The following is a 72,089-nucleotide window of genomic DNA, read 5'->3' on the forward strand; positions in this document are numbered from 1 at the left end:
ATTATTTCATTACCAAACATTTTCAAATATCCATTGGAATTCTTTTCAAAGCCTTTCCCTTTCTACCTGTGATAGAGTAATTTACTATCAAACAAGGGTTTAAATAATCATTTTCTCTCAATATGTTATTTTTATATTTAAATAATTTGTGCCTATGCTAAAATAAAAAAACACTCATTCCATACTTACTTTTTAAAACAAAAATGATACATCATTTCCAAGACTTTCTAAGGCTGTTTTTGTTCCTACAACTATATACTAAGGTAGAAGATTTTATTCTCCAGAATCTCAGGGGGACTGTTTACTAAGAGAACACTCAGAAACAACTGCTTTTCTCAGAGGGAGTGTAGGTCAGAATTCGGGTAGATTTTTAAAGTGGTAGAACCTGAGCTAAACACTGTGAAATGCAAGGGGTGTGGATGACAGGATCAGTTGCAAAAACATGGGGGTGACGAGACAGACTGACTTTAAAACAGCTGTTTTAAGTGTGAGAACTTGGAGCACTGCTGTATGTTGATGTTGTATGACGCAGTCTGAGATTACTGTGCCACTCCTTTAGGAAGTTGCAAAGCAAATTTCCACCTTGTTCTTCAAGTCTTTTGTGGTTTATTTGGTTGTTATTTTGTGCAGAGGTAGATGTTTGACTTTGTGTTTTGTGTAAAAATTCTTTCTGGGTTAACAGAGAACATAGAAGTAGCTACCTAGGTTCTTGAAGTGGAGGCTGGCTGGAGCTCACTGAACCGCCAAATCCTGGCTTTTGGTCAACATTTTAATATTGAAAAATGCTTTCAATATTAAACCTTTTTATATTGAAACCTTTTAATGTTGAAAAATGAGGACTTTGCTTCTGTCTTCATAAGGAGTGATAAGATCTGAGCAAGTTTCTTGGTTCCTAAAGTGAATCTCAGCTAGAAAACACCGGAATGTTAACAAGAATTCTGCCTCATGGTTTGGAATGCCTACATTTCTACTATGGTCATGTTCTCAGCCTGAATCCAGTCATCATCAGAAGCCACTTGATTAGTTCACCTGAAGAACCATTATCAAGGGAATCAGAAAGGACCTAAGCTCGTTTAATTAGTACATGTGCCCATGTAAGCAACCAAATCAGGAGGAGGCCCTTGTTGGGATGGAACCCTATCAAGCAGAGACACTAACTTAAACTTCCCAGTAAGAATGGTCTTGATTAAAACAAAAACCAAAACCAAAAAACCCTTAAAAGTCCATTGGTTACACTCCCTGCATCTGTAGATATACCAGAAGTCATCTGAAATGAAATACTCTGAAGTCCAACTACTACATAGGTGCTCTTTGACTGAGCAGCACTCAAAGATATTGGCATAATCTTTCCTTGGCCATGATGATTCAATCAGGCTCGGCATTGCCAAGATGATTCTCTTTCCAGTGATTTCACATACCTATGGGATTATACTGTCTGCTTTGATCTTCAAGTTTATCAGCAAACAATCTTATATCCTTCATTTCCTACAGCTTGCTGAGACCCAAACTGCAGGTTTCTGAGAAAATACTACAATTCCTTCCAAAATAACAGGGCTATAATTTCTGTATGAGAAGCTATGCAGTTATTCATTCCTTTTAAAAAAGAATTCCACCTAAATTTTTATTTCTCCTTATTGCTTAATTTTAATTTTAGAAACCTAGGTAAACTTAGAGATATACAGTCTTGTAAAAAAAAGTAAAATGACATTTATTCTTGAAAGCTGAGGTTCTGAACATTAGTAGTAAAAGATATGTCTTCATAAGTCTTCCTGTAACACCTCCTTTTGCTCCCTTTCAACATTTTTAGATTTGATAGTAAATTTTTTCCTAACCTCTTCATTAAGTCCAAATGGAATTCAAGCATATCAACTTGTACTTATATCGTTTATTTTTTGTTTTTATTTTTGTTTTTGTTCTACACTAAAGCTAAAAAAAAATAGGGGAATGCATTTCAGAAGGCTCTGTACTTCCTGAGATAATCCAGTATTACAGCAAACACTAAGTTTACATGTCTAAACAAACAAACAAACAAACAAAAAAAACAGGTGTAGGAAACATCGACTCTATTTCTGAATTGGGTCTATTTCTGCAGCATTCTAAAATGTAAATAATGCATGGAGTCCTTCTCTATCCATTCTTATTAATTATTCATTCACAAGTATTTACTGAGCATCTCTATTCTGTCTAGCACCATATTACATACCAGCCGCACAAGAGAGAACAAGCTTATAGTTAGAGTTAAATGTTTACAAATCTACAAACTTTTTTTTTTTTTTTTACATTTAACATTAGTTTACTAAGAGTTGCATGACAATCAACAAGACATATGATACGGAGAATTATATTGTACTCAGAATGTAATTTGACTAAATATTGTTTTCATTTTTAGTTATATATTATTTTAATATTATTGGGCTTACTTCTTATGTTTACTATTAATTAGGTTACAATTTGACACTTTTATCACTTCCTGATCAAGGCTAGAATCTTACTTTTTTCAATTTTAGTCAGTACAGAAGGATTTACTAGTATTTATGAGACCTGAGCACTGAGATAAACATTGTTGGAGAAATGAGTCGCAGTCACTACCCTCAAGGAACTAAGACACCAAGCTGTAAGCTGTGGCCAATTAAATATGCCAAGTTAAACCCTCACGTTTATCTTTTTTGATAAAACTACAGATCTTTACCGAAAAACATTAAAAAATAGAAAGACATATGCTTATCATAGATAAGAAAATGTCACTTCTCCCAAAATTGCTGTTATGACTTCAAAGCAATTCCTATCAAAATTCCAACAGGCTTTGTTGCTGCTGTTTTAATTTTTTTCAACTTTATTGCGGTATAATTGACAAATAGGAATTGTACACATTTTCTTTTTCTTCTTTGAGACAGAGTCTCACTCTGTCACCAGGCTGGAGTGCAGTGGTGCGATGTCGACTCACTGCAACCTCCACCTCTGTTTCAAGCGATTCTCCTGCCTTACCCTCCCAAGTAGCTGGGACTACAGGCACGCACCACCATGCCCAGATAATTTTTGTATTTTTAGTAGATACGGGGTTTCACCATGTTGGCCAGGATGGTCTCGATCTCTTGACCTCATGATCCGCCCGCCTCAGCCTCCCAAAGTGCTGGGATTATAGGCGTGAGCCACCACATCCAGCCAGGAATTATATACATTTAAGATACACACTTGCTGCTGTGATATATTGTGAAATGAACACCATAATCAAGCTGATTAACAAATTTATGATCCTCATATAACAACTATTTTTCTTTCTTTCTTCCTTCCTTTCTCTCCCTCTCTTTTTTCTCTCTCCCTTTTTCTTCCCTTTTCAGTGAGAACACTTATGATCTACTCTCTAGCTAATTTCATGTATACAATACAGTACTGTTCACTGTAGTCACCATGCTGTATATTAGCTATCCAGAACCCATTCATCTTGCACAACCAAAACTTTGTACCCTTTGAGCAACATCTCCCTATGTTCCCCTACACAACCACTATGGAGGACAGTTTGCAGGTTCCTTAAGAAACTAAAAATTGAGCTGCCACGTGATATTCCACATTTTCCTTATTCATTCATCTATCGGTGGGTATTTAGGTTGCTTCCATATCTTGGCAATTATGAATAATGCTGCAATGAACATAGAAATGCAACTATCTCTTTGAAATACTGAGTGGGAGAAAATTTTGCCATCTGTCCCTCTGACAAAGGTATAATATCCAGAATCTACAAGGAACTTAAACAAATGTACAAGAAAAAACCAACCTACCCCATTTAAAAGTAGGCAAAGGACATAAACAGACTCTTCTGAAAAGACATTCATGCGGCCAACAAACATATGAAAAAAAGCTCAACATCACTAATCATTAGAGAAATGCAAATCAAAACCACAATGAGATACCATCTCATGCCAGTCAGAATGGCCATTATTAAAAAGTCAAGAAACAAGAGTTGCTGGTGAGGTTGTAGAGAAATAGGAATGCTTTTACACTGCTGGTGGGAATGTAAATTAGCACAACCATTGTGAAAGACAGTGTGGCAATTCTTCAAAGATCTAGAACCCGAAATACCCTTTGAACCAGCAATCCCATTACTGGGTATACATGCAAAGGAATATAAATCATTCTATTACAAAGATGCATGCATGCATATGTTCACTGCAGCACTATTCACAATAGCAAAGACATGGAATCAACCCAAATGCCCATCAAAGATATGGTACATATACACCATGGAATACTATGCAGCCATAAAAAGGAACAAGACCATGTCCTTTGCAGGGACATGGGTGGAGCTGGAAGCTGTTATCCTCACCAAAGTAACAGAAAACCAAACAGCTCATGTTCTCACTTATAAGTGGGAGCTGAACAATGAGAACACATGGACAGAGGGAGAAGAACAACACACACTGGGTCCTGTCAGGGGATGGGGATGGGGAAGGGAGAGCATTCGAAAAAATAGCTAATGCATGCTGAGCTTAATACCTAGGTGATGGGTTGGTAGGTGCAACAAACCACTATGGCACACTTTTACCTATGTAACAAACCTGTATATCCTGTACATGTACCCCAGAACTTAAAATAGAAATAAAAATTTTAAAAAAAGAAATACTGATTTCATTTCCTTTGGGTACATACCCAAAAGTGGGATTGCTGGATTATATGGAAATGAAAAAAATTAATAAATATGTGGGAGCTAAACCACATAATCTTGAAGGACCTTTGGGTCGAGGAGGATATCAAAAGGATTTTTAAAAAAATCTCAAGAAAAATGAGAAAACAAAAATACCGTATACCAAAAGTAATGCGTTGCAGCAAAAGCAGCACCAAGAAGGATGCTTATAACCATAAATACTTACATTAAAAAAGAAGGAAGATCTCAAATAAGCAAACCAATTTACAAGGTTCAGTTCTTTGCACCTCAAGTAACTGAAAAGTCTAAAATTATCAGAAAAAAAGAAACAGAAAATAGAGCGGAAATAAAAAAATAGAAAATAAGAAAAAAAATCAACAAAATTAGGAGTTTTTTTAAACAACAAATCTTTAGCTAGAGAGAAGACTCAAGTAAAATCAAAAATGAAAGAGGAGACATTACAATGAATGCCTCAGAAATTAAACGGATCATAAAGGACTATTATGAACACTTACATGGAAACAAATTAGATAACCTAGAATAAGTGGATAATTTCCTAGAAACACAAAACCTACCATAATTCAGTCAAGAAGAAATAGAAAGCCTGAACAGACCACTAACAAATATGGAGATTGAATCAATAATAAAAATTTCCCAAAGAAAATCCCAGAACTAGACATCTTTATGGGTGAATTCCATCAAACATTTCAAAAAGAATTAATCCAATCCTTTTTAAACTCCAAAACTCCTCCAAAAAATAGGAGGGATATTTCCAAACTCATTTTATGAAGTTAGCATTATCCTGATACCAAAGTCAGATAAAGTTACCATAAGAAAAAGAAAAACCCTACAGGTTAATATCCCTATGAACATAGATACAAAAAACTTAAATAAAATACTAGCAAAATTAATTTGACAGCACACTAAAAGGATTATACACCATGACCAAGTATAATTTATCCCTGGGATGCAACGATGGTTTAATATATTCAAATCAATCAATGTGGTACATTAAGAGAATAAAAGATAAAAACCAGGTGAACATATTAATAGATTTGACAAATCTATTTGACAGAAACATTTGACAAAATTTAATACCCATTCATGATTAAAATACAACAAAACAGGTATAGAAGAAACTAACTTTAACATAGTAAAGGTCATATATGAAATAACTGCAGCTACCATCATAATCAATGGGGGAAAAGTAAAGCTTTTCCTCTAAGATCTGGTACAGGGCAAAGATGCCCACTCTAGCCGCTTCTATTCAGCATAGTACTGAGAGTCCTAGCCAGAACAAATTAGAGATGAAAAAGAAATAAAATTCATCCAAATAAAGAAGGAAGTAAAATTATCTGTTTGCAGATGATATGATCATATGTGCAGAAAACCTTAAAGACTCAACAATACATCAAAATATTAGAACAAATGAATTCATTGAAGTTTTAGGATACAAAAATCAACATACAAAAATCAGTGATATTTCTATATACTAACAACGAGCCATCTGAAAACAAAATTAAGAAAACAATCCCATTTACAACAGCAACAAAACGAATGAAATATTTAGAAGTTAAAGACGTGTATACTGAAAACTAAAACATTGATGCACGAAACTGAAGATGACACAGATAAATGAAAAAACATCATGTGTTCATAGATTAGAAGAATTAATCTGGGAGTGATGGCTTGTGCCTGTAATCCCAGCTATTCAGGAGGCTAAAGCAGCAAGATGCTTGAGGCCAGGAGTTCTGGGTAAGCTTGGGCAACATAGCAAGATCCCATCTCAATAACACTAAATTAAAAAATTAGCTGGTCATTGTGGCGTTTGCCTTTATTTCCAGCTGCTAGGAAGGCTGAGGTAGAAACATCATGTGAGCCCAGGAATTCAAGACTGTAATCTAAAAACAAGAAATGAAAAAAGGATTAATATTACAAAAATGTCCATACTACCCAAAGTGATCCACAGATTGAATGCAATACCTATCAAAGTCCTAGTGGCATTCTTTATAGTAAGAAAAAAAATTAAAGTTCATATGGAACTACAAAATACCTCAAAGAGCCAAAGCCATTTTAAGCAAGAACAAGGCTAGAAATATCACACTTTCTGATTTCAAAATACATTACAAAGCTACAAAACAGTATACTGGCTTAAAAACAGACATATAGTCCAATGGAATAGAATAGAGCTCAGAAATAAATCCATATATTTATAGTGAACTGATCTTTGATAAAGATGCCAAGAAATGCATAATCGAGGAAAGGACAGTTCCTTCAATAAATGGTATTGGGAAATCTAGATATCCACATGTAAAAGAATGACATTGGACCCTTATCTGCTATCATATACAAAAATCAACTCAAAATGTATTAAAGTCTGTAAGACCTGAAACTGCAAAACTAGAAGAAAAGATAGGGGAAAATCTTCTTGGCACTGCTCTTGACAATTTTTTGGTTATGTTACCAAAAGCACAAGCAACCAAAGCAAAAATAGACCAGTGGGATTGCAACAAACTGAAAATCTTTTGTAGAGCAAAGGAAGCAATCAAGTGAAAAGTCAAGCCACAGAATGAAGGAACGTATTTGCAAACCATGTATCTGATAAAGGGTTAATATCCAAAATATGCAAAAGACTCAACTAAATAGCAAAAGAACAAATAATCCAATTAAAAAATGGACAAAGGATTGGAGTAAACATTTCTAAGAAGACATACAAATGACCGACAGATATTTTAAAAGGAGCTAAACATTGCTAATCATCAGGAATACGCACAACTAAAACCACCGTTAGATATCACATTATATTTTGTAGAATTACTATCATCAAAAATACAAAAATAATTGTTTATTAGAATGTGGGGAAAAGGGAATGCTTGTACACTGTTGATAGGAATGTAAATTGGTACAGCCATTATGAAAAATACTATAAAGTTTCCTCAAAGTTTAAAATAGATCTGCAGTTTTTAAATTGTGCAATGCTATTAGGAAATTCAATTGTGCACCAGCATACCCATTAAATATAACTTACTTACAAATTACATACATGTATTTCTATACTAATATCTTACATATTATAGGAATTCATAAAAATAGCCATTTTAAATGAGTGAACTTTAAAAAAATTAACGAGAAACATATGTTCTAATATTTTCTTCCCGCATCATACTAAATCCATTTGCATAGCAACTAAGGTGTGTGCACAGTACTTCGAAGACTACTAAACCTGTTCACCAATGTTTAATGCATTTGACCTTAATATTTAAATAATGAATTTGTAAAGTGAAAGCATGCTCATTGAGCTATTTTACCGATGAATAAATATTTTTCAAAATGCATTGTGAATTTAATAAATACATGTCCATGTAGGAAAACAACTTAAGAAATGTGTTTTTCCTCAAACTTTTTCAATTTCCCTGAAACAAAATTATGTTATGATTTTAGATTGGTAATTGAAATAATATATGGCATGAAATAAGCATCCACGTTTGGTATTTTAATGGAGAATATAAATATTTTATCTAATAGCTCTAGTTCTTTACTTTTGTACTAATCAATATGAATTAAACTTGATGACATGCCAATATACATAGACTACAGTCATTAAATAGTGTCTACAGTTAATAAAATATTGACTAATTGTGATTATTTACTAATTTTTTCTTTAAAAGTAATGAATGTCTTATTGTTTAGTGTTATAATTCATCTTATTGCTACAATAATTCTTTTAAAAACTTTTGAACAAAAAGGGCAACAGCAACAGACCCAGTTGCTGAAGATGTGTTGTATATAAAAAATGTCCTATCATTTTAAAATCTTTTATTTTAAAACATAGATATCTGTAAATAAATGTATATGTGTGTATGTTTATATCTGTAAACCATAGGGTTTGCAAAAAGAAGGAAGTGATTCCACACAGGAAATTCTTGTAGTAGGTGCTCAAATCTTCAAGATTAAGGATGAAAAGAAAATATTTGAGGTCAAAAGGGAGAAAACAGCTTAAGATACCTCACTAATTATTCCCCAGAGCCTTCAAAAGCCTTACTTTAGATCTAATGCAGAATAAGAATATATTAAATGGAAAAAGGAAAAAATTGCCTCAAGTAAAAATCATTAGCTAGAACATTTTAAAAAGTAGGGATGCCTGGGCCGGGCGCGGTGGCTCACGCCTGTGGTCCCAGCACTTTGGGAGGCCGAGACGGGCGGATCACGAGGTCAGGAGATCGAGACCATCCTGGCTAGCGCGGTGAAACCCCGTCTCTACTAAAAATGCAGAGAAATTAGCTGGGCGTGGTGGTGAGCACCTGTGGTCCCAGCTGCTCGGAAGGGAATGGCGTGAACCCGGGAGGCGGAGCTTGCAGTGAGCCGAGATCGTGCCACTGCACTCCAGCCTGGGTGACAGAGCGAGACTCCGTCTCAAGAAAAGTAGGCATGCCTGTATTTGAGATATCTTGACAAAAGTACTGAACTTCACATCCTTATGAATGGAGAAAAATGATACGAAGAGTTGGGTCATTGATATTTATCTTATGAATATGGTCCCAATCAGAAGGGATGAACATTTTGGTCGATTTCTTTTCCATATAGAATGTGGCTGAATAGATGGTGCTAAATGGCCAAGTTGCTGTAATTTTTGACTGGAGAGAATTTTGTCATTACCAGCCCAGGATTTTCTTTTCTCAACCTTTTCCTGCTGCACAGTTTTTTTTTTTTTTCCTACTTCCCTCCTCCATACCTTTGTATTTTTCGTTTTATACCATCACAACCTTCTCAGAGAAGGACCTGCTCAGTTCATTCACAATGAGGTATAAATGGTTACTAAAGATGATTGTGCTTTGTTTTAGGAGAAATTGCATTGAAGATGAAGAAATAAATCTCTAAAGGTAAAATTTCAATTGTCAATCCATATCTGAGGGAGACATTTTGGCAAGTCTTTCTCAGCTACCACATTTCCTTATCCCTGATATCTTGCCATGTATGAAGTTAACTATTTGGCAGAGGGTAAGAGTGATCCATGAGTAGGTTTTATGAAAGCACTTTGGTAAGTGTAACTCACCATAAAATTGTAATTTGGGGAAATAATTATTACTGGGCTACTACACTTTTTTCACCAAATGCCTTTGCTTATAATTTTTATCTAATAGCACACTTATTTTGGTTTTATGTAATCTCATAACATCTCTATAGTTCTGGAAGGAAATTTTTAAACTTGCAAGTGCTATTTCAAAGTCAAGGTGTTCAGTGTTATCTGTTTAAAGACACTGCGAAGTTATAATAGTTGAATTACACTAAATACAGTTCTCATGAATATCTGTGACAACTTCTACTCAATCAGCTGCTGCTCTCTTCCAACAATCTCCTTTTTCTAGCAATTGCCTCTCTTCCATCAGTTCATTCCCTAGTTCTTCCAGAAGGTTTATTGTTTCTACATGAGTCTGCCTTCCTGACCACAGCTCCAGGCAGGGCCAATAATACCTCTCTGAGATATTTTAAATCTTCAGCCTGGCTGTCACTGAGGTGTACAAATCAGTACTTTGTCGGGGTTATATTTTCTATGAGGACAGAAATAAAGACAGAGAAGGAGCTGTGGTGACATTTATTTAGCAGCTTTTGAGTTGTTCCTGTGGCCTCACTGTGATTTTATTGTCCTGAGGCTTGGGGATTGGACACTTCAGTATCCAAGCAGTAGTACCATTTATTAATAAAGTTAATTTGAACTGGATTTCTGTCAACTGAAGTGCTTCTCATAGAACAGTTCCAGGATCAAGCACACCAAAATCATCAAATTTTTAAATATGCAGATTTGAGACCTAGTTAATAAGAATCACTGGAATTCTGCAGATTAATCTAATTATGACTATTAAACATTTAATAACTGAGAGGAGTGACAGACCAAAAATAGGGGGCTTACAAAGAAGAGCCAGGATACGAGCAGGCTTAGCAACAATGTTTACTTTTAATATGTTTGAGTCTAAAATATCCTTGCCATCTAGCCAGCATTTGGGTATATGTTTTCCCAGGGAAGGGAAAGGGGAGTTGATGGGAAGAGAATGTTAAGGTTAAGGAATGAGTGGTTCGTAACTGTACCTACTTTGTTTTCTTTCTGGCAACACAGTTGAACTCTACAAATATTTAGAAAAAACATAGGTAGCAAATAGTTTTTTTCCCCAAGTAAAATGGTAATATAAATTCCTTAGATTTTGACTAAAAGATTTGATTATTGTAATTTTACATTGAAATTAGATGGCTAAGTGAGCCACTTACATATAGATGATCCAATGAATGTAATAAATATTGACCAAGTTTTGGTTGCTTGAAGTACTTTTCTATAAAAGCCATTTCCTATTTCTGTACCCTTGTTCAAACAAATAAAAGTAATTAATTGGGAAACATTTTTAGTTTTGAGTGTACTCAGAAAGTCAATGATTCATCACATTCAATAAAAGGCCATTTTGGAGTCTGTGCTTTGAAGTAAAACAGGAGACTGAATGAAAATCAGGTAATCCGGTTAGAGAAAATAGTAAGACAACAGAGAAAATTATTGTACACCTCCTCCAAGCCCCTTACAATGGCTTAAATTTGCCATACCAAATTTGAGTGAAATAACTCTATATGATTGCAATTAATCCTTAAGGCAACACCGAAGGATCAAAAAAAATGCTTAAGGGGGGAAAAAGCTTGACTTTTTGTGTTTCTACAGTGCCTCATTGCATACAAATGTTACTATGGACGTTGCTTTTTATAACAATATCTCAGAACTTTTGATGTTGGATGTAAGAGAAAACTAAACTGTGTCACAGGTTACTGCTGTCCTCCTAAATCTACTTTCTCCTTCTTCCTTAGTAAACAAGTTTTAGCTGGGCATGAAGTTAGACTATATTTTCTTTGTGTATGGACAAAAACTTGTATTGAAATTCTGCAGGAACATCACATTCCATACAATTAATTAGTTTATTAGGGTAATTACTATCCCTGGAAATTAATGATTTCTTAAGGTAAATTTAAAAAAAAATGAAAAGTTAGAGGAATTCTGTAACTCCACCTCATTTTGCTGCAGTTTTTTTGGCACTAAAAGTATATCTTTTTAGTCCAACTATAACAAAATCCTATATCTCAGAATTTATAATTTTGTGGCTATGTTTATGTCACTGATTTTCACACAACTGTTTCAATATATAGAAAGTTTGAGAATATAATAGTAGAAGAGAAAAGTAATACATGGTATAATCTTTATATTATATATAATATAATCTTATCTTTATAAGTTCTGGTATAAATTCAGTGTTGGGAGTCAACTCAAAACACTTTGTTGCATTTTTCACTTTTTTTTTTTGACTCTCCATCAGCACCCGCTGCTCAAAACACAGAGACTATTTAAGATGTCAACCCCTTCACATACAATTATTGTGTGTCTATAAATTCCTAGGCACTGAGGCAATTAAAATAAAAGTATCAGCCTTTTCCCCAGAGACTTTGCAATCTAAATGAGGAGACTAGACCACTTATTTTCTAAAAATGTAAAACACTTAAACATTATTTCATTATTAAATTATCTAATGAAAAAATAAGAGAATACATAATATATATTATATAGAAAATATATGCATACTATATATGTGATAATCACATATAGTGGTATGCTGGTAAATGTTTAACAACTGATGCACTAGGAAAAAGAAAAGTCTTGTATCTTTTGCCAATTTCTGTAATGTAAATACTTTTATCATGGCGCAACATCAAGGTACTAATGTGAAATCAACTGGCTTACAAAATTCCTTAAATTTTAAAAACCTGCTCTCATGATCTGGTACACGCCAGTTCCAGAACACCACCACTCAAATGTCTAGTGAGATTAGAAATTATTTCTATAGAATTTGCAGAATAATTCACTTTATTAAGCATCTACTAAAAGCAAGTACTGTGTTCAACATTAGAAACAAAAAGATGATTATCGTCTGCCTTCAGATTTTATAGTGTAGTAGGAATGCAATTGGAAAAGTAAATCACTAACTTTAAACACTACCATTAAGCGTTGCAATAAGGGAAACACAAAGGAGGTAGCAAGTCACTAGGTAATGGATTCAAAAAGCTTCCCAGTGGTGATACCCGAGTCTGGTGTTGGACACGGGTAGGAAGTACTTATTGTCAAGCAGTATTGGTGACCTGACTTTAGCAGCCCTAACACTTAAGGTTAGGCCAAGGCTGTGTTTACAGACATTTTGGAGAATGTCTTATTATTATTGTTTCCTTATAAATCTTTTCAAAGACAAACATTTAAAGTAACAAGTATCCATATTCAAATCAATTGATAAATGCCAAAAAATTGAGTGAAATAGTGACTTTTTTGCTAGTGATCAAAATCTAACATCTTAATACCTTATGCCAGCATGTATTAGTCTGTTGTCATGCTGCTAATAAAGACATATCTGAGACTGGGTAATTTATAAAGAAAAGAGGTTTAGCTGACTCACAGTTCCACATGGCTGGGGAGTCCTCAAAATCAAGGCAGAAGGCGAATGAGGAGCAAAGTCACATCTTACATGGTGGCAGGCAAGAGGGCTTGTGCAGCGGAACTCCCATTTATAAAACCACCAGATCTCGTGAGACTTATTCACTACCATGAGAATAGTATGGGGGAAACTGCCCCCATGATTCAATTATCTCCACCTGGCCCCATCCTTGACACATGGGGATTATTACAATTCAAGGTGAGATCTGGGTAGGGACACAGCCAAACCATATCACATCATATACCAAAGAAACTTCCATGGAATGTTAATATCACATTCAAATCAAGATTTCTTGGGCAAGTAAACTTGAAAGTATTTAGTGAGGAAAGTCAATAGGCTACTGCAATTCTTTCCAGGGCATTTAATCTGCTCCTGTGCGTTGTGATCTTTTCAGAGCAGGCTATATGTCCAAGATCTTCTACAGAGACTCAGAATTAGTGTTCTAAGAAGCAAACTTCAGGAAGAAGTCCAAATGGCTCATTAACATAATTTTAAAATATATTTTTTTCAAAAGCAGTCTTTGTAGACACACAGCTAGTCAAACCAGTAACGTCTGTAATTGCCTTTAAGAAAACATGAAACAAAATCACTACACCTGAGTTCCATTTTATAATTTCTCAATTATATCATGGGTAATGTAACACCTGAGAATCCAGAGAAATTTTAAAATTTCTCTAGAACACTAAAGTATTATCAAACATGAGCAGACATTATACCACTTATTTTTGAAGCTATAATGCTGTTTGGTAAGGGAATAAAACAAAATCGTGCCCCAAATCTTGGTTCACTGACAGCATCAAGGTTGACTTTAAGGACAATTATCTCCATGGTAAGAGTCTCCAGAATGGCTCTTCTGCCCTCACTTTCTGCAGAACAGCTTTATGTACCACCTTTATAAATTCTTTCCTTACTTTTTAAGGCATTTCTTGAAGGCTCCTAAAAAAAGAAAGTTCTACCCTGAGGATTAGTTAACAGTAGACTTATCAGATGTTTTCTAAATGAGAATCAGCAGGCAACTTGTCCTGGAGAAATAGATGGAGAAGCAATAAGTTTTAGTTTGGAAGAGAGGAGAAAGGTTTGTGCACAGTACAAGATTCCCTTAGGAGACAGCAGTCCAGTTTTGGCAAGCAGTGAAGAATCTGTGTCTGGATAAGGCATCCTCAAATTTGAAGTTTCTCTATCCTCCTGGCTTCTCATCTCCTACTGATGCCAACCAAAACTCAAGGATGATACAGTCTGTTAAGGTCAGCCTTCCAGGAGACAGTGGGGAGTAAAAAAGGAAGAGTAGGGAGGAAGGAGCAAATGAAGCATAAGCAGCATGTCTTCAAAGTCAATTAGATTGTGATTGATGCCACCATTTTGAAATTTTCTCTCCCTTATAGATTATGGCAAATGTTTACTTATTACCCAAAATAAAGTGTGTCTGGTATCTTCAGTATTTTATACTGGGCCAAACAAATGCAGCTTATGACTGGCTGCTTGCTTTTGTAAATGAAGTTTTATTGGCATCCAGCCACACCTGTCTACTCTACAAAGGTAAAGTTGAGTAGTTTCAAGAATGACCATGTGTCCTACAAAGTCTAAAATATTTGCTGTCTTGTCTTTGACAGAAAATGATTGCTAACCCCTGGTTTAGACAGACTTTCGTTTTTGTTCCATTCTAATTTACCAGAATGTTTTCAAAGTGACTTAAAGTTTATATTTTTTGAACTGGATTTGCTCTGTGAAACAATTCAGATTATTTTACACTAAAAATCAAATTATTGTTAAGTTTGTAATAGTGAGGCTAGCACATGCAGCTGAAAAGTGGCAAAATAAAGTGTTTGTTTTGAAAATATCTTTTTTTAAGACCACAAACATCTGGATGTTTCCCCAGACATATAGAACACCACCTGATTAAATCATTTATATTTAGGCAGGTGCATTTTGTAAACACTTTACCTAAAAACAAAGCCTTAGAGGTAGAAATAATAATTTCAAGTATCATCTTTGTAAAAAATATTTCTAATTTAAAATGTAAGCTTTCTTGCACTTTTAAAGTGCACCAAGAGGTACAAACAAGTATACAACTCTGTCAGAGATTTTGGAAAATTTAAAGAATTTGATATTATCTTTTTTCTTTTCTTTCTTTGGTGACGCAATCTTTGCATTTTAATTATGTGAATGATAGAAGAAATGGTTGTGATGTTTTACACAAGGTCTCAAAACTCAGAATGAACAATGTATTTTTCATTTATTATATAGTAGAGTATCAACCAAGTGGTATGAGAAGTGTTCCGAGTACTTAAGTTGAAATAAAACATATTTCTTGGTCCTTCAATGTCAGTTCTCTTAATTTCAGAATGGTGTTTGGTTCAACATATCATTAGAGCCAAATAGATTATCTTGAAAGGATCTGGGACTTTGGACCCAACTGGAGGCTTGACTGTTGGTCCAACTACTTTCTAGCTTGTCTGAACCTAAATTTCCACCGAATAAAATGGAGATAATATTGGATAATACTTTTCTTGGAGACGTGGTATGTATAGTGCCTGAAAAAGAATAATGAAATAATAGCTCTTATTTATCGACTATGTGCCAGCCACTAAGCTCAGTGTCATATACTTTACTGTTATTATATCTAATTCACAGATGAGTTAGTTGAAGTGTTAACTTCCAGTTTACAAAGAGCAGCCACTGATCATCTAGTGCCTACTACATGCTGGGGTAAGGGAAATTGTACATATTTTCTCATATAGTGTGCAGTGCCAGGAGGTAGATGTTATTATCAACTCCAGTTTACAAATGAGAAAATTAAGATTTAAAGAGGTTAAATAGTCTGTCAACGTTACACAGCTAGTAAGAGGCAGAACTAGGATCAGAATCCAGGAAGACAAATTCCCAGGGCCTTTGCCTTTAACTTTTACTATACTGCCTCAGCAAGGCGTAGGTATTATTATTATTGCTATTGCCATAGGTATTACTTAAATAAAAATCAATGCACTAAAAACCACAGTGAAGTATATGTCTGAAATTTGACAAACATATTTAGGGAACCAAATAATTTTAAGTATAATCTCTAGAGTTGAGAGCATCCAACTTGGTACTGAATTGCAAAGTAGATATGAAGACAACTTCTAAAAGTCAAAATATAACTAAACACTCCAGCCCTGGATCCACTTCCCTAAGCCTTCAAGGAACAAAATTTGAAATTTTTTATTCCAAAGTTATGTTTGCATTCACATCAAACATTTTAAATAGTATGTGCTGCTGGGAACTGACAAACCCCAAAGCTATTATGGGCCTTGTCAATTTTCAAGCGCTGAAAAAGTAAGGTGTAGTAATGTTTATGAAAGAACATGATGCCAGATGTACTTAATGTCAGAAAAATCAGTTTGAGTTCCTGTGTTCTTGTAACCTCACTGCAGATTGTCAGCCCAAGTGATATGCAGAAAATATATAGCTTGCCTGACTGCCTTTACCCAAAGAGTCGATATTATGGAATAGATGGATTAGAATTTCTATTTGAATAGACATTTTTTTCTCTTCTGATTTTTTGTTCATTTGCATGGCTGCTAAAATTTCTGCAAACAAATTACATATAACAGGGAAACTGCTGAAGAACTTTGGTTTTTATTACATTTGAACAAGTTTTGAAGAAAATGTCTTCTAACAATAAAATACAGTGTTCAAATAAAATCAAATACTTGTTGACCCATTCTAAGCAAGCCACTTTGCAAATTCTGCAGGAAGCATAAGACTAGTCCATACCTTGCAACCTGGAAAGAAAATGCTAGAAGTGCAAATAGTTAAGGACTAGTCCTTCTTTTTTGTTTTGCATTCTCATGATTCCATTCTTTCTATACTCATGATGTACCATAATTGACCCTTTGTGTCACCCACTCATTGGAGAATTTCTGAACATGTGAGCATGCCACCTGGTGGTGGATAGATGTTTACCAGGCATTTGCAAAGGATTGATTGAAACTTTTTGGGTCCTTTAAGAAAAAAGCAGTATCCTGAGGCTTCTGATTGCATTATTAATTATTCAACTGATTTGTTCCAATAGTTTTGTTTTTCCAGCATTACAGTCAGATCTTATTCATTATTACCATGAGAATGTTTTAGTAGGTCAGTATAATGAGCCTAAAATAACTAAGGTAAAGTTCTATAGTCTGAGGGATTCCTGTCTTTCTCACATTGCCTAGGAGCGTAATGAGAATTGAAGATATAGTATCAATAATGCAGTTCCTGATTCAGAGGTCATGTTGAGAGTGGATTTCATAGGTCTTAAAAACACTGAATTTTCCTTCTTTTTTTTTTGCCATTCTAGGGTGTTAGATTTGACAATTCAAAACCAGATTCTGAAGAATTTAAATTCCAAATTAATCTGGAAAATTTATAATGCACAAAGAACTCATTTTTATGATTACTACATTAAAAGCTTTAAAAGGCAAAATTAAATTTATTCCTAAGCATAGACTGTTTTTATAGTAGCTTTGTATTGTTGAAGATAGAAGAGAATAAATTAATACTTCTACAATACACCTCAGTATATTGTTTAAAATTTATAATAACATGCTGATTTTTGGAAGAGAACCTTAACTGTTCCCTCATCAGTATGTGGAGTTGCCAGATAAAATACAGAATGTCCAGTCAAATTTTAATCACAGACAAATAGTATCGTTTTTAGTATAAGTATGTCCCATGAAATATTTGAGATATATGTTACTAAAGAGAGTTCCTTGTTTATTTAAATTCCAGATTTACCTGGGAGTCTTGTATTTTTATTTGCTAAATCTGGCAACCGCATCAGTAGGCTAATGTCTTTGAATGGTTTTTCAGATAGTGCTCATGAGGTCAACTGGCCATCAACACTTTTTACATTCATTCACTCACTCATTAATTCATTTAACAGGTATTTGAATACCTTCCATACTGGTGTTAGCATCAGGAATAGTTTTCCACAAACCCCATACCTCATAGAACACATCCGTGATTCTCAATCTTGTAATCTCAGTATTCTCAATCTATTGTAATCAGTTGGGAAACTTAAAAAAAAAAAAGTTAATGATGTCCCAATTGGATCCCTCAAATATTCTGAATTACTTGTTCTCGAGTTTTGCCTACTCATCAGAATTTTATAACCTCCCCAGGTGATTATAATGTGTGGCCCCAGTTGCAAGCTGCTTGCTGTAGATGAAGACAAATTAGGTTTTCTTAGGCCTTATCTTTGCAATGCCTGCACCTGCCACCAGATGTGCCAATTAATGCTTGTTTCACTGAGCAGATCGACTCTTTTCAGAGAAGCAAATTGGCTTACAATTTTAGCTGATTGAAATTTTTCCAAAGCAAAATAACTCTTTATTAAGCTAGCATTACACATTTTAAAATTAAACCATTTTGCCTCAATTTTAGAACTACGAATTATTTAAATAAATGCATTCATCCATTTACTCAAAAATGTTTATTTCTATCTAAGCACTGGGCACTGTACCAGGCACTGGGGATGGAGCCATGAAAAAGACAAAGCTCCTATTCCTGTAGGAGGGACAATTCATATGAAAACAGAAAATAAATACTTGCAAGGAAAAAAATGAATAAAGGGGTAAAAAGGAATTGAGTGGTGGAGAGCATTGCAATTTAAATAAAGCAATCAGAAAAAAGCTTCATAGAGGACATTTGACAGATACATGAATGAGGTGAAGAACTGAATCATGCAAACATCTCTGGAGACAGGTGAAAGAAATAGCAAGTGGAAAAGCCTTGAGACTTGAGCCAGCTTGGTGTGTTCCTAGTAAGAGTTGGAAGGACAGCATGACTAGGCCAGTGTTAAGGGGACAGCAGTATAAGATGAAGCCAGAATGGTATGTAGGCCCTTAGGCCAAGGTAAGGACATTGAGCCATATTCCAGATGTGATGGGAAACCATTCAAAAGTTTTGGGCTGTGGAGTAACAGGTATGTTCCAATTTACATAATAAATATATCACTCTGGCTTCCATCTAGAGACTGAGTGATAGGTAATGGTTGGGTAAAAGCAGACAGGCATTTAGGAGACAACTTCAATAGGTCAGGTGAGAGATAACAGTAACTTGGATTAGGGTGGTAGCAGTCAAGGTTTCAACAAGTGTCTGGACTTAGAATAGACTTTGAAAGTGTCCAGCAGTACTTGCTGATAGGCTGAATGTGGATGTGAAGGAAAGAAGAAATAAGAATGTTTTAATTTTATCCATCTTCCAAGATGGAGATAACAAGCTGACACATAAGTTCTAGTAGGGCTATGTTAAATTAAAGGTGCCTAATGATCATCCTAGTGGGCGGGACCATTTGGCAGATATGTACATCTGGAGTTCACAGAAGCAGTCAGGGCTGCAGAAATAAATTTAGATCATCAGCTATACTGAGAGGAGTGGTTTTTTTCCCCTCAAGTTTAACATATTGGACTGTTTTTAAACAAAGTGGGGCAGTCATTTCCTTTCACAGTGAATTACCTTCTCTAGGAGTTATACCTGTGACCTCTAAATTATACTAGCACTTGATAATGTAATTACAATTATTTACTACAGAAAATGTACCTAAGAGAAAACTTGCCCCCTACAAATTTTAAAATGTTCTTGGCAGGCACGTGTAAAGCAACCATGAAAAGTATATTGGATGATGCATGAGGTCTTTTTAGACTATAATGAGAAAGGTCTTCTTATGACAAAGAAATGATCATTTTCAGCTATAACTGTGTTTTCTCTTAAAATGGTTTTATCCTGTATTTTAATTTTCAAACAATCCAAAAGTATTTTTAGTAAGTAAATTATGAATAAAAATTTATTTTTATGCTATTGTATTTTAAAAATTAGTTAATAAAGTTAGCATTATTTTTGATAGCTTCCACGGAGAATTTTAATACATCAAGTACATTCTATTATAATAGTCACAAGAGGATATTCAGTTTGTAAAATTGTTGAAAAGCTGAGTTATAGTAGAAAAAACCAGAACTTTAATTTTCAAATTTGCCACTAAACTGTTGTGTGATTGAAGACAAATTGTTTAACTGCCCTGAACCTCAACTTCCTTATTTGTAAAAAAGGCAATCTATCTCAAAAGTCTCCTGTGTTGATAAGCGAAATACTCTTGTAAAGGTATTTTATAAACAACAACATTATATATGAAAGAAAAATACAATAAATCAAGGAATACTATCCCTATTCTTTTAGTAAATGTCATGTATCTCATACTCAAGAACTCATGGCAAATGGCAATGATGCTACCCTCACTAGGACACATTTGTGGAAAGTATTTTAAACTAAAGGGCATGAAGTCTAAAAGTCTTACCTGTTTTCTTTTTTGTACTTGTTTCTCTGATGATGTTTATTATTTATTTTTGAGCTGTTAATGTGGTTTGTTTTATCCTTTTTTCCTCTCTCATGGAGACATAACATATGTATTTGAGGTGGACAGACTAAATCTGTTAGGAAACTTACAAAAAGTTTTAAGTTTTGTTTTCCACTGACTGATGGGAGAAATAAAATAACTGTAAAGACATCCAATAAGGCACAAATAAACTGCAACTCAAGTCTCCTTTAAATTCAAGTGTTAACAACCAAATTATATATTTATATTAGTAACTATGATATATTTATGGCTGACAGGTTTTTTTTATGAGAGTTAATTTTAAATAGTCAGCAAAACTCTATTGTTGGTCAACATTTAGAATATGGAAACAGTTGCATTAAACAGCAATAGCATTAATTCCTATTTCTACCCCTTGTTTCCTGGAACTGTGAATCCTGGCTATGGAAGAAAAAGACACCATGTATTGGACAGATTTAGATATAAATACCCTCCTAGAGAACAGGGGAGTGGCACCAGTTACTTCTAGTGATACACTAGCAAAATTTTTGCTTCCCTTTCTGCAGTAGACCATTTGTGTTGCTGTAGCAGAATACTACTGACTGGGTAATTTACAAAGAATAGATATTTATATCTCACAGTTCTGGAAGCTGAGAAGTCCAAGATCAGCGCACGGGCAGGTTCAGTTGTCTGGTAAGGGCTGCTTTCTGTTTTCATGATGACACCATGTTGCTGCATTTTCTGGAGGGGAGGAACACTGTGTTCTGACATAGCAGAAGGTGGAAGAGCAAGAGGGACAAACTCCCTTCTTCAAGCTCTTTCACACAGGCACCTAATCCTATTTATGAGGGAGGAGCCCTCATCGCCCAATTACCTCTTAAAGACCCCACCACCTAATACTATCACTTGGCAATGGCTGAATTTTGGAAGGGACACATTAAAAGCATAACATTTCTGCACCTTATGCTTTGCTGGTCCAGAGTTTTGAGTTTCAAAGGGAGGAATGCTTCTAACAGGAGACACAAGGAGAGAACCACGTGAAGACACAGACAACTGGAGTGATGCATCTACAAGCCAAAGAATGCCAAAGATTGCTGACAAATCACCAAAAGCTAGGAAGAGGTAAGAGAGGATTTCCCAACAAGTTTCAGAAAGAGAGTGGAGGCCTGCCAACACCTTGGTTTTAGGTGTCTCCAAAACTCTGAGAAAATAGATTTCTGGGTAATTTTTTAAAGGCACCTAGTTTGTGATATTTTATTAAGCCAGCCTAGGAAATGAATGTAGATACTATTTCAATAAACTCCCCAGATGTAAACAAGGCATAGTATTTGTTTAGGAAGATTTACTGTTTGTGGGGATTTGTTGGATAAGGGGCTATGTCTCCTGTCTTCCAGAAGACGTTAGGAGGGGCAGAAAAGTAAATATGAATCAGATAGTACAATGTTTAAGTAAAAAAATGTTTATGCTCTCCACAATAAAGCACATTTTTTCCATTTTAAGAGAACAATAGGGTGATTCTAGATAGAGAATTATATAGACACATAAACCTGGAGAATATGAGCCAGTGTTACAAGTGTAACAAGGGATGCTTTAACATCCAATAAGGTACTTTCAAACTTTACCAGAGCCACAGGCCTAAAAGACAAAGGAGGTCATTATGTTACCCAAACTCCTAAAACAATATTTGATTTGGGTCAAGGTAGTACAGGCACTCCAGACAGATGGGGGAGGAGGCAGGGAGAATTTTAAATAATCCCATAAGGAAACTCTTAAAGAAGTATAACATCCATCATTTTGTCAACAGTGATTTGGTTAAGTCTGAGATTTTAGAGCAGTTCAATAGAATTTTGAAATCTAAAATGTGGTGTTATTTAACTGCTTAGGGCACATTTTAATACATCGATATAATTCAGCACTTTATCACTAGTTACAACAACCAATCTGAAAAAAATATATATATATAAATGCCACAGCCACAAATTCTTTAGATGTTTAAGAGAAAAACCACAAAACCCCATTTTATTAAAAAAAAAAACAACTATGTCAAAAGTGGTTTCAAGAAACAAGTGAGATATATTTAGTAACAGAAAGTGGTAACCAGGAGTTAGCAACCAGTTTATAATTAAAATACCATGAGGATGCAAAGATTAGCTGTGTTTTTATCCAGAAGAACAAGAAACAATAACCCTTTGTCAAGAGCCAGTACACAGTATTGAAAAAGAAATTGTCCAAAGGGACAAGATTGGAATGAAATTATCATCAAATGATTGGGCTGACTTAAAAATATTAATAGTTGGAAGGTGTTGATGATTCAGGATTACTACATGGTAGAAGGTAGGTGAATGAAAATGTTTTCTATTTGAACTACCCAGCAATACTTCAGTATTACCTTTTACCTGCAGTTTAAGGATATATAAGTGGGATTTGACCATACTCAGGCCTCAGAAAGTAGAAAATTACCCCTGAAGAAGCTACCTTCTGGTATAAAAGGCTATGCCCTCTAGAGGAATAAATATAAGCTATCACCTAGATATATTCATATTTAGAAAATAACAGATTAGTTCAAGCTATCTCCTATGGTCTCTCAGAAATTTTTGTATACTGATTTTAGCTTGTCAAGAAAGTGGAAGATCTCATGAAACATTTTATTGCCAGAACTGGAAGTGGGTATATCACTTCTACCACATTACTTTGGCCAGAATCCAGTAACAAGAACATATTCTTATTGCAATTTTGGGAGCTAGTGTTGCTGTTTGCTACTGTTTGGTGATTTTTTTTTCTTTTAGGATTTTATAAATTATAAATTCTTTTCTAGGATTGTAGAAATTTTTTTTCTACAGGGCTTTTACTTCTTTTATTTTACATCTGTATCTCCTCTCTTCCACACTGAGAATCCTGGTTCTCAAGGTCACAGAAAATGATATATTTAGAATACAATTATTCATTTGCTTTATCCCATTTTATAATACAACAGTCTTAAAATAACACTATTAATAGCATAACTACTAATTATGATTACTGAATGTTAAACAAAAATAGTTTTGCATATGTTTTAGCTATTCTTCACCACTCCTCCAGTTAAAAAATATTCTCTACTCTTTCAGATCACATAGCTATTACGTACTATAATCTCTCCTTTTACCTTTTATTTCTTCTTACTTCTAAAGTAACTGTATTTTTAATGCTCTTTTCCAGTCCTTGGATTGCTCTGTCAAGTCATTTCGGATGTCTAAGTCTTGCTGTCTGGCAGATTACCTAGGAAGTGCTCATGGGAAAAATGGTTTCTGAGTTCATGCTCTACAGTTTGACTCTGCCATTTATACTTGAGATTAGTTTTGCATGATATAAAATCCTTGGCTAAAATTTTCTTTTGTTGAGTATCTTAAGAAAATTAAGACTATTTGATAATATTGATGTCCTTGTATAACATGTGCTATTTTCCTCTGGATTCCTAAAGAATTTTTTCTTTAAAGTCTAGTAATTTTTCTAGGATATGTATTGGTTCTGTTTTTTTCTGGATTGTTATTCTCAGAGAAGAGTGTGATCTTTTAATGTGCATTTCACAATGGTATTTTCAGCAAGTTTTAAATAATTGTTTTACTCCCTAGATTTTTTTGGGGGGGAGGGTGGGGACTCCTATATAGGTACATTGTATTTTCTTACCTTCAATCTTTGTCATTCTCTCTCAAATCCTTTTTGCTTCTTCATCTTGTGTTTGGTTTTTAAAAATCCCCCCTTTTATTATTCCTTATAAGGAATTATTTGTTGTGTTTGGGGAACATACGTGTGTGCACATATGTTTTGTTTTATATTTTTTCTGGTTTATTCATTAATTCTTTCTTTTGTGAGCTGTAATCAGCTCATTTCTGAATTTTTCTAATTCTGATTTATGTTGTTTTTAACGTCTCATATTGTTTTCTTAACATCATTTAGTTCATTTTAAAATGATTTGCATATGTTGAGTATGTCTTTCTAGTGTGGTTTCATTGTCTACAGGATTATTTTGTTTTTATAGCCATCTTTTCTTGTAGTTACTTGCATGGTATTTCACTTCAGTAGTTTTTCTGTGTTCATTTTTATGTGCATTTAAAAGAACCACATAGCATTTTTAGAATTGGAAAATACTTATCTGAAATGAAAAATATACTGAATAGTACTAACAGCAGAATAGATACTACAGAAGAAAAGACTGGTGAATGTGAAGACACAGCAATACAATCTATCCAAAATGAAACATAAAAATAGATTGAGAAAAAAACATCAACAGTGCTAGTGGCTTGTGGGAAAATTTCAAAAAGGCTCTGTTATGTGTAATTGGAGTCACAGGAAGAGATGGAGGAAAATATTTAAAGAAATGTTGGGTAAAAAATGTCCAAATTTGACAAAAGTAGAAACCTACATATTCAAGCAGCTCAATACCTCCCAAATAGAAGTATAAAGAAAACCACACCAAAACACATAATAATCATATTGCTGAAAACCAGTAATAAAGAAAAAAATTTTAATGCAGCGAAACAAGGCACATAACATACAGAGGAATAAAGCTAGGAATGACAGCAGACTTCTCAGAAACCATGCAGGGCAGAAGACAATGAAACAAAATATTTTTTTTGAAAAAAGTCAACCTACAATTTTACTTCTAGAGAAAATATCTTTCAAAACTTGAGGTGATATACTTTATCAGACTAAAAACTTGACAAATAGCATCATTAATAGGCTGCAGTACCAGAAATTGTAAAGAAAGAAATGCAAAAGAAAAATGGCACAAGATGGACACTTGAATGAGGAGCATGGGAAATAGATGGATCATTGATTTAAAAAGGGAGATTAGAAGAATTGCTGTTTCAACCTGCATCTGCATCATGTCTAATGGCGCCAAAAAAAAAAAAAAAGTAAAATTCAGACATAAGAGAGTCCTCTGACTCATGGAAGGAAGTAATCTACTCAAATAAACTGAGTATAATGTAAATAAGAAATAAAAAATATGAGAAAAGCTATATTTTCCTTGCCCCTATAGATGTTAATAAGTTATCTTATTGTGTCTCATGTAACAAAACCTTTTCAGATAAGTTATACTTTCATTTTGAGATCATAGTTTTATGAAAAAGAAATTGAATATTTAAACAGAGATAAGCTCCTTAAAGCCAAAAATTATTATGGCATTTGAAATTACAAGTGATAAAGCTACTGAAACATTTTACAGGATGAATTATTGTATAGCATTGGCTAGAGTGCAACAAAACACTAAGCCATACAAAATACTAAGCCATATACAGATTGCATTGTTGAATGCCTGCTGGATGAAAAGTCACTAAAAGTAATCATGAAAGCTCCATTTTCCAAACATAGTAACTTTTTGAATGAAAGATTTAATTACAAAAAGGAAGACTGGATTGATGTCTACAGAATTGTAATGATTTTGCTGGACTTGCTCTTTTGCTTGTATTTGTCTAATATCAGCACCAAGTAATCATCAAAGATCTTTTATTTGAATATTTGGCATTAAATGCAAGTTGCACTAAAATATTAAAATGTTAAAAAAATATTTTGAACACCATAATTTATTTCAGAACTCCTGCGTTGACATTTGCATCAATGGTTCAAAAACAATAGTGAGTAAAACTGCTAGCATGAATCAAGTCATTGTATTTTTCCTTGAACATACATTTAAAAATGAAAAACAGTTTAATTTGAAAATGCCTTTTAAAAGCTTACTAAGATCTACTGGTCATGCACAGTGGCTAATGCCTGCAATCCCAACACTTTGGGAGGCTGATGGGGGAGGATTCCTTGAGGCCAGGAGTTCAAGACCAGCCTTGGCAACATAGCAAGACCCTGTCTCTAAAAAAAAATTAAAAAAAAAATAAAAGAAAGAAAAAAAAGAAATAGCCTGGTATGGTGTTCCACGCCTACAATTCCAGCTACTGAGGAGACTGAGGTGGGAGAATCACTTGAGCTCAGGAGTTTGAGGCTGCAGTGAGCCATGATTGTAGCACTGTACTCAAGCTTAGGGGACAGAATGAGACACAGAAAAATAAATACTCATTTTATTGAGTGTACATTCTTTTAACATTTTGTGTGAATGGGAAATATGAATAATACTGAAGTACAATATCTTTAGGAAAAGCATTTGTGTAATTCTTTGAGTTGCAATCTCAAATAGGGGCTTTTTTCATAGTTTTAGTTGGAACAATAAGTATGATTATTTATTCTGAGTATTTAAAAAAATTTTCTTGAACAGAAATGAAGTATATTACTGTAAGGAAAATAATGAAAATAACTTGATGATAGTGTTAAAAAATCAAACCACATCTAACTCTTCTCTTTAGAGATCTAGATTTGCCAGACCTGAAATTTACACCATGCGTGTGTATGTGTGTAGAGGGGAGGATGGTGGTGGTGGTTCATATTTAAGAAAAAGAATACAAAATAAATACAAAATTAGGTTTAAAGTGAGTATTTATTTAGAATGAGAAAACATCAGTGAGGTAATTCAGATACCTTTCTTCTGAGGTCTCCTTAGGCAATTTAACCAGGCATGTTTACACAGAAATGCTTCTGACTGAAACCTGGCTTCCACTCTGTACCTAGGACTCATTACTATTCCCAGAAACTCCCTGCACTTACAGGGTCTCATGAAAGTGAGGGGAACTGAAACTTAAATTTTTATCAGGTGCAGAGTAAGTCACTCCAACTGTTTCCATTAGAATATGTTTCTCATGATATTATCTGATAGATGTAAATTTAACTAATGAAGTTTTTAAAACCTGTGAACTGCTGAATTTTTACAAACTGAAAACACCTGTATAACCAATATAATGCTCGAGAAGCAGAACTTGAATGGGATCCCAGAAACTCTTTGTGCACCCTCCACTCACTACATGCCTCCTGTATTGCCAAAGATAACTGCTATCCTTATTTCAAATTACCGATTTTGTACTTTATATAAATGGAATCATAAGGTATTCTATTGTGTCTGACTTTTTCTTAACATGTTGAGATTCATCCATATTTTATAGTGGTAGACCATTTTCATTGTATTGTATTCCACTGTGTGGAATTTTGGTGTCTTTATTAATGAACTTTAATGAACATTTGAATAGTCTTCAGTTTTTTGCTATTATGAATAGTGTTCTATGAACATTCTAATTTATGTCTGCTGGTAAATGAATGCATGCATTTTCTTGTGGATAAACACTTAGAAGTGGAATTGCTGAGCCATGGGGTATGAATATGTTCATCTTTAGTAGATACTGCCAAACAGCTGTCCAAAGTGGTTGTACCAATTCAGACTCCCACCAGCAATGTATGAGAGGTGTGATTGCTCCATATCTCTGTCTACTCTGTTACTGTCCATCTATTTCATTTTAGCCAGTTTGCTAGGTACACCGTAGTATTACATTATGGTTTTAATTTACATTAGGCTGATAACTAAAGAGGTTGAGACTTGGATATCTTCTTTTTTGAAGTGACTTTAAAAATCTTTCACCTGTTGTTTACTTCCTGGACCCTCTAATTGGGCTTCTTATTAATTTGTATTAGTGTTTTATATAGTCTGAATAGATACCAGTCCTTTGTCAAATATATGTATTGGAAATACTTTCTTTCACTCTGTGAGTTGTCTAATCATTCTTTTAATGAATAAAGGTTAATACAGGCCAGTTGCTCATTTTAAAAATCTTTACGGTTAGAGTATTTTGTCTTTGCCTACATATAGTAAAGGATTGAGCTTGTTCAAAGCAAGCTATGGCCCTTACCCCTGGCAGGTAATCTGTAAACCCTTGGAATGTCCTGCTTCATGAGAGTAACTTTGTTTACCTGGATGCCTTAGGCCATGCCAGTTGTTAGTTCATTCTTGCACTGCTATAAAGAAATAACTGAGACTCAGTAATTTATAAAGATGAGAGATTTAATTGGCTTACGGTTCTGCAGGCTCTACAAGAAGCATGATGCTGACATCTGCTCAGCTTCTGGTGAAGCCTCAGGGAGATTTCAATCATGGTAGAAGGAGAAGAGGGAACAGAACTATCACAGGGGAACACAGGAGCAAGCAAGCGAGAGTGGGGGTGGGGAGTGCCACACACTTTTAAATGACCAGATCTTGCGAGAACTATCGCGAAGACAGCACCTAGCCATGAGGGATCTGCCCCCTTGACTAAACACCTCCCATCAGGCTCACCTCCAGCACTGAGGATTACAATTCAACATGAGATTTGGGTAGGGACAAATACTCAAACTGCATCACCAGTTTATGCTAACACTGTTATTTATGGTTGGGACCTTGGGTCATGTGGTATCACATTGACCTCTGGAGAGGCTGGCAACTCCAAGGTCAGCAATGTGAGAAGTGAGCCATAATTACGCCATTGATACCCTCCCCACTCCCACCTCCAGTCCTCTAAAAACAATGGACACCAAGGCTTGGTTGAGCTTCCCTGGTTCCATTGCCACAAGGTTCCATTACATCTTTGCTATAAGTAAGCACTGTCCACACAACTCCACTGGGAGAAGACAACTGGAAGCTCTGTCTGGTCTCTCCTGGACCTTGCCCTATGTGCTTCCTTCTATTTAATTTTAATCTATAAGCTTTTGATATAGCAAACTATGAGTATAATAACTCTGCTGAGTTCTGTTTGTCTAGTGAATTACTAAACCTGAGGGGGGTTTTGGGGAACTGCTGCCTATCAAAGGTCATGCAAATGTCCTCTTGTTTTAAGGCTTTGTTTTTATGCACATTTGGTTACGCCACCACTCTAGAATCACTCTTTGTGCACAGTGTGGTATGTGAATTACTAGTCAAGATACATTTTTTTCCTATGTGACATTCACTTCACCTTGCATCATTCATTGAAAAGACCACCTTTTCTCACTGCATTGATGTCACTTTTGCCATAAGTCAGCTGATCTGTATGTTTTTATATTATTTTCTATTCTGTTCCATTAGTTCATCTCACTGTTTTGAACAAATATGTCTCAATTACTAATTCTTTATGATGGTACTTCGAATCCATTGAATCCTCCAGCTTTGCTCTCCTTCAAAATTGGCTTGGCTATTTGTGGCCTTTTGTATATCTACGTGAACTTTAAGCTTGTCTTTTTTTTTTTTTTTTTTTTTTTTTTAGACCAAGTCATGCTTTGTCACCCAGGCTGGAGTGCATGGCGCAATTCTGGCTCACTGCAATCTCTGCCTCCCAGGGTCAAGCAATCGTTCCACATCAGCCTCCTGAGTAGCTGGGACTACAGGCAGGTGCCACTACCCCTTGCTATTTTATTTTTTTTTCTAGATACTGCGTCTCACTATGTTGCCCAAGCTGGTCTTGAACTCCTGAGCTCAAGTGATCTGCCCACCTCGGCCTCCCAAAGTGCTGGGATTACAGGTGTGAGCCATTGTGCCCAGCCAGCTTGTCAATATATGTATTTTAATTTGCTGGAATTTTGATGAGGGTTATATTGAATTATAAATTAACATTTTTACATCTGTTATCTTTACAGTATTAAATCCAGTAATCCTTGAACACATTATATACTTTTATTTATTTAGATATTTAATTTCGCTCAATATTGACTTGTAGTTTTCAGTGTAGAGACGTACATCCTTCCTTCAATTTATGCCTAGGTATTTGAAAGGTTTAAAAATGATGCTATTATAATTTATATAACATTTGTATGGAAAACCCAAAAGAAACTACTGCAGTAGTTAATGGTGATGACTATTAGCAATTTTCCTAATTGCAAAGACAATATTAAAAAAGCAATTTTATTTCTATATGCCAACAATAGAAAAATTATAAAAAACATAGGCTAATGTTTTATTTGAAAAATATTTTTCTTTTAATACTGACTTAGAAAAATCTGTGGAATCTGAAAGTAATTTTTTCTTTGAGGTAGGGTCTTGCTCTGTCACCTAGAGTACGGTGGTAGGAACATGGCTCACTTGCAGTCTCGACCTCCTGAGCTCAAGTGATCCTCCCATCTCAACCTCCCAAGTTGCTGGGACTACTGGTGCGCGCCATCATGCCTGGCTAGTGTGTGTGTGTGAGTGTGTGTGTGTGTGTATTTATTGTTGAGACAGGGTTTCATCACATTGCCCAGGCTGGTCTTAAACTCCTGGGCTCAAGTGATCTGCCTGCTTTGGCCTCCCAAAGAGCTGGGATTATAGGCATCAGGCACCATGACTGGAGGAAAGTAATTTTTAAAATAATTATTTTCTTAGAATTTTCCCTGAAATGTCCTTTGCAATCTATTTCCAGTGTTATGTGGAAAAACAATGTAAAAATGCAATTCATTGGTAGTCATTTTGGTAGGATGATACATTCCAAAAAAATGGATAGACATACACGTTAACTATCGAATGATGTAATGATTTTTACAGAGTTTAACATTCCTTTTAGAACTCCAATAACTGTATTTATTTAACCTGCATACTGATGACTGCAATTAGGGGTCACTTTATCTTAGAATAATTAAATATATCATGATATCCTAGTTTAATCCATTAAATTGTTACTTTCAGTTTGCCAACAAGTTCTTATGGTCTGGTTATCTTATGATTAAATCAGCACAAAATATATTTCACTTATTTATAATTTTTCAAGTTTTATTTTCTAAGTAGCAGGCAAATTCTTCAAGGAAACCTAATTATAACAAAACAGTATGTCATATTTCTATTTCATTTGATGTAATTTAAATTTTAATTCCTGATTTGTCAAAAAATAATTAGAACTTTACCATTTCCCAAATATAAAAGAAAAATGTCCTGGATATCAATCTACAGAAAGGCATGAAGCTGCAAAGGACAGAGGAGAAGGTGATGATGTGTCAAATCAGATAGACCAGTGTATCAATTATAGTTCAAAGATGGAGACTCTCTTGGGTGAACCCATAATTCTACTGGCCATACTCCTTGATTAGACTACACTGGATAATAAGACATCTCTATAGTTAGTTCCCCAAAATTAGATATCTTAATTATTTGCCTATAGAGTTTTATAAGTCCTTTTGTAAGAAGAAAACAAAATGGACATTTCTGGACTATATCATTTTGAACATTAAATACACATTATATTTGATACCCAAGTGTAACACTTACCTGGCCTCTCTCTCCCAGCTGTGGCTGACCTTTAAAACTGGCACGGCCATTAGATTGAAGACTATAGCAGGTCTTTTACCTATACAAGTGGTTTCTACAAAAGGAGCCTGGTAAAGAAAACTGAGTCAGAAAGAAGGTGGCACTTTTGTTATCCGGATGAATGCTTTTGCTCTGAACAGGCAGTTGCTGTTCTCCAAGATCTCTGGCATGCTTGCCCAGAGAGAAGAGCTGTGTAGCCTCCATCATCCATAGAGGTGGCAGGAACACCATTTGCACAAGTCAGAATGAGGAAAGGTAGGAGACTTAGGATGTGAGGCTTGAGAGAAAAACAGTTGACAAAGCAGCAGCAAAATTCTCCTAGTGTACACAGCCTATTCTCCTGAGGGGAGTCATATAAGTGCAAATATAACATCTATAGCTACAGGAATTTTTTGTTTGTGCTCTTTTAATATTTATTTTATCTATTTGTCACAAACATGTAATGAATGTTGGTATGCATGTATCTGCCTCCTCCACTGGACTCTGAGAAACCACACACCCAGAATCTTGTACATGGTTGGAACTAAATAAACCACACTGTTAGAATGCATGCCAATCTTTAAAATAGACTATTGTAATGTTAATTTATACCTACATACATGACTTAATTTTCAAAAGATCTTAACAAGTGGGTACATAAGTCCCCTCTCAGTGATGTGTTAATTTTTTAAATATTTGTAAATATTGTGTTCTGTGCTGAAACAAACTGGAAAAAAACAAGTTTTAAAAATGTACTGAGCAAAAGGAAAATGTGCCTCTCTATTAACCTAGTCAATGTGGAAAACTATAACACTGCATAATATTTTGAATTAATATAAATCATGAATTATAATGTTACAGTTGCATTTGGGCTAATTTGTATTATTCTGACAAGGTCAGAAAATTATGTGATTCAATTATTTCAAGCAAAATCATGGTTTTAGTATGTATGTTTGACAATTCTATTTTTACAACCAATGAAGCCAACTGTTTGATACAGAATCTGTCCTAGAAAATACCTATGTAGAGAGTTATGGATTTAAAATACAATAAGATGTTTTAAAAATTCGGTTAAAATGCTAAACAGATTAAAAAAAAAACCCTTTAACAAAACTGGTCCTTAAGGTACCTCTCCTAACACACATAAATCAGGTAATTGAAACATAAATGGACACTGAAGAATATGGACACGTGAACTGTACTTGCATCTTCCTCATCCTTTTCCTCTCAGTCTCCCTCATCTCAGTACATGGTGCTAGGATCTGAATGGTTGTGTCAGTTGCACCCCCACCCCCTTGTGCCATAATTCATATGTTGAGCCCTAATCCTCAATGTGATGGTATCTGGAGGTGGGTCCTTTGGGAGGTGACTTGTATTCTTATAAAAGAGACCCCAGAGTGATTCCCTTGTCCCTTCTGCCATGCGAAGACACAGCAGAAACATTTATGAATGAGGAAAACACCCAACACAAAATTTGCAAGCACTTTGATCATGGACTTGCCCCCAAAACTGTGAGAAAGAAATTTCTGTTGTTTATAAGCCACTAGTCTAAGATATTTTTGTTCCAGCAGCCCCAAAGGGCTTAGACAAATGGTAATTCTTACAATAGTTTAAGACAAAAACCATGCCATAATACCTGATGCTTGCCTTTCTCTCACATTAAAATCTTGAGTAAACTTTGTTAGCTCTACGTTCACAATATATCCAGAATGTGCTAGCTTTTTTTTTTTTTTTTTTTTAACCAGCTAATACCCATCATTTCTAGTTTGGATTATTACAATAATACTGAAAGTGTTTATTCCTTCAATTGTTAATCCACCTACTACTGGAACAAACCACTTAAACCAGACACTGTTCTGGGTTCTTTAGTATACAGGAAATTATCTTTTTGGACTTTACAAAACGAATACCTCTTATCCACCCTGAATCTTACTATAGTGCACTGTCTCAGGACATGACTGCCAGAGCACTGAATATAGTCAATATGATAAAATAATTCTAATACCCAAGTAAAAAAATCATTTTCCAGGATGGGCTTCCAATGCTTTGCTTCTAAATCCAACTAACTTGGAAAACCTAATTGGTATGTCATTCAGAATATTCTGATGATAGATCACTATCGGTAAATGATTCTAGTCAAAAGGAATAAAAAGAAATGAATGAAATTGCTATATAAACATTCTTTTTATTTTTAAACATAAATGAAGATGTTTTGGCCCTTACATCTCTAAAAGCGAAGAAGAGAGAAAACTGATGTTAGACTTCGTCTGATTCTAGCAATAAATAATATTTGTTCATGGAAACCTAATTTTAAAAAAATGCCCAAGCTAATTAAGAAATACATTTCAATAAAATGTTACTTTTTATATTTATTCAAATTGGGATATTTGTTATTTTGATCAGCTGAACACTAATTATAGTTGTAATCATACAAAAAATTCCTATGTTAGCATTTAGGAGATTATGATCACAGGATATACACAAAATTTAAATACAGTTGTCTGTTGGTATATACCTGGGATTGGTTCCAGGACCCCCGGTATACCAAAATCCTCTCATACACAAGTTCTGCAGCTAGTCCTGCAGAACCTGCTTACAGTAAAAGTCAGCTGTCCTTGGGTTTCATATACAGCATATACTATATTTTTGATCCTCATTTGGTTGAAAAAAATCTATGTATGAGTACAATTCAAACCTGTGTTGTTCAAGGGACAACGGTATACACATATTTTTTGCTGCAGGAAAGGATAACCAATAAGGCTTATGCCTAAAACCGTACTATATAGAATTCTTGTTAGTCAGGGTTTCTCAACAGCACACTATTGAGATGTTGAGTGGGTTAATTTCTTGTTGTTGGGGGTTGTCTTTTGCAATGTAGGATATTTTGCAGCATCCTTGGCATGTTCCCACTAGACAACAGTAGTACCCCACTCCCTAGTTTATGAAATCAAAAATGTCTCCAGACATTGCCAACTGGCCCCTGGGAGGCAACAGTCCCTTGCTGAGAACCACTGCAGTAGAGAATAGAATAGTAATACAATGTAAAACTTTGACTATCAAAATGGATGTTAGTATCAAACTACTATGGTATTTAATTCCATCTGATAATATTTAAAACAGTGATAGTTACTGTAAAATGACATTTTACAATGCACTGGAAATTACATTATTTGCCATTACTTAAAATAATGGTCAAGAACTTTAAATGATCCACTGGTTGAAAGCATCCTGTAGTTTATAGGAAAGGTGAGTAATGCACATTAACCTTCACTTAGAGTTTTTTTTTTTGGAAACGGAGTTTTTGCTCTGTCGCCAAGGCTGGAGTGCAGTGGCGCCATCTCGGCTCACTGCAGCCTCCGCTTCCTGGGTTCAAGCAATTCTCCAGCCTCAGCCTCCCGAGTAGGTGGGACTACAGGCGTGCGCCGCCATGCCTGGCTAATTTTTGTATTTTTAGTAGAGACAGGGTTTCACCGTGTTGGCCAGGATGGTCTTGATCTCCTGACCTCGTGATCCGCCTGCCTCGGCCTCCCAAAGTGCTGGGATTACGGGGGTGAGCCACCGTGCCTGGCCCCAATTAAGAGATATTTTGCAAACCTTAATATGGCACTTTGGAACACTATATGTTTATCTTGTATAGTTCTAAGACTTTTTTCCTTTTGATGAATGTATTAAGTTCTTGAAAACTATCTCTCCTGATAAACATCTAGAAAATTTAACTGAAAAGATCAGAGCTTTTAAACAAATGTAAACTACTTAGATGCAGAGCAAATGTTTTTCAAAATTCAAATTGTGTAGACTAGTAACCGTGTTTTATTTCCATGTTTCAAATGATGCCTATACAATTCCAAGCATCTGGAGGCTGAGAATAGTTTAAGAACTCCAAAGACCTATTCGATACAAAGAAGCAGTACAGGTACCTCCTTAATCCTGTTACTAGTTACCTAAATAGTCTCACTATGCCCCGGTTCTCTCAGCTTAATCAGTTTAATGGCAACTTATGTAGTACTTTTATTGTTTTAAACCAATTCTAAATAGATTGTCTACTATTAATCGAACAAATTTATGAGGCATATAGAAAAGATGTCAGAAAGAAGAAATTTGTAGTTAAGTAATAACTTGCTTTGTTTACAATTCAGCAGCAGCAGCAGCCTCACAGCTGAACTACAGCACAGGTCTCCAGAACCATCACACCAAACTCCTTTTCCTAAGAAAATCTCACTTGAGCTTTTAACTCTATATTATATGGAGTTTGGGGATATTTGAAAGCAAGTTAAATAAAATTCCCACCAAAGGCGGCATAAGGCACTAGGCAGAAGTAGCCAAACTTAAGTACAGTAAGTCAATTTCTAGAAAGCTTTGAATATTATTTCAATTTGTCTGTCCGTATTCAATGCAAATCGTTACAAAATCACGTCTATTTTGAATTTATTAAATTTCTCAAAGTTTTTTTTTCAAAATCTGAGTTCTTATAAGAATTTGTAACAAATACCTGTTACAATTAAACAATACTGAAAGTATTGTTACTTTTGATAACCTGGTATAGATGTTTCTTATTAACCCGCTGTAGAGTTGATCTACACATGCCAGTTACCATGGTCTTCTAAAAGCACTGTTCAAGCCCTAAAATTAACTCAGTTAAGACTCAGTTGTTTAATAACGTATCAGGAACCACCTGTCCCTCAGACTAAAAATCACTTCTCATTTTAACTACTCTAGCACTAAAAGTGAATAGCATAATAATGTATCTACTAGCGCTACTGCTAAACAGTCCGGGTCCCCTGAAACTTATCCCTAAACACAGTGCTTTCGTGCGGCATCTGCGCCTTACTTTTGCAGTCTGGGGTGACTGAGTCAACGTGACCGTGCGGAGCACCAAGCAGCCCCGGGTCCCCATGGCTACCGCCAGGGCAACGCTTCGCGGCCCGCTCCTCAGGGACCCTCAGGGGCGGCACCGGGAAATCAGCTTTGCGGAGAGGAACCGCAGGGCTCCGGGGACGGGCTAGGGCAGCCGGCGGGCAGCAGAGGCAAGCCTGGCAAACTCTTCCCGGCTTCTTCGCGGCGCTTGGGGCAGACGTCCTGGCGACACCAGGCCGCGTCGGTTCCCCTTCATCCTATTTTCCCTTTAACACGGTGGCTTGAGAACTTTATTTTGTGCTCACTCAAGAAAATTTTAAATGATTTTACAGATACAACCCCAAAGATGAAGCTCCAACAAACCCGCCACTACTCGAGCCTTTCTCACCGTCTTCCTCACAGGCCCCACCCCCTACCGCGAGGAGCACGAGCTGAGGGGAACACAAGCCCCCGTCGGGCACTCCCCGGCCTCGCCCCACCCCCCAGGCGCGCACCCAACCCATATAAGGCGAGGGGAGGCAATCGCGCCAGCTCTGCCTCCGCCTCGCGCGCCGTCCAGAGGGAAGGATTTGCAATAGACTTCCTCAGTTCATTTCTTCTTATTCCCTCCTCCCTTAAAGGGCCGTTTCCACAATAGTGAAAGGAACGCACCAGTAAACCACAATAATCATAAAAGATGACTGTAATTAAGACTCTTTCTGAAACCAGAAACCGCGAGTTCATGCCCCCACCTCAAGAGCCCGAGCTTCCCCCTCTCTGAACCGCCCCCACACCCGCTCCCGCGAGCTCCCGCTTACGCTTTCCGGGCGGCGCGCGACGCGCTCGCTCCGCCCCTCTGGCCCCGCCCCCGGCTCCCCTTCTTGGTCTCAGGAGAGCCAGCGCGCACAAGCAAGGGTGTGCGGCTCTGAGACGTGCGTTGCTGCTTGTGGGTGTGAGACATCCTAGCTCCTCTTCCCCTTCCGTGAGTCCCTCCTTTCCTCGCAGACCCCACTTGTCGTGGCTGGCTGCCGCCGCAGCTCTTGTGCGAAGCCAGCAGTGCGCGTGCGCGCGGGCACGGGCGCGCGACCGTCGGGTCCCCGCGCTCCCTCCCCCTCCCGCTCCTCTATAACTTGGCTGGCGTGGAGGAGGCGCCGCCGGAGTCGGAGGGCGGGGAGCTAGGAGGAGGGAGCTCGAGAGTTGTGGAGACTAGTGACTGGGAGAAGTCGCAGCCCGCTCAGGCCCGCGCCTTCCCGCTCCCCGTCTTCCTCTCTCACACACCTACTCCGCCCTCCGCCCCAGCCCGCGCGCTAGCTCCTTCTCTCGCCCGGGGTTCCTGCCGGTAGCTCTCCGGGTCTTGGCGCGGCGGGGGCGCCCCGGGGGTGCCCTCGCCCTCCCGTTGCGGGCGGGCGGGCGGTATGTGGCGCCTGGTGCCCCCGAAGCTGGGCCGCCTGTCCCGCTCGCTGAAGCTGGCGGCGCTGGGCAGCCTGTTGGTGCTGATGGTGCTGCACTCGCCGTCGCTGCTCGCCTCTTGGCAGCGCAACGAACTGACCGACCGGCGCTTCCTGCAGCTCAATAAGTGCCCGGCGTGCTTCGGCACGAGCTGGTGCCGCCGCTTCCTCAACGGGCAGGTGGTATTCGAGGCGTGGGGCCGCTTGCGCCTGCTGGACTTCCTCAACGTGAAGAACGTGTACTTCGCGCAGTACGGCGAGCCCCGCGAGGGCGGCCGCCGCCGAGTGGTGCTCAAGCGCCTCGGCTCGCAGCGCGAGCTGGCGCAGCTCGACCAGAGCATCTGCAAGCGGGCCACCGGCCGGCCCCGCTGCGACCTGCTGCAGGCCATGCCCCGGACCGAGTTCGCGCGCCTCAACGGCGACGTGCGTCTGCTCACGCCCGAGGCGGTGGAGGGCTGGTCGGACCTGGTGCACTGCCCCTCGCAGCGCCTTCTCGACCGCCTGGTGCGCCGCTACGCGGAGACCAAGGACTCGGGCAGCTTCCTGCTTCGCAACCTCAAGGACTCGGAGCGCATGCAGCTGCTGCTGACCCTGGCCTTCAACCCCGAGCCGCTGGTGCTACAGGTAGGCGCGGAGCCAGGGCAGGGGGCGTCCTGGGAGGGGCCGCGCGTGGGAATCAGAGTCGGGAGAAGTGGCTCAGCCAGCGCTTGCCGCCAGTTCGGACTCGGCCGGGCTGGGCCAGGCTGCAGGCGTGGGAAGGGGCGTCTCCGGGGGAGCCCCGGGGCTGTGCAGGGAGGCCGAGGGCGACCCCGCTGATGGAGAGTCTGCTCTTGTTACCTAGATTCGGGCGCATTTCGGATTTGACTGTGGATCTTTCAACGCCAGAGGGAGTGCGTCTCTTAACACTCCCCAAAATGTCTCTACTGCGAGTTTCCTTCCGCTCTCTACCCTGCCTTTCTGCTTTTATCTGCCGGGGCTTGCAGGTCCGCGGCGCAGACTGTTCACGAGCCCTTGGACCTTTCCTAGTTCTTCTGAAGTGTTCTACACCGCGTTCGCTCTTCCTTTTCTGGCGCTGGTGGCTGGCCTAACTTCGGTCTCAGAGTCTTTGTTTTCGCTCATTTACCTGGCAGTCATTTGGACACCTAATTCGAGGACAAGTTGGGGAGGATGAAGTCGGAGAACGGGACAGTGGTCGGGGTGGGTTTAATCTGTGAGCCGAGCTTTGGGTGGGATTAGAATCAGAAACAGGAAAAGTAAGGCAGCGTTGGACTTGGGGCTGGGAGGGCTTAAGGCCAGACAGACGTTTTCATCCTGATCCTGTGACCTGCCCTATTCATCTGGTAATCTAGTTGAAGGGAGATGAAATATTAGGCCAGGGCGAGTATCAGGGAAGGAGATTCTTGCCTTTCGCCAGTTGCGTTGTTTGCTCTCGTCTGACTGTTTTGAAAAGTAATGTGCCTTTTAGGGGAATAGGATGGAATCTTTACTGGTGACATCAAAAAGAGAACAAAAAACAAAAACACTGTTTACTTTCGGAGTATTTGCTTGTTTCTGCACATTCCCACCCAGCTTCAGTGCGGTGTCCTTGAACAGTGATTACAACTGTGGGGTTGTGGTTTCTCCTTCTGTCTGCAGGAAAAGTTACCGTGCTCCTTTCCATGACAAGAGAAAAAAATGACTTAAAAGTTCACAAGTAATTTTGGTATACTTCACATTCTTTCTGGGTTGCTGTCACTGAGGGCTGGAGGTACAGGGTTTTTTTTTTTTTTATTTTTCTAAAATGCATGAATAGGAAAGTGCAGATTTCTTTATATTATTTTCTTTTCTCAAGCTCTACACTGCCCATTTTAGCTTTAAAAGAAACCAGCTTCGTTTGATTAGTTCAGCCAAATAATGTAACACAAATATTTGGCTTCAGATGAAACTTTAGTGTGGGTCTTAGTAAATTTTAGGACATCAGAGGCTATGTGTATTGGGTTAATTTTAAAGTCAGAGTGTGTTTTAAATACTGCTGTATCACCTAACTGAATGGATGCATAAAACTGGTTAAACTTTCCTTGAAGAAATTTTCTTTATTCAGTAGTTCCCAAACTAGTCAGTCTCTAAAGGTTTAGCCTGTATTTATGATGTACATACACTTGAACTGAAGTTTCTCATTAAGCTATCTTTAAAAGAGAACCTTGTTTGTATTAGCAAGGTTGGTTCTTGGAGATCGTGTTAGCATTTTGCTGAAGTAGATACCCGGACAAATTCTCTGAGACCCAGAAATTTAGCAAGGAGCTGTCTTAGTAATATACATTTACTGTACTTAAAATGCTGGCGTCCCTACCGAAAGATTTTTTTTTTTTAGGTAATTTTGAATAGTGATGTATTAGTAACAACTAACAGTAGAATTGATATTTTAAGAACATTATGTGGCCAGTTCTTTTTAAGTGTAGTCATAGCATTGAATTTGAGAAACTTTGGCATCTGATTTACACTAAGGTAAATTTGTGCTTTGTGCAGGAAGGTTTTATATTTTTTTAAGTTTGAACTTCTCATGGCATTCTCAGTTTACTTTGTAGTTGAGATAGTCAAGTGTGCGTGTATCTTGTTTTCTGTTTAACTTTTCCCTCAAACTTACTCTTTATCTGTTCTCATCTTTAGTGATGAAACAGCCTTTTTTGAAAAAGCACAATTATTTTCTTATATATGACACATAATGACACAGCTACTTTGAGTGGGTAAACACATGGGCCATAGGATAAGAATTTGTTTTTAGTATGTGATGAAACATGTCTCCACGTTTTAGAGTGAGGTTTGTAAATTACATTTTTAATTTACACAACCCAGTTCCCAGGAATAGTACTAATACTAATATATGTATTATAATTATAGCTGAGTACATACTGTGTAATATAATTTTGGGGTCTTTAGTACCAGCCAGTCATATAGGCATGTAATTTTTTTAAAACCTGATTAACAAGCAAGTAGAGGAAGAAGATATTTTTAAGTAAGAGTTTTCAGAGAGCCGCTGCTTTCTTTGTAGAATCACTTGATCTTTGGAAAAAGCTAGTGAATTTACAAGTCTGAACAATATACTTGAGGTTTGATGATTGTATAAAACCACCAAAATGAAAGGTATCTCAACATTCTGTGATCAAGTACAAAAGTTGCTGTACAGTAAGTCAAACCATGATGTTCATTACCTTTGTTAGCTAGGAAACTACATTTTTAGTATTTATACAGGTTTTTATAAAACTGTTTATAGCTGTTTACAGTAATACTGGGATATTAATTGATACAGAAAAACTCAGATTTGGCTGTCTATTGCTTCATGTATTAAAAAATATATTTTTAAGAGTACAAGTGTTTTAACAGCTTGAAGAGGAACTCACTTTTTTCCTCCAGGAGAGGGAGCTACTTGTCGAATTTTTGGACAGCTGGTGACAAACTAGATTTTTCTTATATTGTCCAAAAATTAACAACTTCAGGGAAAAAAAAGTCTTTGAACTGACTTCATCCAAGTATTCTTAACAAAACTTCCAGTATCGTAAGCATGCTTCAAAATAAGCATGTAAAAATTTCTTTTGATAAGGTGTTTAAGAACTGAAAAATACTTACGAATTTAATCCATTAAACTCACCTCTTCTGATTTGAAAAAACAGTAAAAAATTGAAGTTGCTATTATTCCTTGAAAGGAGAGGTGAAAGACATTAAGTGTCTAAGATGTTTACACACATACCTTATCTATGTAAGGCTGTAAAGATTTGTGATATAAATTTCCCCATATGAAATGGCATGAGAGTATGGCTTTCTTCTTATTGTTGGATAGTTTCACTAGTTTACAACAGTTTACCCATAGAATTATTATCTTCTAAAAAATGTTTATAAACATCAAGCAACAAGATAATGCTAGTAGTACCTTTATCTTCTACTCTGATACCCTTTCCTCGTCGTCACATTTTTACTTCACTAAGATGTGTGTATTTTAGTGCCAGGTATACTGTAATCCTATGAAAAAAAAAATGGAGGAGAGGAACTATGTTGACTTTTATATTGTGTAAATAGGAATCTTGAAGTATTCAAAAATTGAGTTGTTGAAGTAATTGGCAAGATCACAAGTTATTGTTGATAAATTTTCCATCGTATTTGTATTTAACCTATTGAATTTACAGAAAGGGAGAGTGTGTGTGTGTGTGTGTGTGTGTGAGAGAGAGAGAGAGAGAGAGAGAGAGAGATGCTGTCTGGATTTGTTGAAGTTCAGACAGAATCTCTGACTTTATAACCTGGAAGTAGTGAAGATGGTCTTGTTTGTAGGAAATGGAGAAAGCTCTTTGTTGTTTAGGGGGACGAGCTGGGAATGTTACTATTTGTGGAACTTCATTTGCCTTAAATTTTCTGAATCATGGTTTTAATAGGATTTACTTTATTTTTATAGTATATGACTATCATTAAGCTATGGTTTTTAAGCTTGCTTTTCTATTCTTATAAATGATATAATACATGCAAAGCACTTCACGTAGTATCTGGTAAATTGTAAGCATTCAATAAATGTTAGATATTGAATAAAGTAAAGGTAACTTTAACTGCCTGGTGCATTTGATCAGCTGTTTTGAAGCTCATTTGGGGTATGGATCACCTTAAAAATAATGGTGATTTTGAATATCAACCATACTTTAGTTATACTGATTTTTTTCCATTATTACTTTGATATAATTTTTTGTAGAAAACTTTCAGTGAATGTTGTTTTTGCCTTTAAAAGTAATTTATATAGGGAACAACATATTTTTTAAGTTCACTGGTGAAAATGTAGTTTTTGAAGTAAACAAAAGATTATTTAGCTAACGGTACTTTAGAAAAGTTGATAGATTTTTACTATTGGACTCACTTCCTTCTTTATAAAATGAAGCTATTGGATTAGATCCTTTTCAGCTCCAACATTCTGGGGCTTTCAAACTCTTGAGAAATTTGGTTTTTATTGTTGTTGTTGTTGTTGTTGTTTTCTTTTGAACTTTAACGAGTGGGTTTAATTAAGCTCTTCTGAAAGGGGATTGGGAGTGGGATGCTCTCTTTCAAGCCTTTCTTCCTACCCCCAAATTTTTACACACATGAAATAAAACAAAAACCAAAACCTTCCTTTAAGGGGAAATATGTGGAGTTAAGGGTAGCCAAGGATCTTGTGAGGCAATAGTGTGCAAAACGATGTTCCAGACTTTGTTTCAGGAGTTTCTTTTCAAACAACAGTTTAAGGAACCACCTACTTCTCCTTTACTGGCTGTTTCTTTAGTAACTGTCTTCCTAGATTTCGGCTTCAGAACACATTAGAGATGGTTCTTAGTAGAGCAGTTTTTAATCTAATAAATTTTGTAAGTTTTTGAACTTTTTGTGGCTTTTCATCTGAGAGTCCATTGACACTTTTGATTGCTCTTCAAGATAATCAAACAAAAATAATAAAACAATTTTGGATACCTCAAGTCCAAAAAGGGGGTGGGGACTTTTATTTTAGAAAGACCCTAGAAACAGACAATCGCCCTTAAGAAAGCATCACTTCAGAATCAGTAGAGCAAAGTCATTTGACATCCTGGACTAGTTTCTGGACATATCCATATCTTTTGACCATTTTGAATTTTGTCCTTTGTATACTTTTGTCTAGTCTTTGAACTATTCTTTATATTTCCATTGCATAGGTTAGCACATATTCTCACACATGTTGGGAAATAGAAAGCTTGTTTTTATAGGTCTTCTGGACATGGGTGTCCAGCTTCTCAGGGGATTGTCAGACTGGTTTTTATTCTGTTTTTTTGGTTTGTGGGCTCTGGCTTACTTCCTATTTTTCTGTCATTGCTGCTGACTCTTCACAGAATGCTATTTTTTTCTTTCTTCAGCTTTCACTCATTACCCATATGTTAAATTATGGCCTTATAATTTAAATCCTGCATTTTTCTAATACATTTGATGAACTTTAGTAAATGGTTGTAACATGACTGAAAATTATTAGTGTAAGGTGAGGTTAGTATAAGGTGATAGGAAGTTGTCTGTGAAATTCTTGAGAGCTCTTTGAATTTATAACCAAAAGAACTGAATTTGTCTGTTCATTTTACAATCTGTTACAAGGCATTTGGATTGAAAGGATGGAAAGATGGCCGTAGGAAACAAGTAGCTTACTATGTAGGAGGTAGGTACACAAATAACTAATTATTATACAATCCATTTAATAAGCCCTGTACAAAAGGTATCTATATCTATCTATCTATCTATATATATATATCTATATCTATATATATATATATATCTATATATATATATATATATCTATATATAGATATATATATATCTATATATATATATATATATACTGTCACATGACTCAGGGAGGGACATCTCATTGTATATTGATAGGAATGGTACCAGGGAAAGTTTCAGAGATTTTGCCAATAGATGGGGGTGGAGAGTGGGAGGAAGGGTGGAGGGGGCAGTATTGATAGAGCATCCATTTCACATTCTGTATTACCACAAAGTTGTTGGATGGTATTGAGCAAGTCACTTAATGTTTCCGATTCTAAGTTTTTTTAATCAGTAAAATGGGGTTGTTAATACTTACCTAACAGGATTGTTTTAAAGATTAAAGAAGAAAGGATTATTCAAGTAATATCTGTTAAATGTTTTCAGTTGTAAAGCTTTTTACAGTGTATTATTTCTTTGAAAATCAGCTTATTCCATTTTTAGACAGCTATAGTAGTTAAAAGTTCTTTAGTACATTATGCTGATGTCTGTCTTAGAAATGTAAAAATCCTACTTTTCTTATTGCAGACATTCAAATGTCACTGTCCTTACATATACGTAAATCATATGTACCTATTCAGGCTATAGTTTTTTAAAAATAGTAGTTTAAAAGGGGATTAGGGATTTGTCTCATATGAAGTGTAATGAATAGAATGAATATGGTAGGAAAGACGGTTTAGATAAGGATTAAGAAGTAAAAGGCAAATAGTTTCTTTTTTTCTCTGTAAATCATTATTATAGTTTAGTAATTCTATTTAGTACATTGGTAAATGGTAGTACAAAAAAACAGGTTAAGTCTAGACCTTAGACTCTGAGACAGAATCTTAAAAGATTTGTAATCTGAAGTAAGTATGATGCTTCAGTGTCTTCGTATTTTTTCTTTCTAATGCTTTTTTGGGGGTTAACTCTGAAATGAAAAGATCTGACAGTAATTATGTGGAATTGGTCAATAGTGCCAGGAACTGATCTGTATATACCCCTGGGACACAGTAAGGGTCAGTTGAGACTAGTAAACTTATGCATATTTAAAACTTGTGAACAAGTGAAGTGTTTTTTGTTTTGTGTTTTTTTTTGGTGGGGGCAGCATTTCTTAAGCAATTTATTCTAAAAGATAATCTATTTCTATTAAATTTAGTTTTTAAAATGTGTTTTGACATCAGTTTCCAATTTTAGATACAGCTGTTGGACATGATATTCAGTAAAATAACACAACCTTACTATTTTCAAGGCATTGTTTAATATTGTTGGAATTTGAGGTGGGTGGAAAATGGCATTCAGAAAATTATTTCATGAAATAAATGGGACATATGCTAGGACTTAAAAATCTTGAAATTGTTAAGCTTCTACAGTATTTGCAATGGATTTTGGCTGCTATTTAGCAGTATAAATTAAGAAGCTAAGATCTTAGAGAAATTTTAGCAAAAATTCAGTAACCATTAAATCATCCCCGTAATTTTACTATATCTCCCCTCCAGACAGTTCACCAAACTGTGAACACATTAGTCTGTCACCAGTACAGTTGACTAATCTTTATGAACAGCTGTTATAACATGCGTTACTACAATGGGATTTCATTCAAATTTGGGCTTTAAAAAATAATTTTAAAACTTAAGTTAGCTCTTTCTTTCTTTTCTTTCTTATGTGTCTGTCTGTCTTTATTTTGATGGAGTCTCTGTCATCCAGGCCGGAGTGCAGTGGCGTGATCTCAGTTCACTGTAACCTCTGCCTCCCGGGTTCAAGCAATTCTCCTGCCTCAGCCTCCCGAGTAGCTGGGATTACAGGTGCTCACCACCACGCCTGGCTAATTTTTGTGTTTTTAGTAGAGACGAGTTTCACCATGTTGGCCAGGCTGGTCTCAAACTCCTGACCTTAGGTGATCTGCCCACTTAGGCCTCCCAAAGTGCTGGGATTATAGGTGTGAAGCCACCGCGCCTGGCCCCTTTAAGCATTTTCTATGCTTTTGATGACATATACTTTCTAAGAGTGTTTTCAAGCTTAAACTTTTTTTTTTTTTGTAGAAATGCCAGTTATGTAGAAAATCGATATTCACATTTTAGATTGTATGTTTTATTAATAGTTTTTTTGAAGTTAGTTTGTTTATACTAAGAACTTTCAAGTTTAACAAAAATCAGTCTTGCATGGTAACACATCTCTTGGTCTGTACTTATTTTCTCTCTTAAGGCAAACTGCAAAGCTATGTTCCTTTTAATGGAATATTATGAGGTAATGAAGTATTATAAAATATTTTATATTGTATAAAAGGAATTTTGATCTTTTAAATTTAGTATACAATATTTTTGGTCATGTAGGAGAAAAAAGAATACAAGCACTTTTAAGTAGACTCTATTTTAATCTATTAGTCTCATGTCATTTATTTTTTGTAAGTAAATAAACAATACCAAAATGTATTCTTTTATGTATCTTTACTCATATATTCCATGTCCACCCTTTTCATGACTGTGTTATGGCATGATAGAATGAAATGGCCTTATTAACCTGGCAGGATGGTGGATATTGATCAAAGGGTTATCGTGATATTTTAAAGGCTTGTTTTTTAGAATAAGGTAAATATACCATAGCATACTGTTTGATTTCAGTATGTAAGATAATCCTGAACATCAAGATTTTGACATGTATTTGTTTTTGCATGGCATACATATAGATGATGCTATAAAGACTGAGTTGAAGATTTCTGTTTGATTCTATAAGTCCCAACATGATCTGGTCCTTGCTTCACTCTCCAGATTCCCTTACCGCAAGTCATTTCCCCATTCATTTCACTGCAGCTGCTTTGGTCTTTTATTCATTTCTGAGAAGATACTTTCAGGCTTTTCATGTGCCTGAACTGCCCCATCTCCAGTCTGCTTAATATTAAACTCATCCTTTAGGTCTCAGCCTGGGTGGAGATCACTTAGGTTAAATAATCAATCTTAACATTATTTTTCCAGCATAATGTTGGCTTCTGGAATGCTCTTATGTAATATATAAACCGTTACCTTTATAAAATCTGAAAAATTCTTAAACAGATGATAAATAAGCAAAAACAAAAACAGAAACAAAAACAAAACAAAAAATAAACCCAAAAAAACCACCCCAAACTAATAAAGTTTAACTTCAACAAAAGGATATTGGCTTGAGGGAGGTTGTGTTAATCTATCTTTTGAATTCATTTTGACTGTTGTAAAGATAATTATAGCTTGGCCTAAATTTGCTTCTTACTACCTGTGTGACTTTAGGTAAATCGTTTAACACTGTACTAATAAGATTGAACTGGATTTACAATTGAGGTACAGTTAAACTCTAAATTTCTTGGATTTTACATTTCCTTTATTGATCACATAAAATATTTGATTTTGATCTAGGTAGATTATTAGGTTATTTCAGCATTTGGAATTTGTTTTGTGCTTATCAGTAATAAAAAACAAGTTAAAATACTGTGTTTTTGTGTGTACACGTTTCCAATTTTTAAGTTTCTTGCATTTTTAGTGCTTGTGGATGCTCTCTACGTTTCTTATAGCATCAGTGCTTTTAAGAGTTTAGTGACTAGTCTATATATTTCATTATGAATTAGAAATTACTAGAGGTCAGTAAAGATGTTTCTCTAATTTAGTGGTTCTTCACTCTATTTGGAAGGGGGTTCATTATTTGTAGATGCCGTTTTAGTAGGTGTTTAGGAGGTGCATGAAGATAAGCATATCTTTTGATGAATGTCTGGAATTGTTACTTAAAATTTTTAAATAGAGAAAGCCCATCAGACTAACAGCAGATCTCTCTGCAGAAACCCTGTAAGCCAGAAGAGAGTGGGGACCAATATTCAACATTCTTAAAGGAAAGAATTTTCAACCTAGAATTTCATATCCAGCCAAATTAAGCTTCATAAGCGAAGGAGAAATAAAATCCTTTCCAGACAAGCAAATGCTGAGAGATTTTGTCACCACCAGGCCTGCCTTACAAGACCTCCTGAAGGAAGCCCTGAATATGGAAAGGAAAAAACAGTACAAGCCATTGCAAAAACATACCAATTGTAAAGATGATTGACACTATGAAGAAACAGCATCAACTAATGAGCAAAATAACCAGCTAGCATCATAATGACAGGATCAAATTCACACATAACAATATTAACCTTAAATGTAAATTGGCTAAATGTCCCAATTAAAAGACACAGACTGGCAAATTGGATAGTTAGAACCCACCAGTGTGCTGTATTCAGGAGACCCATCTCACATGCAAAGACACACATGAAACATTTACCAAGCAAATGGAAAGCAAAAAAAACACAAAAAAAACAAAAGGGGTTGCAATCCTAGTCTCTGATAAAACAGACTTTAAACCAACAAAGATCATAAAAGACAAGGGCATTACATAATGGTAAACGGATCAATGCAACAAGAAGAGCTAACTATATATACATGCTCCCAGGATCAGGAACACCCAGTTTCATAAAGTAAGTTCTTAGAGACCTACAAAGAGACTTAGACTCCCACACAATAATAGTGGGAGACTTTAACACCCCATTGTCAATATTAGACAAACGAGACAGAAAATTAGCAAAGATATTCAGGACTTGAACTCAGCTCTGGACCAAGTGGACCTAATAGACATCTACAGAACTCTCCACCCCAAATCAACAGAATACACATTCTTCTCAGCATCATATTGCACTTATTCTAAAATAGTAAAACACTCCTCAGCAAATGCAAAAGAAAATCATAACAGTCTCTCAGACCACAATTCTAATTGCAGTCAAATTAGAATTCAGAATTAAGAAACTCACTCAAAATTGCACAACTACATGGAAACTGAACAGCCTGCTCCAGAATGACTACTGGGTAAATGATAAAATTAAGGCAGAAGTAAATAAGTTATTTGAAACCAATGAGAACAAAGACACAACATATCAGAATCTATGGGACACAGCTAAAGCTGTGTTTAGAGGAAAATCTATAGCATTAAATGCCCACAGGAGAAAACGAGAAAGGTGTAAAATCGACATCCTAACATCACAATTAAAAGAACTGGAGAAGCAACAACAAACAAATTCTAAAGCTAGCAGAAGACAAGAAATAACTAAAATCAGAGCAGAACTGAAGGAGATAGAGACACGAAAAACCCTTAAAAAAATCAATGAATCCAGGAGCTGGTTTTTTGAAAAGATTAGAAAAACCAGACCACTAGCAATACAAACTGTTTTGTATTGGGAAGGCTGTTTCATCTACATTTTGTATTGGGAAGGCTGTTTCATCTACATTTTGTATTGGGAAGGCTGTTTCATCTACATTGAAAATCTGTTGATTAGTCACTTCCATTAATTATCTTAGCTAGATCTTCTGGATAATTTGCTATGGTTTCTGTATCAGCACTTGCTGCTTCTCCTTGCGCTTTTATCTTACGGTGATGAATTCATTCCTTAAACTGCATTAACCAGCCTCTGCTAGCTTCAAACTTTTCTTCTGAACTCTGAGCCTTCATAGAATTGAGGAGAGTTGGGTTCTTGTTCTGGATTGGGTATTGGCTTAAGGGAATGTTGTGACTGATTTGATCTTTTATCCAGATCACTAAAACATTCTCCCTATTAGCAGTAAGGCTGTTTTGCTTTCTTAACATTTGTGTGTTCACTGGCGTAGCACTTCTGATTTCTTTTGATAATATTTCCCTTGCATTCACAGCTTGGCTGTTTGGGTTAAGAAGCCTAGCTTTCTGCCTATCTCGGTTTTAGATGTGCCTTCCTCACTATGCCTACCTATTGTTTCTAGCTTTTGATTTCAAATGAGATACCTGTAACTGTTTTCATTTGCACACTTAGAGGCCATAGTAGGATTAATAGGCTTAATTTCAGTATTGTTGTGTCTCAGGGAACAGGGAGGCCTGAGGAGAGGCCTCCCTGTTCCCTGGGGATGGCTAGTTGGTGGAGCAGTCAGAACACACACATTTATTGATTCCTTTTTTTCTCTAATGTTCATTTTCTAGTTACATATTTTAGCAGTGGAAGGTATCTTAGATAAAGCCTGTTATTTTACTTAAGGTGAAAATGAGTGTTCATGGTCATGGAACACGTTTTTTTTTGATTTAGGATGATAATCCTGCCAGTAGTTTTAAAATCCATTAGAAAACCTTGCTAAGATAAGAGTAATTTTGAGGCTAGGCCAAGGAGAACAGAAAATATGGCTGGGAAAGGGAAACAAGATGAACTTGGACCAGATGTGCTCAGAGTGGAGGTTGCATTAATAGGATATCAGTTTGTCCCTTCCCAACCTTTGGATGTAGGGTAAAAGACATCTCTCAAGAATCTTTCCCTGAATTCCACCCCATCTGCTTCCTGACTAGGAAAGGCCCCTACTAAATGATCCCCTGGGACCTGCACCACTGCTTAGTAACTAACACTTTTCATATTCATAATTATTTGTTTGGTGACTGCATGCTCTTCTAAAATAAAAGCCCATGGCTAAATGGAGACTGTTTGGTTCACCCTTAATTGCCACCGTAACACAGTGCCTGTTGCCTGGTAAATAACTGCTGGTTAATAGGCTGCAGTGCTATCAGTTTAAATAAAAGGATTGGTTGATTACATTTACACAAGTGAAGAAGATAAGGGAAAGCATAAATACTTTTAGATTTGGTAATAAAGACAGTGTCTTCCCTCTTATTGATCATTTTGGTTCTTAGATTTTGATAAGCAAGACTTGTCATCCTATTTTAGCTTTATAATGTAAAGTTCTCTATTTAAATTTTTTTCAGGTCCATAGTACTGGTATGAGTTAGGAAAAAATGAAGTTAATCTCTAATAAACTGTTGAATGTAATAAGAAAATCCAAAGTCATTCCTAGTAGCAATCTCTACTGAAAGGATCTGAGGATAGACCTAGGATATTTTCATCAGAATCTCTTGTAATATTAAGATAATTCTTTTGTAGAGTTTTCCGTCTGATGAAGGTTGGCCATTTGCAAAGTATCTTGGAGCTTGTGGAAGAATGGTGGCTGTAAATTATGTTGGAGAAGAACTGTGGAGTTACTTTAATGCGCCATGGGAAAAACGAGTTGACCTCGCTTGGCAATTAATGGAAATAGCAGAACAGCTTACAAACAATGACTTTGAATTTGCACTCTACCTCCTGGACGTCAGCTTTGACAATTTTGCAGTTGGTCCTAGAGATGGGAAGGTAATCATTGTGGATGCTGAAAATGTTTTGGTTGCTGACAAAAGATTAATTAGACAAAGTAAGTATATAATTTTAGATTTTTTTCTACTCATTTTTTCCTATGTCAAAATAATGTTTATACTTGTATGAAATGAGCCTTGAATTTCCTCCTTAGATGGCAACTTTAAGCGTCTTTCTTTGCTTTATATGACCACTGTCAATAAACAAATACAGATACTCTTTGACTTACTGGGGGTTACATCTTGATAAACCCGGTGTCAGTTGAAAATATTGTTATTTGAAATATATCTAACCTACGGGACATCATAGCTTAGTCTTGCCTACCTTAGACATACTCAGAACACTTACATTAGTCTAAAGTTGGGGGAAATTGTGTAAAACAAAGCCTATTTATAATAAACTGTTGAATATAATTATATTCATGTAATATATTGAATTCTGTACTGAAAGTGAAAAACAGAATGGTTGTATGGGTTCTTGAAATATGGTTTGTACTTTATTTTTAACCATTTTGATGATCCCTGGCACTGCAGCTCTGAGTTTGGTTTGACATTCTGATTATTACATCTCACCCAAAACTTTGCTCTCCATTTACTTTTGAGTTCTTCATGGGATAGATGAGTAGTGTCTGAAGTGTTTTGAAAATTAAATGCCGGCCGGGTGCGGTGGCTTACGCCTGTAATCCCAGCACTTTGGGAGGCCGAGGCGGGCGGATCACGAGGTCAGGAGATCGAGACCATCCTGGCTAACACGGTGAAACCCCGTCTCTACTAAAAATACAAAAAATTAGCCGGGCGAGGTGGCGGGCGCCTGTAGTCCTAGCTACTCGGGAGGCTGAGGCAGGAGAATGGCGTGAACCCCAGGGGGCGGAGCCTGCAGTGAGCCGAGATTGCGCCACTGCACTCCAGCCTGGGCAACAGCGAGACTCCGTCTCAAAAAAAAAAAAAAAAAAAGAAAATTAAAGAAAATTAAATGCCATAGAAGTTGTAAAGCATCAAGAACAAAGCCTGTAGGTCTAGAACCAATTCAGTTAGCAAAACCAAAGGGTTGTTGCTCCATGGTGAGGGTTTTATATTTTTTAATCCCCTCTTTCCCCCTGATAAAAGTAATATGAGTATCTTTTGACAAACAAAGGCTGAAAATTTACGGCACCTGGGGAAAAGTTTATGTGACAGCCATATATTAGGTTGACATTTACTTTTTGCATGATCTTGGCATGATCCTATTAAATACTTGATTTTTCCCACTCCCTTTTTCAGATTTTATACTTACCAGACCACTTTTCTGATTATTTCTTGACTTGCCATGTAGATCCTCCTACAGGAAGTGAACACCCTGCTGGAGTATTCTACTCTCTATTTACCTCTTCCTACATCTGTGAATATTGTAGCAGCGTATACTATTCTTTCTTTTTTAAAGTGTACACAAGCAGGTGGTTTTTAGTATATTCATAGAGTTGTGCAATTTTCCTAAGCTTAAAAAAATTATTTCAGTGTTTATAACAATAATTTTTTATAATTCATTTTATGCAGACATTCCTGGAATAATTATTACTAATTCCTGACCTTAGATGAATCCAGCCATATAGCTTCTGTATTCTTCCATTTCATACAGTGAGCATTGCTCTAGTGCTGCTTTAACTGTGGTCATTTCTTTTCAAATGTCTCATGGGTCCTCTAAATAGTCACTTTGCAAAAGTCTCTGTCTGTTCATTTACTCTCTTTTCTTTCCACTTTCTAGTAAATGACCTTTATTTTATTTCTTCACAGGGAAATTGAGATTTTGCTGTGGCAACTCCCCCAGTGTCCTTTATCATCTAAACCTCATTAAAACAGCAACAGATAGATTCTTCTTTGAGAACTTGTTACATCAGTTATCTTCTTCAGTGTCCCACCTCCTTCCTTTAATATCCAACTTCTCTTGCCTTCCTATAAAAAGTATATATAAGACTCTCTTCTGCTTCTCCTTGCTTGTCCACTGTTTTTAAAAGTATTTATTGCCTTTCTGCTTCCTCAGCCTCTATTCATTCCTTAGTCCATTAAAACCTGACGTAGACCTCTGCCTTGCCATTAGCAACCACCTAATTGGCAAATTTGTGAAGTGATTGTGACTAGTATCAACTTCTCGAAGTTGTTTCCTCCTTTGGAATAGTAACCTTCCTTCTTTTGGAATAGTAACCTTCAAAAAACATTAACTTACTACTCCTTTGCTTAAATGGTTCTAATGACTTCCCATTGTTCTGGAAGTAAAATCCAAACACCTTAAAGCCAGGGCATAATCTGTAATCTGTGTGACTTGGCCCTCTTCTGATCCTTTTTTTTTTTTCTTTTTTGAGACAGGGTCTCTGTCACCCAGGCTGGAGTGCAGTGGTGTGATCACGGCTCACTGCAGCCTTGACCTCCCTGGCTCAAGTGATCTTCCTGCCTCAGCATCCCAAGTAGCTGGGACTACAGGCACATACCACCATGCCTGGCTAATTTTTAAATTTTTTGTAGAGGGTGGGATCTCGCTGTGTTGCCTAGACTGGTCTCAAACTTGTGGGCTTAAGCAGTCCTCCCACCTTGGCCTCTCAAAGTGCTGGGATTACAGATGTGAGCCACCCCGCCCAGCCTGTGTATATATGTGTTTTTCGAGTGCTTCATTTTTAATACCCCTCCATCTATTGCCCTTGGTGCTTCTGCTACAATGGCCTCTTGTTTTCCTGAATGAATCGGCCCACTTCTGGGCATTCCCAGTTTCCTCTTCCAAAAATGTCTCTTCCTTCTTCCCTATACAGCTAGCTATTTGTTTTTCAAGCCTTGACTCCTTCAAGTACATGTGTGCTTATGTGTTCTCAATTTGCCTAATATCCCTCTTACCTCAAAATCATAAGTTTCAAGTCTAGTTCTAGTTGTACATATGACATGCCCACCTAATACCTTATAGCTCCTTTATATTTATTTTGTTTATATATAAAATATTGACACTATTATGGCAATTGTACATACCTTGTCATCCAATTAGAACCTTAAACTTTACCCATATACTTAATTATTTTTGCCTGAAATGTTTCTCCAATCTAGCTTTTCATTCTGGGCCATCTATAGTTGCTCTCATGATCTTAATCCTTCCAATCTTCAGCCCAGAGTTATCTTTCTATAAAATAAATTATGGTCGTGATTACACAAGTTACGACCTATTTTTCTAGCGTCACCTGTATCTCCTTGCCAACTACGTTTCTCACACTCTAGCCACAGTGAACTTATTGCTTCGTGAACCAAATGGAGCAATCCCTTATGTCCATGTCTTTGCATATACTGTGTCCTGAACCTAGAATGCTATTTTTTCCTAGTTTCTTTTCAGATTTGTTTTCTTTTAAGACCTAAATCAGATGTTCTCCTTTTTGCAGCCTTCTACAGCCCCAGGGACAAGTGCTAATTTAATTCCCCACTATTCCTGTAGCATTGTGTCATATTTCTTTATGGCACTTTCTGTGTATGATGGAAAGTCGCTAGACTAAACCTGTAAGTGGTAGAGACCTTTCTGAATCTTTCTGCCTAGCGTTAGTGGGCTCCCAGTGAATGTTTGTATGAATTTATATATTTAAATGTTTATGGTTATAATATACTTTTACCTAAAAGTGTAGAACAAATACTATTAATTAGTGAAATATTCTATTTTTGGAAGCAATGAAAACTATTTAAAAAATTTTTTTCTACTTCTGCTTTTCCTCCTTTCACAGATAAACCTGAAAATTGGGATGTATGGTATGAAAGCAAGTTTGATGACTGTGATAAGGAGGCTTGCTTATCATTTTCAAAAGAAATTCTTTGTGCTCGTGCCACTGTGGACCACAATTACTATGCTGTTTGTCAGAACCTCTTATCCAGACATGCCACCTGGCGTGGCACTTCTGGAGGACTCCTTCATGATCCACCAAGTGAAATTGCCAAAGATGGCCGGCTCGAGGCCTTGCTGGATGAGTGTGCCAACCCAAAGAAGCGCTATGGCAGATTCCAGGCTGCAAAAGAACTGCGTGAATACCTAGCACAATTAAGTAACAACGTGAGGTAGTCTATGGTGAACTTTTCTTTTTTTCTCCATTTAAACAGCACTGGCTAAAACTAAACCACCAAAAAACGATCTGAAAAAATGAAATTTGGAAGTGTTACATTCAGAGGATGATAAACTTGCACTGATAGATCTTAATGTTAACATCCATCAAAATAAGACATTACTTCAAAAATCACATGATGCTTCTGCAAATAAGTATGTTCTTATACTTTGGAGGCTTGAGCTGTCATCAGCTGCTCCCCACTACCCCGGAATGCTTGAGTGGATTAATGAATATTGTTAAGCTATTGGAAATGAGTCTGATAGTACATTGGCTTGTGTATCAAAGGGTACTTGGTACTTAGTTTGCATTTACTATCATGATTTTGTGAATCTCTTGCATTTACTTTGAATGTCAAGTCAGATTGGTCTGTTTTATAGGCCGCTTTTTCCTTCTGATGTGTAGGGTTTTTTCCCCCTTTTTTTTTTTAATTAAATTTTGAAAATTCAGGTTACTGTAGGTGTTCATTTAAATTTTTAATAGTTGTCATTCAGTGCTATTTGGTACATATTTACTGTTAGGGCAGGATTCCCAGGTTTACTGTGTTTTTTTTTTTTTTTTTTAAAGAAAGCTAAATATTACATTATGTAAATACTTCTTTTCACCAACTTCTGTAGTTTCACCATTGCATGGTGTCATTTCAGGTTATTTAACAGTTATATCCCTCTATGCCAATAATTAGAAGTGTACACTAAACATGAAGTTTGGCATATGTTGCAAAATGTCATTTTATCTTTTCTAAAGGCTTTAAGAAGAATATACTAGAATCTATATATTGATGTTAATTTTGATTCAGAAAAAAAATACAACCCAGTATCTAAAAAGTGTTAACTAGTCCAAGATAGTAATGCATATGCCAAAGAAATATTACACCTAATCTCATGTTTAGAATTTAAAATAGAATTGGTCAGCTACTTATTCTTACCACCCTACTTCCAGTATTTTAGCTCTGTCATTATTAAATTCAGATCTTCCTGATTATTTTTTCTGTTGAAAGTTAAACTACTGCTTTCAAGTAATTTAAAGTTATCCTACCTTTTATTCATGGGTAGTTTTGCAAAATTAACATGGTAGCCATTGTTTGAATTTAATCGGGCATCATAACTTTTCATTTATTGAGGAACTAATCATTATTACTATAAAGCATACAAATTAGCCAGTCAGCACACTTTGGTCTTCTTTACCTAAGGGTTAAACATCAGAACATCAAATTTAATTATTTGCATAGAAATGTGTGGGCTCTTTATATAAGTTGACTATCACTAACAGGTAATATTTTTCTGTTTGAAGTTGTTACTTTTGTTTACAGCAAAGTTTGATGTAGTGTGCAGTAGTGAGCTCTAGACTGATCTTTTTCTAAATCAGAAAGTGATTAAAGTATGCACAACCAAAGGCAGGTTTTTCTTTTTCATTTATTCAGCAACTATTTATTAAGCATCAACTCTGTGCCAGGCACGTTACTAGCTGCTACATACTGTCTGAACATGACATACGGTTAAGTAACTTTACAATTATTATCAAATACTTCAATGTAGATATTTCTTAAGTTGAAATAGCATTAACTAGGATAATGCTTTCATGTTATTTTATTGTCTTGTGATAGAAATTCAACTTGTACCATCTAAAACTAGGTTGCTATAAAAATAGGAGGATGAAGTCAATAAAGTTTATGCCAGTTTAAAAACTGGAAGGAAAAGGTAAGAGCTCTCCATTATAAAATAGTTGCATTCGGTTAATTTTTACACATTAGTGCATTGCGTATATCAACTGGCCCTCAATGAAGCATTTAAGTGCTTGGAATTTTACTAAACTGACTTTTTTGCAACTTTGGGAGATTTTTGAGGGGAGTGTTGAAAATTGCCAAACACTCACCTCTTACTCAAAACTTCAAATAAAATACACATTTTCAAGAGGGAGCACCTTTTATATTTGATAAGTTTTCATTATAAACCTTATAATACCAGTCACAAAGAGGTTGTCTGTCTATGGTTTAGCAAACATTTGCTTTTCTTTTTGGAAGTGTGATTGCAATTGCAGAACAGAAAGTGAGAAAACACTGCCAGCGGTGATTGCTACTTGAGGTAGTTTTTTACAACTACCATTTCCCCTCCATGAAATTATGTGAAATTTATTTTATCTTTGGGAAAAGTTGAGAAGATAGTAAAAGAATTAGGAATTTAAAATTACAGGGAAAAATATGTAAGTGAAAAGCAATAAATATTTTGTTCACTTTGCTATCAAGATGTTCACTATCAGATATTTATTATATGGCAGCAATTTATATTTTTAATCATTGCCCATTAATAGACGCAGTAAAATATTTTTGAATCAGACATTTGGGGTTTGTATGTGCATTAAAATTGTCTTTTGTACTGTAAGTTACTGTTAATTTGAATATTTTATTGAACTGTCTCCCTGTGCCTTTATAATATAAAGTTGTTTCTACAACTTTTAATGATCTTAATAAAGAATACTTTAAGAATCACACTTTTCAGACTATTTCTTAACTTCAGATATCCACATTTTTCTTGAGTGGAAAGTGAGTTTGAGTAGATAAGTTACTAGTTTCCTCTTGCATGCACTTTAATTAGAATTTTGAGGGAACTATCTGATTGGGTGTGCACCAGGCTTTAAGGTTATGTGTGTTTTCTTTTTCTGTAGTAGTGAGTTTTTAAAAAACTTTTACCACTAAAATGGAATTAAAAGAAAAACTTCATTATGGAAATTTTCAAATGTATGCAAGAGAATAACATAATGAACAGTAGTATATCATTACACTAACTTCAAAAGTTAACAACATGTGGCAAAACTAGTTTCATCTCTAAACTACTTGCTTCCAGCTTATTTTGAAGCAAATCTGAGATGTATCATTACATCTCAGATTTATATTACGCATTTTCTCCTAGTAAAACACAATACTTTTTTTTTTTTTTTTTTTGAAACTGATTCTCGCTCTGTCACCCAGGCAGGAGTACAGTGGCACGATCTCGGCTCAGTGCAACCTCTGCCTCCCGGGGTCAAGCGATTCTTGTGCCTCAGCCTCCCGAGTAGCTGGGATTGCAGGTGTGCCCACCACCACGCTCGGCTAATTTTTATATTTTTTGTAGACACGGGGTTTCTCCATGTTGGCCAGGCTGGTCTCAAACTCCGTACCTCAAGTGATCCGCCTGCCTAGGCCTCTCAAAGTGCTGGGATTATAGGCATGAGCCACCGCGCCTGGCCTCACAATACTATTTTTACATCTAAAAAATTACAATAAAAACTCAGTATCACCAAAGCAGGAAAACTTAAACACCATTGTTTTTCTCAGAAACTCTGGATCCAACTGCAGGGATTCTGAACCACTGGCTGTATACATGGAGCAATTTCATGATCAGTAAGACTAATAACTGAAATTGATTCTAACATGTTGTTATAAATATGTAAACCTATGCATTCAAAATGCTACTAAAACCAGCAACCAAAAACAACAAACTACCTTGGTAACCTTCGAAAGGATATTGAAAAAATCATTCTGAAAACTGCTAAATCGGAGAAAAAGAAACATTTATCTTGCCTTACCTCAGGATGATCAAATTATGAAGGGAAAATTTTGTTGACTACGTAGAATTATTTCAATTAACAAATGCAGAAGAAGTGTTAGAATATCGCTGTTTTTCAATTCCCATTAATTTGACAAATCTAAGCAATGATCATCAATGGCTTCAGAGGCTATTAGTTGAAAAACTGATAAAAAACCTTGTAAGGATAGATGAGAATGGCAACACCGGAACCCACTGGTCAATCTTACAGTAGTGTGCCTTCTGATAAGACTCAGCAGGTACCCAGCACTACCTATGAAGTGTTCGGCCAAAAGACAAAAACCCTGAATCGAATCAAGCTCCTACACCTATCTGTAAATGGAGAGTGAACAGCACAAAGGAACACATTAAAGAACACCATGGGGGCGCAGCCAACAAAATTCTGAACAGGCGATTCTACAGGATAAATAACTTAGTTTTCTTTAACAAGTTGTAGGGAAAAGGAGGAGGGACCATTAAAAGATTTAAGAAACACAAAAATGCAAGTGTTACCTTTGTATACTGATTTGAATAAATCAACTTTTTGAAAAAGTTGAAATTTGAACAACTGAACAATAAGGTGAATGTCTTGGGTAAGCTCATCCATTTTAATTTTGCATCTCGTCATGTAAAAAAAACCACAAAGTAGCTACTTTATATTAAGTCATAGTTTACTAATTTATATTGTTAACTGTAAGTTTAAATTTTTGATAAGAATATTTAGTAGGGTTCCTTTTTTTTTTTTTTCCCCCAAAGATTATTTGCCTCTAGTCACAAAAATAGGTAGTGGTAGAGCTGGTGTTCAGTGTTCTGATTGATTTTTTGATTGACTTCACCAATTTTTCTACTGCCCGAGTTCTTCAGCTTGAAGTCCCAGAAGTATATAGTTGAAGGTAAAATCGTATAATTGTAAAGAAAAAAAATCATTTCTTCAATTATTATAAAGTAGGGGAAGGGAAGATTTGGGAAGGCAAGGAGAGGTAGAAGAATCTCAGGTGACATACAAGATAAAAAAGGGTTAGAGGAGGGTTGAAGAGGGTAGAAAATGAGAGAACTAACATCTCATGAAAGGGTAAGATCTTGTTCCCTTTGACCTCAAAACTTGAGGCTTCTCACATATGTATACAAATGATTTAGATTACTCTTCTCAACATGGATCTACTAATGTATTCTATCTCTAGGGATCTACCTCGGCCTTTTCTTTCCCCTTATCTATGAATATTGTTGAAACTGCAGGCCATGCCTTGTACCCTAAGTTCTAAGAGTATAGACTTGTAAAAAAACAAAACAATACAAAAACTACCTCTTAAGGTGACAGATGATTAAAAATATGCTTGACAGTTATTCAATCAGGCTTGTTATTTTGTTAATTTTAGCCTTCTTTTTCTATCTGTATGTCAGATGTCTATGTAACTTAGTATATTGAAAGAGGTCACCTATAGGTTATTAGATGAAGATAGGAGTAGCAGATGCAGTGCTCTTTTAGTATTTCATTTTAATCCTGGAACAAAACCAATGGTGCTCCAGTATCATTAAGTGAACTAATTTATTTATTTATTTTTTGTACTTGAAGTCATTGATTACTGGTTTTAGTTTCTTGTCATATGTCTTCATTTTTTTTTTTAAAGCTACTCTAACTATACTCAACAGTATCCTAAGGACTCCATGTAAATTGTTTTTCCATTTTTTGAAGAATCACTTAGTAATATTTTTGGGTGGGGAGGAGTGGTAAGGAAAACATACCCACTCTCATTTATTTTCTGAGACTTACCTTAAAAGGTGTGTTTTCAATAGTGCCATCAGCAATTCGGAAAGGCAACTTTTTAGAGTTGCTTTTTACAACAATGCCTATATATTTATAGTAATACCATGGATTGAGTTTCTTTGATTTTTTTGTCTCATTGGGACACTATGTATATTTCTGTGGTTTTTTAATATTATGACTTCCTGACAAATTAATTTCAAATATTTGGGGAAGGAGAATCGGATTACAGGCAGGTTTTGGTCATACAAACCTAAATAGATCGGTGTACTTTTTGTGAGATGTAATGCAGTTTTGAGGATATTTCTCTATCTCCCTCTAGCAGTATTTTTTAAAGTCATTGCTGTCATTAAAACCATAAATAGAAATCTCAAACAGTTGGCACTCATTTGTTTTCAAGAGAGAGAATATTTCTCTGATGCCATTTAATAAAAGGCAGTTAAAAAGAGGAAACAGACATCTTTGAACTACTTAAAATGAATGCTTAGATGTTTCTGAGAGGGAGAGTTTGAATCTCTTCTTTGACACTTGCCACCTGTGGCCCTAGACAAATCATTTAACATCTGTGAGACAGTTGTCCACACACAGAATTTCCTCTTTGACCCTACTACAGGGTCACTGGACAGATGGGGTAATGTATAGGAAAACACTTTGTAAGCTGTGAAGTGCTATACAAGAATAGTTTAATAATAAATAAACATTGATGGTTTGCCCGGAGAAAAAGAAGGGACTTCATTCAAGGATTAAATAATTGGTTTCTTGCTAGCTGGCAGGGCACAGCCACCAATGACTTTTACCTCTTTATAATTCAAGACTGTAAACTAGTTGTATCAGGGGAGAGGCATTCAGCAGATACTTTTAGAAAACTTCCTGTGATTTAGATGAATTTGCCAAAGATATGATTTGGTGTGAAGATTTTAAGTTTCCAATTCTTAGCATTTCATAGGATAAGCATTTATAATTAGCTGGGGGAAAAATCATGCGTTTTGAGGGGAGGAGGACTGTTGAAGACTATTAGTATTGTCAAATTATTCTTGAAGTTAACATCTTTTGTTGAAATATCAAAAGTAAGGAAAAATGTTACCATAAGTAACAATATTTATGGTATTATAAATTTATATACATATTAAGTATATATAAATTCATAAGTTATACTTAAGTATATAGTTATATTAAGTAAGTTATAGTATATGAAACCAGTAAGTCTAACTTAAATGTTAACATCCTCAAAAGAAAAAACACAATAGAAACTAACATGGCAAAATGTGCAAGCTCATTAAAAATCAAATAATGGGTCACTCCATTTCTACCCTCATTGGAAGGAAACAGTACCAGTAAAAATGGTAGAGAATCAGATTGAGTTTTCCTCCTTGGCTTAGCAGAACGTGTGTCTTCGGCAAGGAGGTGGTGGAGGGACCAGGGGTGCTATAAGGCAAAGAGAGAAATCCTAGGGTGGATCCAGACACTTCTTTGCCCTTTTAGATGCCTATACTAAACAAAACTCCAAAAGAAAAACAGGCTGGAGTTGGCCTGTGGGTCATAATTTGCCAACCTACATTCTAAATTATTGCATAGTATTTGTGCATAAAAATATGACATACTTCATTTAATCATTTCTCTGGTTTATGTCCAACTTTTAAGTATTAAACATGCTGTTATGAATATCATTATGCAAATAACCCTGCACATGTATGAGTACTTCTGCAAGAAGTGAGAGGTCAAGTACATGTATGAGTACTGCAAGAAGTGCAGGTCAAAATGTGCATTTTTTTTCAGATTTTTATTTTGAGTTTAGGAGTATGCGTGCAGGTTTGTTATATAGGTAAACTTGTGTCACAGGGGTTTCTTGCACATATTATTTTGTGACCCAGGTACTAAATGTATACCCAATGGTTATTTTTTCTGCTCCTCTTTCACCCTTCTCCCTCAGGTAAGCCCCAGTGTCTCTTGTTCCCCCCTTTGTCCATGTGTTCTCATAATTTAGCTCCCACTTTTAAGTGAGAACATGCAGTATTTGGTTTTCTGTTCCTGCGTTAGTTTGCTAAGGATAACAGCCTCCAGCTCCATCCATGTTCCTGCAAAGGACATGATTTCATTCTTTTTTATGACTGCATAGTATTACATGTGTGTACCACATTTTCTTTATCCGGTCTACCATTGATGGACATTTAGGTTGATTCCATGTCTTGCCTATTTTGAATAGTGCTGCAGTGAACATACACATGCATGTGTCTTTATGATAAAATGGTTTATATTCCTGCAGGTATATATCCAGTAATGGGATCGCTGAGTTGAACAGTAGTTTTGTTTTCAGCTCTTTCAGGAACTGCCACACTGCTTTCCACAATGGTTGAACCAGTGTACACTCTCACCAACAGTGTGTAAGCATTCCCTTTGCTTTGCAACCTCATCAGCATCTGTTATTTTTTGACTTTTTAGTAATAGGCATTCTGACTGGTGTGAAATGGTATCTCCTTGTGGTTTTGATTTGCATTTCTCCAATGATAAGTGATATTGAGCTTTCTAAAATATGCTTCTTGGCTGCATGTATTTCTTCTTTTGAAAAGTGTTCATGTCCTTTGCCCGCTTTTTAATTTTTTTTATTTTCTTGTAAATTTAAGTTCCTTATAGATGCTGGATATTAGACTTTTGTCAGATGCATAGTTTGCAAAAGTGTTCTCACATTCTGTAGGTTGTTGTTTTTACTGTGTTGATAGTTTCTTTTGCTGTGCAGAAACCCTTTCATTTAGTTAGATCCCATTTGTCAATTTTTGCTTTAGTTGCAATTAGGCCTGCATATTTAATCATGTAAGTTACTTCCAAATTCTCCTCCAAAGATCTTTGCCAACTTAGACTTCCAAAACAGTGTATGAGAATGGGCTTCTTATAGGCTGTGCCAATACTGGCTATTGTTGGTTTATTTTTATAAATATTACCAATATTACCTGTAAAACAGGTAACCTTGCAACTGCTTAGTTTGCAATTGCTTAATTTGTTCATGAGGTTCGAAAGAACTAATAACATCCACTTACTTTCCTCCTTGATTTAGAATAAGAAACGGATGTAGGAATTAAGAAGCTAGGGAATATCGTCTATGCTGTTGTTAAAGCTGTTATTGTGGTTTATATCCAAGGTAACGATAGTTTTCTTAATACTGTGTCCCAGAATTAATCGTCTCCACTTTTGTCAGAGTGGGGAAACCACAGACCTTCTGCCATTGGCAATCTCCCCTTGAGAAATATACATGAAGAAGCAGAGAATTTGTGATTCATGAGACAGTCATCCTAAAAGGGAAGCGAAAGTGACCGACTGCATGTGCCCAGTTCCTTTCCTCAAATTCACCCATTAGATAAGTCATTGGTGAAAGGGAAAATACAGATTGGGAGTCCTACTTGTAGGAAGTCCTTCCACTCGAAAACTTGAGAAGTAGAAAGTCATTATCTTCCCCTAATCTTAGCTCCAAACTTCATGAGGCTCACCATCTCTCCCATGAGTTTGATCGCCATGTAATTTTTTTGTGAACTGCTTGTTTTATCTGTTTCCCATCCTAAAAGCAGTTGTGGTGAGTTCTTATCACTTAGAATTTTTATTTTATACTTACTAAAAGAGCTAATTTAAACTCTTTTGTTTATCTAAAAGGGAAAATATAAGCGAAAACAAAATGGTTAAAGTATTTGCAAAACATTCTATGTTGAGTTCACCTACTCTCTTGACTCACTTTTAGGTTTTCTGTCTCACGTAATGATGTTGCCATTATGGCAAAAACAGCAATTACTTTTGCGCCAACCTAATACAATGAGGGGGCATCAATTACGTTCACAATGTTGTGTAACCATCACCACTATCTATTTCCAATATGTTTTATCATCCCAAACAGAAACTCTGTACCCAGTAAGCAATAATTCCCCATTTTTCCTTTTTCTAGCACCTGATAATTTCTAATCTACTTTCTGTCTCTATGAGTTTGCCTAGTCTAGATATTTCACGTGAGTGAACTCATACAACACTTTTCCTTTTGTGCCTGGCTTCTCTTGTTGAGCATAATGTACCATATTTTGTTTATCTGCTTATCTGTTAATAGATACTTGGTTTGTTTCTACCTTTAGGCTATTGTGAACAATGCCACAGTGAATCCTGGTGTATAGGTTATCTGTTTGAGTCCCTGTTTTCAATTCCTTGGGAGTGGAATTGCTAGGTTGTATGATAATAATACATTTAACTTTTTGAGGAACCCCTAAACTGTCACACATCTTTTATCTCTAACATATGATTAACACTGTGGGGATGAGAAGGAATTTGTCCACCCTTGCTGCAGTGCTAGTAAGGAAGTGGCACTGACTATGAGCGAATTGGGAGTGATCCATCTCTCAACAGTATACATGCAGGTTTGTCTTATTTGTCTTACAGTTGCAAGAGCTGCCAGAGGTTATTCAATTACATCTTTAGAAACAAAGACACTGTTGTAAGTAAATCTAAGGAGTAGGCCTATGCCCAGAGATACTGAACAATTCATTTTTTAAAGGTTTGAAATGGTAGGTGGGAAAGCATTAAATGACTACTTGAGGAAGGGAGAGAGATTGAGAAACCACAGGCATCATTTGGGGCTTGTAAAGGGAAGAGGCTAGTATGAGGAGGTGGAGAGAGAAGAAACAATTACTTTAGATGTATAAGCATCCATATACCCATATAACAAACCTGCACATTTAACCTCAAATCTAAAATAAAAGTTGAAATTATGAAAAATAAAGAATACCACTCCTCACAAAGCACACTCTAAGTGACAGACATTGTGCTACATAATTTAAAGCAAGATAGGTATGCTATTTTCACTTTACATATAAAGAAACTATGGACCTAGAGATTAAGTGACTTGTCCAAGGCTGCAGAGCCAGTAAGCTGCCAAGATGGTATTCGAATTCAGGGTTCTCTGGTTCTTCATGCCCCCAAGCCCTTTTTACAATGCCACACAAACCCTACAAGTTCCAGTAATGGAATTTGTTTTTGACCACCACTCTGTGTGCAGTTGTTTTGGGAAGAGTGAGTCCTCTCTTTTCCCTTTCAGGTTTGCACTGGGACTGGCCATTGCTCTGCTGTGAGACTGCCCAGAGTGTGTTACTCCTTTAGTGTGTCCGGTGTCTGGTTAGTGAAGCACAAAGCTTCATTCCCAAGCTCAAACTGAGCCCTTGCATTGCTGTTATTTTGCTTTCTTCTAACCTTCTCTGTCTACTTTCGGCATGGTTCAATGTATGAAGTATGTCTGCTGAGCTTGGAAGTTCTCCCTCATCAAAAAAACTGCAACTCTGCTTCACAAGGAGGCCCTGTGTTTTCACTGGAAGAAAAAAAAAAAAAGGTGGCATACAGGGGTGCCTTCCCAAAGTGCCAATATACCCCACCCCTACCCTCTCAACAGATTCCCCATTTCCCATTTTAAATAAATTTTGTCTCCTAGGAGCCATATCAAGGGGACCTCTGTCTCTGGGTTGCAACTATAACTACAGGGGTCTGCAGATCTGTTACTGTTTTCTCTTTTCCCTGCTACTCTGAGAGTTACATTTGCACAGTGCCAACACCCTATTACTTATTTATTGATAAATTGATTGTCATAACATTCTACAATACACTGCTCCCTCACAATGATTTCTACTCAAGAACCTGCATTTATTTTCTACTATCCCAAATTTACTCTCAGTTCTTCCCTCAAGACTTTTAGAAGTCAGGAGCACCAGGGTGAGGAGCAGTAGCAAGGAGCCCGGACTGAGTGCACACTCACAGGGCTTTAGGACACAGAGAGAGTGTCTCAGAGGATGCTAACTCAACAACCAGGCTGAGGTGCTGGGTAATAGTCCACAGAATTAGAAAACTTAAACATCTGTCTAAGGGATTGATTGAAAAAAAAAAGGATGGTCCCTTCATGCAGTAAAATACTATGTTACTGTTTGCCACTTAAAATGATAATGCAGATATATATTTATTCACTTAGAAACAGGAGTGTATACAGGTTTTGTGGGGCCTGAAGTTTACATAATTTAGAAACTAAGAAAAAAATAGGTTCAGATACTTGGAAAAAGCCTATGCCAATGTGGGGCTTTGAAGATAAAGCTTCATAAATATGCTTCATGAAGAAAGTAGTTTCCTGAACAGCATGTAAAATTTTGTTCTTAGTTTTTTTCTGTTCGAGATCGCAGTGGCACGATCTTGGCTCACTGCAACCTCTGCCCTCTCCAGGATCAATGAGTCTCCTGCCTCAGCCTCCCAAGTAGCTGGGATTACAGGCACGTGCCACCACGCCTAGCTAATTTTTGTATTTTTAGTAGAGATGGGGTTTCACCATGTGGGGCAGGCTGGTCTTAAACTCCTGACCTCAGGTGATCCACCCACTTTGGCCTCCCAAAGTGCTAGGATTGCAGGTGTGAGCCACCACACCTGTCCCCTGTTCTTAGTTTTAAATGCATACAAAAATAAAATGTATGTATTTATATCAGAAGAGCCTAATTGGCTATGTAGAGGACTGTTAGCCAAGGTTATCTATTGTATTTTTAATTTTGGTGTATTTATTTTCATTTTGTCTGTCTGCAATGTAGTGATTATACATGTGTATTATGTTTATGTGTCTGTTTGCATTTTGAATGTGCTTACCAACCTAACTACAGTGTTTATGGACATTTAGTCTTTAGTCTTACAGTTTCCAGTCAAAATAGTACTTTCCAAGGTGACTTACATCAGCACCTTTTCTTTAAATGCCAGTTGCTATTATCGGGAGTTGGCACTCCAGATATGACTGAGGAAACATACACTAAAGACATAATAGTTGATTGTAAAGATAGAAGGCCCAATAATTCCTCGCATCTTATGTTATACACAGGTTCCTTTGCAATGTGACTGTTCTCCTCACATCAAGAGGTAGATTCAGTTTTCTCACCCCTTGAATCTGAGACTGGATTTGTTGCTTGCTTGGGCAGATGGAATGTGCCAGAATGGTGAGACTTGTGGACCTAAGCCTCCAGAAGCCTGGCAGTTTTTGCTCTTGCCTGCTTGGCACACTGCTGCCCCTAAGAAGGAGCCTGAGGACACTCCCTGGAGACATGTGGCTCAGCCAACAGGCAACATCTACTGCCAGATATGTCCGTGAGGCCATTGTAGACCATCCTGTGTTAGCTGAACCACCTAATACCTGCAGCCACGTGACTGACCCCAGGCAAAACCCACAGAACTGCCCAGCTGAGGCAGCCTAAATTGCTAACCCACTGAACCGTGAGCATATAAAATGGTGGTTGATTTATGCTTCTATCTCTGTCTTTAAGGTTTGGTGTAGCAGTATATAAATGATCCTGGCACTAACCCAGCCTGGGCATTTTTTCATGTTCAAGGAAGTTCTTATAACTTACCCCACACAAGTTTTTAGAATATTTCCAATAAGGCTATAATCAGCTAACTTAAAACTCTTGCAGGTCACATGATAAACAATGCTACTATTTATACAAATATGAAGTCAAACAATTTTGAAAATTTCATGTTGAATGTATTTCAAATATGAATTTCAAGCAGATTTATATTTGAAAGTATTTTGTTTAATTTTACCCATTTTATTTTGTTGAGACATTTAAATCTTACATGATTTTCATAAAGATTCCTGATGCTGGATCTTTAGAATATCGGAAGATAGCCAGAGGTTCCATTTGTAAGTAAGTGGCTAGATAGAACTTCCACCTCGTAGCATTTCCTCAACCATCATGACCCCTGTTCGGCTTTTTTGCAAATTTAATTTTAATTTTTTGGTTCAGCTTTAAAATTGGAAACTTTCTGGCTGCGTGTGGTGGCTCACCCCAAAGTGCTGTAATTGCAGCACTTTGGGAGGCTGAAGTGAGCAGATCACTTGAGCCCAGGGTTCCAGATCAGCCTGGGCAACATGGTGAAACCCCATCTCTACAGGAAATATAAAAATTAGCTGGGCATGGTGGCACACACCTCTAGTCCCAGCACCTCCTCAGGAGTCTGAGGTGGGAGGGATTATCTGAGCCCAGGAGGTCCAGGCTGCAGTGAGCTCTGATGGTTCCACTGCATTCCAGCCTGGGCGACAGAGCATGACACTGTCTCTAAAAAAATTAATTGAATAAAAAAAAAAAGGAAACTTTCTACACTTCCTGATTACCCTCATCTGTGTGTGTGTGTGTGTGTGTGTGTGTGTGTATATATATATATGTACATATTTTGCTTTCTCTTGTCTCAATTTGTATCTGGGTTATTATGTATTTTTTTCTGCATGTTTTCACTTGATGGTTTTGCTCTTTTTCTCCAGTATCAGCCTGGTCAGCTGAGACCCACTATGTCAGGTGAGCTAGGACAGTGCTGACACAGAACTTCTAAGAAAGGCATCCCCTTCTCTCCAGTCTTGGGGATTATCTTTTGGTACTAAAATCACATTCTCTGACACATAGACTGCCCCTGTGTATGAAGGAGCACCAAAATCCAGGCAATACTTGGATTAAGAACAATACTCAAACCCATGGCAAGGCAGCCATAGAAAGAAATGGGTATGTTACTCTTTAGTGGAGATGATTCAATAACATTGAGGGATTACAGCAGAAACTTTTAAAAATACATAACTAATTCTGCTCTTTTCAAAGTTAGAACTGGAAAAGGATGTGAGAAGTTTAGTCCAATAGTTTTTGAAATTATTATGGGCAGAGGGAAATTTGTATGCAAACAAAAACTACTGTGAATTCCCAATAGATATGGCAGATAAATACAGACCTACTCTGACTGATTGGTAGCCATCACCTCGTGCGCCACTAGGGTGGGCCCCAAAATAGGCACTTTCTCAGAACTCTATTACTCTGAAAGACAGTTTAAAAAAAAATCACTGAATCTGGTTCTTCATTTGGTACCTAAGAAAGCAGATCAGGAATGGTGAAGGTCAGTCTACTCAGGCAATTGGGGCAGTTGATGGTAGTACCTGGCCTTGAACCTTGAAGCCCTGCTTCAGTTCAGGGCTTCTTTCACATACATCCTATTTCTCATTCAATCTCCTTTCACTCAGTAATATTTCATAATTTAAATCTTATTACCAATATTTGAGGACCTCTTCTTTTACCCATTTTGTTTTGTTAAGATTTATTTAAAATGGATATGCTTTATATATCTATCATAGTAGGATAATGGATATTAAAAAGGTATAGTAAATAAAAGAAGTGGGTGAGGAAATACTTAAAACTGTAAATATTGAATTTATCTTTTTTTTTTTTGAGTTGGAGTCTCACTCTGTTGCTCAGGCTGGAGTGTAGTGGCATGATCTCAGCTCACTAAAACCTCTGCCTCCCAGGTTCAAGCAATTTTCCTGCCTCAGTTTCCCAAGTAGCTGGGACTACAGGTGCCCACCACCATACCCAGCTAATTTTTGTATTTTTAGTAGAGATGGGGTTTCGCCATGTTACCTAGCCTGGCCTCGAACTCCTGGCCTCAGGTAATCCACCCGCCTCAGCCTCCCAAAGTGCTGGGATTACAGGCATGAGCCACCGTGCCTGGCCAGATTTATCTTGTTTTTAATGGTAGCCACAATAAAAGATCTAAGTTGGAAGGTATTAAATTTCTCACTTGATTCTTTTCTTGGGATGCATACTTTTCTCAAGTACAGATATTTCAGTGAGAAATGATTTGTCCATTCTTAACTGGATTCATAAAGCTAAGTTCTGAATTATAAGTATGCTGTTACATATTGAAAATTTAGATGAATCTTGGCAATCATGGGGAACATTGTTAAGCTCTGTAGATATTCAGCAATGCTTTAGTTCCAAAAAGCTATCCAGGCTGTCAAAAACATATCTAGGTAATTTGGTCCCTGAAGAAAAAGTAATTCGTGTCATGTCTTTGGAAGAAGAAACCCTTTCCTTTGCTGTTAAGTGAACAGTTTCTTGTTTGATCCCACTTAAAATTCCCAGAAATTCTTTCTTTAAAGTATTTTTACCAAACTAATACTGTGTGGGTTAAGAAGCATTTACTTGCTGCCTTTTTTGGTGTGTTGTATGGGAATAAAAAACTATGAATTCAAGCAGTCAGTTTTTTTTTTATATTCTTCACGTATGATTTTAATAAAAATTCTAAATCTGAAGTTTGCCAACAGCTAAAAGTAATGGTCATATCTGTTTCATGTTTCTATTTAAAATACTCTTAAGTCACCTATTAGGAAATAACTCATCTTGATGAGATTACCTTGAGTTTACATGTCCCCTCATATTCAGTGCTACTTGCAAAAAATTTTATGCCTGTAGATTTTTTAGCTTTGTTCAAATTTTTGGCAAGATTTCTTTTCTGTGTGTGATTTTTGTTTTTTCTTGACAAGTTTCTGACAACCTGATGTTTAAAAAAATATATGTCTGTGATGTGATCTTCAATACTTGCCTTCACCATTTTATGTTTTGACGCTAAAAAGTTAGCTTGTACCAGGCCTTGAGCTAAACAAAATGTGTTCTCATGCATGTTGCCACATTTTGAGAGGCTGATCTCTCTTTGTAAGGCATTTCTATTTGTGGCTGAATGTACCTAGAGTTACATATGCTAGATACAGAGAAAAGGAGTTGTGGCCACAGGAACTCATCCTTCATCTACTTACCACCTGTCTTCAACAAGACCAAGAAGAAATGTTCAGCCTGTGACCAAATAAGAGACTGTTGAAAAATCATTCTTAAAAGAGGAAAAAGCGTAATCTGAAAATGTGAGACATAGTCATTAATTTTTTTGTCTGTTTACATTTCAAGTCCTCAGGAAACCAAGTTCACTTTTACCACTATAAAGTGATTTGTACTGTCTTATCATAGCTAACCATTAGTCCATTAGTTAACGATAAATTTTAGGTGGAATTTCCTAATTGTTGAGCTCTTTTCTGAAGAGTATAGGAGTGTATTTCATAACACTTCAAATGCCTCATATACTTGTTCCCTTGCATTGGCACTAGTATCAAGTGATTATATAGATTGCATTGTCCAGTATGGAAGCCATTAGCCACATGAGGCTAATTAAAATTACTTAAAATTAAATAAATAAAAAATTCAGTGCTTCAGTTACTCTAGCCACATTTTAAATGCTCAGTAGCCACAGTGGCTTGTGGCTACTGTATTGAATACTGCAGATGTAGAACATATGTCCATGTTATTTTCCTGACATGGTTGAGTAATTAAGTAAAATATATTTTAGAAGAAAGCAGTTTTGTACTTTTAAGTATAATACATTTAGATCTCTGCTTGGAAACTCTGTTTCCCTCTGTAACTTGAAAAATATTTAATACAAAGGGCCTGACAGATATGGGTATCTTTAAACAAAACTTTAGGTGAGCTAATCTTTCATAAACGTAGCCTTTCCTTTTCTTTGATTTGCTACTGAAAGTATTTTTCCATCTAAAA

At 36.4% G+C, this 72,089-nt stretch overlaps 1 protein-coding gene across 4 annotated transcripts, besides 9 other annotated features; it reads left to right on the forward strand.

The window, feature by feature from the left end:
* Positions 36,622-37,202: an enhancer, noted in NCBI's record as "NANOG-H3K27ac-H3K4me1 hESC enhancer chr3:143689971-143690551 (GRCh37/hg19 assembly coordinates)". NCBI's record gives its function as "activates a minimal SCP1, AML or CMV promoter by ChIP-STARR-seq in primed H9 embryonic stem cells {active_cell/tissue: H9 hESC(primed)}" and the evidence as "EXISTENCE:reporter gene assay evidence [ECO:0000049][PMID:30033119]".
* Positions 36,682-36,791: an enhancer, noted in NCBI's record as "active region_20661". NCBI's record gives its function as "activates an Ori minimal core promoter by ATAC-STARR-seq in GM12878 lymphoblastoid cells {active_cell/tissue: GM12878}" and the evidence as "EXISTENCE:reporter gene assay evidence [ECO:0000049][PMID:35858748]".
* Positions 36,882-36,931: a silencer, noted in NCBI's record as "silent region_14798". NCBI's record gives its function as "represses an Ori minimal core promoter by ATAC-STARR-seq in GM12878 lymphoblastoid cells {active_cell/tissue: GM12878}" and the evidence as "EXISTENCE:reporter gene assay evidence [ECO:0000049][PMID:35858748]".
* Positions 37,062-37,151: an enhancer, noted in NCBI's record as "active region_20662". NCBI's record gives its function as "activates an Ori minimal core promoter by ATAC-STARR-seq in GM12878 lymphoblastoid cells {active_cell/tissue: GM12878}" and the evidence as "EXISTENCE:reporter gene assay evidence [ECO:0000049][PMID:35858748]".
* Positions 37,203-37,783: an enhancer, noted in NCBI's record as "NANOG-H3K27ac-H3K4me1 hESC enhancer chr3:143690552-143691132 (GRCh37/hg19 assembly coordinates)". NCBI's record gives its function as "activates a minimal SCP1, AML or CMV promoter by ChIP-STARR-seq in primed H9 embryonic stem cells {active_cell/tissue: H9 hESC(primed)}" and the evidence as "EXISTENCE:reporter gene assay evidence [ECO:0000049][PMID:30033119]".
* Positions 37,203-37,911: a biological region, named in NCBI's record as "NANOG-H3K27ac-H3K4me1 hESC enhancer GRCh37_chr3:143690552-143691132".
* Positions 37,262-37,911: a silencer, noted in NCBI's record as "silent region_14799". NCBI's record gives its function as "represses an Ori minimal core promoter by ATAC-STARR-seq in GM12878 lymphoblastoid cells {active_cell/tissue: GM12878}" and the evidence as "EXISTENCE:reporter gene assay evidence [ECO:0000049][PMID:35858748]".
* DIPK2A (divergent protein kinase domain 2A) lies at positions 37,291-57,861 on the forward strand. 4 transcript variants are annotated; one of them, NM_001363944.1, is made up of 3 exons: positions 37,291-37,392; positions 51,036-51,339; positions 55,003-57,861. In NM_001363944.1, exons 2-3 carry the CDS (start codon positions 51,093-51,095, stop codon positions 55,332-55,334), a joined length of 579 nt encoding a protein of 192 aa, NP_001350873.1. In that variant the 5' UTR covers positions 37,291-37,392; positions 51,036-51,092; the 3' UTR covers positions 55,335-57,861. The 4 variants fall into 4 exon arrangements, with proteins under 4 accessions (NP_001350873.1, NP_775823.1, XP_011510845.1 ...); NM_173552.5 differs by having other exon boundaries at positions 37,316-38,482; NM_001134470.2 differs by lacking the exon at positions 37,291-37,392 and adding an exon at positions 38,574-39,055.
* Positions 38,402-38,641: a silencer, noted in NCBI's record as "silent region_14800". NCBI's record gives its function as "represses an Ori minimal core promoter by ATAC-STARR-seq in GM12878 lymphoblastoid cells {active_cell/tissue: GM12878}" and the evidence as "EXISTENCE:reporter gene assay evidence [ECO:0000049][PMID:35858748]".
* Positions 38,792-39,051: an enhancer, noted in NCBI's record as "active region_20663". NCBI's record gives its function as "activates an Ori minimal core promoter by ATAC-STARR-seq in GM12878 lymphoblastoid cells {active_cell/tissue: GM12878}" and the evidence as "EXISTENCE:reporter gene assay evidence [ECO:0000049][PMID:35858748]".
* Positions 57,862-72,089: the final 14,228 nt, after the last annotated feature.

This window comes from Homo sapiens, chromosome 3 (assembly GCF_000001405.40).
Source record: "Homo sapiens chromosome 3, GRCh38.p14 Primary Assembly".
In the NCBI taxonomy this organism is placed as follows: domain Eukaryota; kingdom Metazoa; phylum Chordata; class Mammalia; order Primates; family Hominidae; genus Homo; species Homo sapiens.

Excerpts from the sequence above, each read along its gene's own strand:
- DIPK2A (NM_173552.5), top strand. The coding sequence starts at position 37,826 with ATGTGGCGCCTGGTGCCCCCGAAGCTGGGCCGCCTGTCCCGCTCGCTG. Across the intron at positions 38,483-51,035 it reads CCGAGCCGCTGGTGCTACAG|AGTTTTCCGTCTGATGAAGG; the intron begins GTAGGCGCGGAG and ends ATTCTTTTGTAG. Across the intron at positions 51,340-55,002 it reads CAAAAGATTAATTAGACAAA|ATAAACCTGAAAATTGGGAT; the intron begins GTAAGTATATAA and ends CTCCTTTCACAG.